This window comes from Engystomops pustulosus, chromosome 9, assembly GCF_040894005.1.
Source record: "Engystomops pustulosus chromosome 9, aEngPut4.maternal, whole genome shotgun sequence".
In the NCBI taxonomy this organism is placed as follows: domain Eukaryota; kingdom Metazoa; phylum Chordata; class Amphibia; order Anura; family Leptodactylidae; genus Engystomops; species Engystomops pustulosus.
Window position 1 is genome coordinate 83,107,910 of NC_092419.1, and position 72,089 is coordinate 83,179,998.

The 72,089-nt window shown below is 42.4% G+C and overlaps 1 protein-coding gene across 2 annotated transcripts; it reads right to left on the reverse strand.

The window, feature by feature from the left end:
- Positions 1 to 10,209: 10,209 nt before the first annotated feature.
- Positions 10,210 to 39,422, reverse strand: LOC140076614 (G-protein coupled receptor 83-like). 2 transcript variants are annotated; one of them, XM_072123219.1, is made up of 5 exons: positions 38,678 to 39,422; positions 21,799 to 21,924; positions 17,499 to 17,632; positions 14,166 to 14,695; positions 10,210 to 12,326 (listed from the first exon to the last, which is right to left on the reverse strand). In XM_072123219.1, the coding sequence occupies exons 1-5, from the start codon at positions 39,056 to 39,058 to the stop codon at positions 12,286 to 12,288; spliced, it is 1,212 nt and encodes a 403-aa protein (XP_071979320.1). In that variant the 5' UTR covers positions 39,059 to 39,422; the 3' UTR covers positions 10,210 to 12,285. The 2 variants fall into 2 exon arrangements, with proteins under 2 accessions (XP_071979320.1, XP_071979319.1); XM_072123218.1 differs by having other exon boundaries at positions 10,210 to 14,695.
- Positions 39,423 to 72,089: the final 32,667 nt, after the last annotated feature.

Below are 72,089 nucleotides of genomic sequence, written 5' to 3' on the forward strand. Positions count from 1 at the left end.
AAACTGATGGTAGATTATTCCATATCCATCATGTACCAAAAATAGTTTATAGAAACCTGAGAACCTCTTCACTACAATATCCACTAGGTGCCCATTTACACTGATAAGAATCCCATTATTCTCCTCAGTGTCTCTGGTTTCTCCAAGGGAACTAGGTGAAGTAGAACAGAATAGGTCAAACCATTAAAAGTTTAAAAAATTGAATATTCTGAATGGGAAATTAAAGAGACCCAGGAAAAAATAAATAAATGTGGCCCATGTTCTAGGTGGGGCTCAAATGAGGAAGGGGGAGTCTGCACAAGAAGGAGGAGTTAGAATACTGCTAACCACAGCTGCATAGTTAGCAGATAGCTAAGCAGTCAAAACAGGTGAAACTTTTATCAAATAAGACAAAGTTAACATTAGGCCCCTTCCACACTTGTGTTGCAGATCACATCAGAGTTTGATCAGGAAGCGATCAGGGTTTAGTCAGGCCGCGGTCACACGTACCGCTAGGCGTCTGTCATAATGCGACGCTGGCGCACAAGGAGAGGTCCTCTGCCCGAACCCACATGCGTTTCCAGGGAAACGCATGCGATTGATAAGATAATTGATTCTCTTTCTTCGGGCCGAGGACGGCCCCCTGTGCGCTAGCGGCGCGTTATGAACGGATGAACTGATTGAACTTGAAAAATGTCAGAGTTTGTTCAGTGTCTCAGTTTTTCGTGCACATTTTCAATGCAATTTCAATGCGTTTTTCACGCGCAGATAATGGACTCAGGACTGAGCTCTATCTTTTCTATGGCAATTGATGCGTGAAAAACTCGAGTGTAGAGATGAGCGAGCACTAAAATGCTCGGGTGCTCGTTATTCGAGACGAACTTTTCCAGATGCTCGAGTGCTCGTCTCGAATAACGAGCCCCATTGAAGTCAATGGGAGACCCGAGCATTTTTCAAAGGGACCATGGTTCAGGAATAAAATGTGTTATTTAATTGAAAAAGAATGTCTTCTGATAAGTGATCAGATGTATGCAAACATCTGCAATCTATTCTTCACTGTTCCGCGCGTATATTATCTCCCGACAAGTTAGCAGATGTGAAGAACAGTGAAGAATAGAATAAAAACAGTGAACACAGGATCATTTAAGTTACAAACACAGTGAAGAATAGATTACAGATGTTCGGCACATCTGCTTACTTGTCGGGGTGATACGCTGTCCCGGGATCCGCTCCTCTTCTTCCACTGAAGTCTCCCCGTGCTGCCCGATGTCTCCCTGTGCTGCCCGATGTCTCCCCCGTGCTGCCCGATGTCTCCCCCGTGCTGCCCGATGTCTCCCCGTGCTGCCCGATGTCTCCCCCGTGCTGCCCGATGTCTCCCTCGTGCTGCCCGATGTCTCCCCGTGCTGCCCGATGTCTCCCCCGTGCTGCCCGTTGTCTCCCCGTGCTGCCCGATGTCTCCCCCGTGCTGCCCGATGTCTCCCCCGTGCTGCCCGATGTCTCCCCCGAGCTGCCCGATGTCTCCCCCGCGCTGCCCGATGTCTCCCCGCGCTGCCCGATGTCTCCCCGCGCTGCCCGATGTCTCCCCCGCGCTGCCCGATGTCTCCCCCGCGCTGCCCGATGTCTCCCCCGCGCTGCCCGATGTCTCCCCCGCGCTGCCCGATGTCTCCCCCGTGCTGCCCGATGTCTCCCCGCTGCTTGATGTCTCCCTGCTGCCGTTCCGCGCGTATCTTCCGACAAGTAAGCAGATTTCCCGAAATCTGTAATCTATTCTTCACTGTGTTCTTCACTGTCTTTTTCACTTAAATGATCCTGTGATCACTGTGTTCACTGTTTTTATTCTATTCTTCATTGTTCTTCATGGTGTTTTTTTAATTAAATGCTCGATCTCGAGCAGGGGAAATACTCGTCCGAGCAACGAGCCGTTTCGAGTACCTTAATACTCGAACGAGCATCAAGCTCGGACGAGTATACTCGCTCATCTCTACTCGAGTGCATTTCGGGAACTTCAGCGCAGCAGCGCCACCTGGTGGACGTCAGAGGAACTGCCTTAATGAATCCCGGCCAGACCAGAATCCACCACAGAGAATGCGCTACTGGATCGCGAATGGACCGGGTAAGTAAATCTGCCCCAATGGGTCAGAGTGCAATGCAAGTTCTGCGCGTCAAAAGCATGCACAGAAAACGCATGTGTAAAACGCAAGGGTGAAAGGGGCCTTAGGTTAAGCAAACAGCTGGTTTGGTAAATCAACATATCAGTGAGATGAGAATATTACCAGTATAATACTGCTCTCCTATGTACAAGAATATAACTACTAGTTAACTGGCAAACAATAAGTAATAGTAACCGCTCACCCGACCTCGAAGACTCACAAAGTGTGCACGTTACCCAATCCAAAGATATAGAGACAGAGAGTGGAAAAATGGGAATAGCGGTCTGGCACTCCAATGTCTCAGGTAAAACGTAATACTTACTTTATTTCAAAGTCATATAAAAACAGGCAACTTTGCCATGTGCAAAGCTGAACAACATAGACCAAGGCGTTTCAATACATGTGTTTTTGTCAAGGTCTTAGGCTATTTGGGAAAGAAAATCCTTGCATCAAAAGCAATTTTCCGACCAATAGTTTTGGGTACCCAATCTCTTATAGAGAGACTCTACATTGAAAGTATATGACTTCATGGCTTTCTCCAGCCCCTGGTAGCTCGCTGGTTACAATATCGATATCAAAACTTCCCTTGTTGTAATGGCCAAACTCATTTGGTCACACGACTGCTCTTGTCTCTCCTGTCACAGTCCTGTATACATTCACACCTCACCATGCCGCCTGCAGGGCCATGGCATTTCACTTGAAAAAATACAGTCCATATGCAAACATTTCTGTTCTGTTTTTTTCTTTTGCAGAACAATTTATTTATGTTTCAAGATTGTTATTTTCTTTAAAAAAAATGGTTGCCCAATGGGAGCATGTTTCCCCTTCCCTGGCCAACATTATAGAGAGATTTCCATACAATATAACTACTATAATACCGCTCCCTATGTACAAGAATATAACTATTATAATACTGCCTCCTATGTACAAGAATATAACTACTATAATACTGCCCCCTATGTACAAGAATATAACTACTATAATACTGCCCACTATGTACAGGGATATAACTACTATAATACTGCTCCCTATGTACAAGAATATAACTACTATAATACTGCCTCCTATGTACAAGAATATAACTACTATAATACTGCCCCCTATGTACAAGAATATAACTACTATAATGCTGCCACCCATGTGCAAGAATATAACTACTATAATACTGCCCCCTAAGTACAAGAATATAACTACTGTAATACTGCTCCTATGTACAAGAATATAACTACTATAATACTGCCCCTATGTACAAGAATATAACTACTATAATACTGCACCCTATGTACAAGAATATATCTACTATAATACTGCCCCCTATGTACAAGAATATAACTACTATAATACTGCCCCCTATGTACAAGAATATAACTACTATAATACTGCTCCCTATGTACAAGAATATAACTACTATAATACTGCCCCCTATGTACAAGAATATAACTACTATAATACTACCCCTATGTACAAGAATATAACTACTATAATACTGCCCCCTATGTACAAGAATATAACTACTATTATACTGCCCCTATGTACAAGAATATAACTACTATAATACTGCCCCCTATGTAAAAGAATATAACTACTATTATACTGCCCCTATGTACAAGAATATAACTACTATTATACTGCCCCTATGTACAAGAATATAACTACTATAATACTGCCCCCTATGTACAAGAATATAACTACTATAATACTGCCCCCTATGTACAAGAATATAACTACTATAATGCTGCCACCCATGTGCAAGAATATAACTACTATAATACTGCCCCCTATGTACAGGAATATAACTACTATAATACTGCCCCCTATGTACAAGAATTTGTAAAGCGCTACAGAATTTGATGGGGCTATATAAATAAAGATTATTATTATTATTATTGATACTGCCCCCTATGTAAAACAATATTATTACTATAACACTGCTCCCCCCTCGGGTCTTATCTACTCCCTCCTCACACAGAACTAACCCCAGGTATTGCCCCCTCCTTAAACAGAATCCCACCTTGTCAACCCCCCCCCCTCTCCACAACACATAATTCACTCTTAGATCTGTCCCCCCTTCACATAACAAACCCCTCCAAAATCTGCCCCCCCTCCACAACAAAGAATCCCTTCCCCAGATCTTACCCAGGATCCCCACAGGTCTAGTCCTCCATCCTTGTCCCCCTCTTCAATGTCAGCATGTCATGTGATGATTTCATAATTACAGGTCCTTTAGCCTGCAGGCTGTTTCATTGCGATTTGCAGCAAAAAAGCAATAAAATCATGGCTCCGATGGCTTTTGGTGATCCCTGTGTTTTGGTCGCCCACAGGTTTGTGACCCACAGTTTGAGAAGCGCTGATCTAGATGAACATAACTCCAATTGTGACAAAACTTTTAAAAAGCCTGTATTCATTACACAATTCAGTCCTCAATACTATAAAATTACTACAAGGGGAGCTATAACGAAGACTGCAATATCTACCCACTAGGTCTACTCTCCCTCATATTCCAACCCACCAGGTTTGCTCCACATCTTTTTCAGCTCCCCAGGTCTGCTCCCCTTCATGTTCAACCCCCATATCTGCTCCCCATTATATTCAGCTCCTACCAGCTCTGCTCCACCCCACCAGGTCTTCCCCCTATCATGTTTAGCTCCCCAAGTCTGTTCCCCCTCATTCTGCCCACCAGGTCTTCTCCCTTTCATATTCTGCCCCACCAGGTCTGCTCTCAACTTCATTTTCAGCCCCCCAGATCTATTCTGCCCCACCAGGCCTGCTCCCTATCATTTTCAGTTCCTCAGGCCTGTTCCCACTCATTCTGTCTACCAAGTCTTCTCCACCAAACATAAACAGCACCACTAGCTCTGCTCCCCATTATATTCTGGCCACCAGGTCTACTCCCCCCTCTTATTCTGCCCACCAGGTCTGCTCCGCTTCATATTCTACCACACTGTCTGTTCTCCTCATATTCTGCCCCACCCGGTCGGCTCCCCATCATTTTAAGCCCCAGCAGATTTTCTCCCCCTCATTCTGCCTGCCAGGTCTTCTCCCACTCATATTCTGCCCCACCAGGTCTGTCTCCATCTTATTCAGCACCAGGTCTGCTCCCCATCATTTTAGCCCCTTATATCTGTTCCCCCTCATATTCAGCCTCCCGTTCTCCTCCACCTCATATTCTGCTCCCCAGATATACTTCCCCTTTATTCTGTCTACCAGATCTGCCCCCCATCATTTTCAGCTCCCCAGGTCTGCTTCCCTTCATTCTTCCCACCAGGTCTGCTTTGCCTCATATTCAGCCTTACTAAGTCTGCTCCCCCTCATATTGTGCTTAGCAGATCTTCATTCTCCCCATCATTTTCAGCCCTCCAGGTCTGTCCCTTTTCTTTCCTTACATTCCCAACCAGGTCTGATCCCCATTGTTTCCAGCCCCTCAGAACTTCTCCTCAATCACTCCTGGGCCTCACAAGGTCTGCTAAATGATTTTCAGACCACCCCCCCTGGCCTGCTCCCTCTCATTCTGACCACCAGGTCTGCTCCCCCTGACTATTGTCAGTCTTACCAGTCTGCTCCCCATCATTTTCAGCCCCCCAGGTCTGCTCTTCCTTTAAGTTCTTTCCCTGCAGGTCTTCTCCTCTCATATTCTTCCCCCACGTGTCTACTCCCCCTTGTATTGTTCCTATTAAGACTGCTCTCCATCATATTCAGCCCCCAGGTCAGATAAGTAAGATTAAAAGTCCCATACATGGTACATATATGGAAAATTTAGTCTCTGCTTTTTTTGTTTCATTTGAGGTTTAGTTTTTATACTCTTATCCAGATTCTTGTCATGATTTTTACTGCTTCTTCATTAGTGTCACCACAGGCATAAACTAGAATATCATCTGCAATAACTTCTACTTCAGGCAAGACTTGTACTCATTCATTTTGTCTGCATTGATATTCTTCTGAGGCAGTAGTAATCCCAACAGCACGTGTAGCCATTAGTAACGCCCAAAGGGAGTCTAGATGGTAGTGATATAGCTGCTTTTCCTGTCTAATTCTACTTGAAAGATGCCATCCTTTGAAGGATTTCTTCTATGCTGGGCATAGGATAACTTGAGTGTTTTTAGTGCTTTATTTAAATCTTAAAACTATGCCAAGACTTCTTTTCATTATGATGTAGATCCTTTAAGGTGAGAATTGTTTATTATACTTAGGTTAGACTATCATAAATTCCACACTGTATATTTTATATAATGGTGTTAATAATGTAATTTAAAGTATGTATGTGAGCAGTGATATATATATTATATATTATTATATATATAGTATATTTTGCATCAAACTTTACTTATAAGGGATTTTCCACTTAGATATTGCTCTGTATCTCTAGATCTGATTCTGTATTTGGTCATTTTTGATTGAATTTGAGCCCCTATAGCGCGGTAACATGGAAATCTTTTGTGTGGTCAGATAAGTCTAAATTGAGAACTCTTTTAAGACATTGGCCATACAGATTGCTATCACACAGCTAAGCACCGTTCCTGTATTGTAAATCTCTAATGCTGTACGGTTGCATTATTCTTGATGCAGTGGGCAACTCACACATCTGGAAAGGCACTATTAATGCTCCAAAATCCAATTGCGTGTGCCAAAAACCCCTCTTAAATACAGCGCAAATCGGAAGTAGTCGGGAAACCCGACGGAAATGCAGTGTGCGGACCCTTGGTAAATGTGCCCCTATATTTTTTTCTGCCGCATTCAAACACATTTATATCGGACTTCGGACATAAATGTGGCGGTTGATGCGAATGTGCACCGGAACACCCCTTTCTATGCACAATATGGTGTTGCTGAGTGCATAGCATTGCCACAACACAATACTAGCACAGACACTTCATAAATACATGTTCAAGCAGATGGCACATGTATTCATGTGCAGTCTATGCCTCTATGTTAAAGATGCAGCTAAAAAAAAGTTGGTGTACACTTCCCGAGCAGTGCAGGGCACGACTAAGAGAGTACAGCAGTATATATAAAAAAAAAACAGGCTCACTCTGCACAGTTGCACACAGTGCAGTTTGCACTACTTTTGATAAATCAGTTCCACTCTTTTTCTAGAAAAGCCTTTCCTCTTTAGGCACCATTATACAATCTCTTTTACCTCTTGTGTCAACCCCTTCATCCTCATAGACTGTAAGCTCCTGTGAGCAGGGCCCTCACTCCTATTGTTCTATATGAATGTTTGTTCTTTGTAATGTAATATTATATTTGTATATGTCCCCTATGATATGTAAAGGGCTACAGAATTGGATAGAGCTATATAAATAAAGATTGTGAGTGCTAAACAGTCCTTTCTGGAGTCTAGACTTTACACCAATTGAAAACATCATAAAATGAAAACTATGTCAATGAATAACTATCACTGTTGTGCAGCTAGAGTCCAAAAGTTTGGACACACCTTCTCATTCAAAGTTTTTTGTATTTTTCATGACTATAAAAAATGTAGATTCAAACTGAAGGCATCAACACTATGAATTACACGTGTGGAATTACCATATATACTCGAGTATAAGCTGACCTGAGTATAAGCCGAGACCCCTAATTTTACCACCAAAAACTGGGAAAAACTTATGACTCGGGTATACGCTGAGGGTGGGAAATGCATTGGTCTACCCCCCCCCCCCGTAGTATACAGCCTGCCAGCCCCCAGTAGTATACGGCCTGCCAGCCCCCATGTAGTATACAGCAGCCCCTAGTAGTATACAGCCTGCCAGACCCCAGTAGTATACGCACTCCCATCCCCCAGTAGTATACAGTACAGTACAGTATTACAGTATTATATCGCTATGGGGAGGGGCGGGGCTGAGCTGCGCTCACCTCCTCCTCCTCTCCCCGCGCTGCCGCGTGCCCGCTGTGCTACGGAGCTGCGGGCTCACGGCAGTGTTCCTGTAGCCTAAATTATACATTTTATAGCTTTAGTTTGTTTATTATATTGCTACCTTATTAGCTATCTTATGAGCACTTTACAAAGATGCCATGAGAAGGTGCCAGCATATGATCCAAACCCCATCCCCGGAACCTGCTGGACCCATTTCAGGTTTCCTGATAGATATCTGGCATGTGGGCACAATTCCCAGGGTGCATTTCGGAACCGAGTTCTACATCAGGTTTAGCCCGGCGTGGAACTGCGCTACAGCCTCTGCCAAAACCTGGGGCAGGCTACAGCTAGAGCCGAGACATGGAGTGATGGTTCTTCTTTTCTTAAAAATTATTCCATTTATGACTTCTGATCATTTATTAATTTCACCTAACTGGGCGTGTCCCACACTGTTCAGACAGTGTTCATAGTGTCTGAGTATACGGGTGCCAGAGGTGGCACTCAGAGCTCTTTCCGTGGGCACCCAGGCCTTCACCACAGGACAGAATTTGCTAGGTGTGACAAGGCTTCCTCCTGCGGTCCAAGACAACCATGGGCAAGCAATACTCAGCGCTATTTTAAAGCGACACCTCCTTGGCTGCCAAGACTACACGAGAAGCGAGAAGGTGTGGACAGAGATGAATTAATGCTGGAGCTCCTGCTCTGGGTCCCCTGATTCTTCCTCTTCAGGGGACCCTGGAAGGAAGCTATAATTCAAATTTCTCCATCTTCTTTGTGATACAGCTGGGATCAATAGGTTACTGCCGAAATTGTCATGTTGGCATTTTGCGATATAAAAGTAGGTTTCGTTTATATGTTGGGCACTCTGTCTGTAAAAGGTTCACCATCACTGCACTAGGATAACTATTTATAAATTACTAGTAAGAATTACAGGAAAACAAAACGGTGGTGTTATTATCACAAAGATTTACTTTATTTATTTCCCTTTAAGAATACTGCTTCTGCATGCCTATGGATGTAGAAAAAAACTGTAGAAAGGATGACAGCATATATGAAAGATGTCTTCTACCTGGGAGTCTAGGCAACTACAATGGGCAGTACCCAGATGATGTGGGTGATATTCCAATGCAATGTATGATGCACTCTATAGGATATATATATATATATATATATATATATATATATATATATATATATATGTATTGAATGAGTCACAGTTAATGTCTGCTCAAAGATCAATTTATTCCAGAATTGTCATCTGCTATGTAGCTGTTTGTTTCTCATCAGCGCGTTTCTTAACCCCTTTCTGATCAGACCTAAAAGGCTTTAGTTCCAGGGGAATTTTAAGCAAATTTTCAGACTTATTGGTCTAAGGACCATAACTTTGTTTGAGGCCCTTTTTTTGACACATAGGAATAGTTAAACATTTAAAAAAAGGTTAAAGAACCTTTTTTAATTTTTATTATATTTGGGGGTTAAACTTACAAAAACTGGAAAAATATTTATTTTGTAATATATAGTATATATTTTTTTCAGTTTTCAAATTAACTCAAAATGACCATTTAAAATTAATTCGCTAGTGTGTGATATATAATATGCATGGGCTCGGGAAAACTTGGCAATTATGTTTTTTTATGATTTTCTTTTATATTTCATTGGGAAATATTAATGTTCAGTTTAAATATGTATAAATATGTTGTGTGTGTGTGTTTTTTTACTTCATATGTCCTTTCATGAGGTCCTAATAGAGCCCTGGGAGATATTTGCAAATTTTTAATAAAATTTTTTAAATTATGAGTTTTCACCTGTAACTGGGGCATCTATAAGAGTCCCCTGTGGGGCATATTTCTGATTGGGTGCTGTTGTAAGTCGGATTAGACCCAGAAGCTCTGATTAAGCCCTGCAGGCCTGGCGATTATGTGACTGCCAGATTTATAGAGCCAGTGGCACCGCTGGCTCCTCCATTCACTAATTCAGCGCTGTGCAATGCAAAAAGGAGAAAACAGCTGGAGACCGGTTTCTGCTCCTGAAATTAGCGAGGAGCAGGAGAAACTGTAGACTTGAGACCCATGTCCGCTGACCTCTTTTGATTGAGTTAATAATATTGCCTGCTTATAAAACAATCGTTTTTCCAGTTCTAGGTACACACGGAGAGTCTGCTTGGTTTGGAAAGTGTGTTGTGAATTTGATGTAGCCGAAAAAAAAATCCTCCACATGTCTCCTAAAACATGTAATAAATCAATCATCTTTATTACAGAGTGATGGCATCAACAATTATATTTCTCATAGCAGTTCATGAAAAAGATGTTTTTCTTTTTAAGTTTGAAATCATGTACAAAATCTCCAACAATTACAAAGAAGCTACTCGTTCATTGAAAACAGAAACTCTACACCGAGCTGCATATTTACCTAAAGAAAAGAACATTGATATATCAATTTCAGGATAACATATAACATTGTATGTCATGTTCAACCAATGATCACATTCTGTAAAATGTAATGTATACTGTACCATCACATACAAAAATACAGATTGTAACAGTTTTCACTCTGAGTTATAAGCCATCCTTACTGCCTGAACCTTACTTTCTGTAAAAATAAGTTAGAATAATAAAGAATATTTACAACAAAAATCTGTTGTAATGTGAGGCACAAACTATCAAGTGTTAAAGACTTAAATAACAAAAAACAGAGTGTTAATTGATATGAATATAATTCTTTTCTGGATGAAATAAAGTTTACAAAATGTAAAATTAGGCTAAATAGTCTTAAAGGAAATCTACCATCAATATCAAGCATGGACACTTACTCATATATCCAGGCACTGCGACTTTGGTAATCTTCTGTGTTAGCCCCTGCTCCCTCAGCACTGAGATTACAGCAGGAAGTTCTCACTGCACAAGTGTTTTGGAAGCAGGGGGAAGGGGGGACAGTGTAGCAGCCTGTAAAGCCAGATCACAGAAGGGCTAGGGTAGCCCCTCAGGCTCATTAGCGTAACTTTAAAAGTTGCTTTTAGAAGGAAGGAGGCCGTGGATAACAAATATAAGATTACCACAGTCACTGAGTCTGGATCAATGAGTACATGCCCTGGTTTATCACATGTCAGATTTCCTTTAACCTTAGATTCATCATACTTTGGATTCAGTATAAGGCTACATTCACACTAACGTTTGCCATCGGCTAATGGGAGAGGATGAGGGGGTGAGCACTGCTCACCCCGCCCCTCTCCATATAAAATAGTAACAGCACGACCATAGATACGGCCAAAGATAGAACAGGCTCTATCCTTTTGCAGCTTCGGCTCGGAACGGTGAGTGCATGTTGTGCTCACCACACCGAGTCTCTGAGCAATAGTCGTCTATGGGGGACATATATATGGCCGCAAGTTTGCAGCCCTACATACGCTCCCCCAGCGATCGTGTGAATTCACAATGATAATGTATAGTCTAACTTTGCAATGTATCATTTTTTTACCCTTTTAGTAAATCTTTGCCACTATTATTAAACACATTAGCTCTAATGTGTTCTTCTCTGCCTATCCTGGAAGTCATCTGATCAGTCTCAGTGAAGGATGATGCTTTTACACCACAATTTCACAGAATGAAAGGAAGGATGGGAGATGGGGTGGCTGTCTTATTAATACATAATCACATTTTCATATTTTATAACATCATCAAAGATTACATTTCTGTATCTCATAAAATAGCATGAGATCAGTGCTGCTCATTCAGAGGAATAAAATGTCCTAACATTCTGACAATCTGACCCTAGTACTGAGACCATCAGGGCACTGATCAGACAGGCACATAGTTGTCAGTGGAGGGAAATATTGTAGTGTTCCTGAGAGTGGGAAATATCAGTGTCCATCAAAACTTTTGCTAAAGTTAGGAAAAATTCACAATAAGAGTGAATGAAAACAACTGATGAAAAAACATAGATACAAGTTATACTATGGTCATAATGTTATAGCTAAGGTAGAAATACATGACAGCTTACATTGTATAATTCATCTGGAATTATCTGTAAATGTTTTAGTAATTTATTGATACCCCCTATGTTTCCTGAGAATGCCACTACTGATCTAATGGCCATAAAGATATGCTATGTGTCAACCTTATTTGTGATTTTCAATACTGAATAGTTTTAAGCTTATTTCATATTTGCATATCCATGTGTAATAAGTATTCTTAAATCTTCTTAAAAATATATTTTACATCCTGAAGAAGCTCCTCGAGATTTTTTGCTGCTTTTGTTTTGCTCTTTAAAAGTGTAAAAATACAAAATTGTTTTGCTTGACAGGGAACCTTAGCTGGGCCGAAATAATAATGATCCAATTGGCATTAATTCTGCAAGGCAAAGGAAGACAATTAGTGTTTAGGCAAATCACATGAAAGCTGCTCCCTTGTGTGAGCATTAAGTTATTTCCATTGCGCAATTCAAAAAAACGTATTAAAAAAGGATTGAAGAGGTGTTCATACTATTATAGATTGGTCTGTTTGCTGGTGATAGAGATAGGGAAATTATTTTCTAGGGGAGGAAGGAAAAAGTTCCAGCAATGGGGGTAAAAAGTGAAAAGGTTGTAGGTAGCACATATTTGTGTGTCTGAACTATTATGTACGTGTCTAACTAGACCTGGGTGTCTAAATGATTCATATTTACATTTGCAGACTTTCATTACAATGACAACGGAATTTCTTATTTACGTCACTTATCTACATTGGGTCCCATGGCTTTAAATATCAGTTCTTTTCTGATGACAAACAGATTTAAATCTCTGGCCCAGATAGCACCTATCATCTAGCCAGAATTCCAATGTCTAGTAAACATATCCTTCTTCTCTTTCCATTTTCTAAAATTTAACATGGACAAAACAAAACTCTGAATCTTCCCTCCACCTAATGCATCTCTCCCACCAGATCTAACCGTCACAATCCATGGCTCCACTTTCACCAGTCCGCTGCTTTGGTGTTGCCTTCGATTCTGCTTTATCCTTTAAGTCTCACATCCAAGTCTTCTCTGTGGTCTCCCAGCTAATTCTCTAATGCTTCTTCAATCCATCCTTAACTTTTCTGCCCGGCTAATCCATCTGTCTTCTCGCTTCTCCACTGCCTCTCCTCTCTATGAGTCTCTCCACTGGTTACCCATTGCACAGAAAATTCAGTTTTAAAAACTAACCATGACTTACAGAGCCACCCACAACCTGTCCTCTCCATATATCTCTGAACTAACTGGGCAACACTGTCCCAAATGTAATTTCCATTCCACACAGGAACTTCTGCTTTACACTATTACCATCTGCTCTTCTCACAACCGTCTTCAGAAATTCTCCTGTTAATCCCCCATACTCTGAATCTCTCTACCAAAACATGACTGTTCCCCACTTTCCAAACCTTTAAATGTAATCTGAAAACACATCTATTTAGACAGTTTATGCCTACAATATGCAAAAACTGCACTGCTCTGCCTCCTCACCTTGTGCCTCCATTTAACCTCCCATGTAGATTGGGAGCCCTCATGGACAGGGTCCTCCTTCCACTTGTTTCCTGATCACTGTGGTTTTTGTATTCTGTACTTGCTTTGTTGTTGTCGTAATGTAATGTGAACCCCTTATTGTACAGCACCTTATAATTATTGGTGGTTTAAATAATAATAATAATAATACATCAATCTCTGTGTGGCACTGTTATTTGGGCATAATTCATATATACATAACACCAGAGTGGTTTGGTGACTGTTCATTTAAAGGCTTTATTTGGGTCCAGAAAACTCAGTAAAAGATTTAGCCCTTTGTATTTAGCACTCTTAGCAAACAAAATGGTCCCACTGCCCTTCACAGCTGTAATATGTTGTGTTTCAAACCACAGAAAGGCCTGTGCAGCATATACAGCATATGTCAGAGCTGTCTTTCTTAGGGTGCCTTATTGGTGAGGCCTGCCCCACTGTTTCAAAAGCCCCAGCCAACACAAAGTGCGACCACAACGAAAAATGTAAGTGCTTTCTATGCTCCATTCCAGTTCATTATGACTGGAGAGATTGACCCATGTCTTTGAAAGAAAGTGATAACAATACCATATCAAGACATGAAATTTGTCTTCAGCTGACTGTAACAATGGGCTCCACACTAGAGATGTCGGTTCTCCCTGAGGTGACATTTGTTGCAGATTCAGCAGTCTGAGAGCTGTTACCTTGCTTAAAGTTACAATTTTCAGTCCAGGCATGCCGAAAGTGGGGCGAGATGGACTGTAGGGCGTGACTCTGGGCTGTGCTCCTCTTCCTGCACACACACAGCAGAGCCTTCAGTTCTGAGCGGAAGCTCTCGTTCAACCAGCAGTAGATAAATGGATTGTAGCAGGTACTGCTCATAGCAAACCAGTGAAAGGCAAAGTATAAAGCGTTGTTACTGCTGATGACTTTACTGGACATCAGAACAAGGTAGCAATTTAATGGAAACCAGCAAACTGCAAACACCACAACAACCAGCATTAACATCTTGAGGGTCATCTTTTTCTTCCTTCGATGGGCATAATACTGTTCCATGGTAATGTCTCCTATGGCATTTCTCAGCCACAGTTTCTTTGCCACCATGGTATAGGTGATTGAGATAACAATCAATGGAAGGACATACAAAAGTACAAATGTGGCCAAGTCCAGATACTTCCAGAAGACATCAGCTGGATATGGGAAACTGGGAAGACAAACCATTCTTACCGTGTTTCTAGAAAATAACAAACTGAATTATTAACAAGGAAACTATATATTTAAATTATATCTATCTATATAGTAAAAACGTAAAATGGCAGCACTACAATGAAAGTGAAACAGATTAAGGGTACTAGTAGCCCCTAGTAGCTGGAGCCTTCCTCAAGCCTCAAGTCTTCCTCAAATGGTTGAGGAAAGCTACTAGGGGCCGAAACATTGGTGTTGTAGACACATGGTAAATTAAGTACCTTAAATATTTTTCACTTTAGATGGAGTGCTGCATTTCGGATGAACTTTTGTCTCAGTTCTGGGTGAGCACGCAACAGAATTTTGCATCAAGTGCTTCTCTCCATTTTTCTTTCTATCTATCTACATACAGTTTATACAATAAATTTACATATTCTGCTTATATGTGAAATGTTTTATGAGATGTGAGATGAAAGCCAACCAGCTTTGAACATATATCATTTAAGTATAGTCTGTCATAAGATTTTCGTGTTCCCGCTCAGTGCTTGCACTGTTAAATTCAGCCTGTCAAGGGTTTTTCTTGTGTTGTATTGAATTTGCTTTTATTAAAGTTTCATATCTATGCATCACATAATTTGAATGTGTATTATGTTCCATAAATTGGGAGATGTATTCTTGTTCCACCCCCACTCCCACCGCAGAAAGAGGGAGGAGGAGTGAACATTGACAGGAGCCACTAATTGACTACTGCTGACATTCAGGATGTTACCCAGGTGATTTATCTATCCATGTATATCCTTAGCCTTATAAAGTCTTATAACTAGCCTTATATAGACAGTTACATCACTGGGGCTCTCCCTAAATGTCTGCTCTGCACACAGGGGGGGAGGGAATGCAATACTGTTGCATCCATCCCCTATCATAGGGTACATATACAAACAAAATAAGACAAAGAATAGGAGTGAGGGCCCTAATCGGAAGACTTCACAATCTATGAAGAGAAAGGTGGACACAGGAGGTATAAGAGCTTATAAAATGGTCCAGTCATGTTCTATAAGTGATCAAAATAAATAAATGTAATAATGTAATTAATAAATAATCCTTGTTGCTTGAACAGTCATCTTATATACAGAGTCCCAGGTGAATAGGACTACAGAGTAGCCTGTAGATTGGAATTTAGTGATAGCAGGATTACGTAGATTACAGGAGTGCCCAGAATTGGTTACTGAAATTAAAGTTGAAGTTTCATACACGTTTGAAGATTTGGTGATGGGTATTAGTCTTATTGTTCAGGGTAGGAAATTCCACAGAATTTGTGCAGCCTGAAAGAAGTCCTGGAGTTGTGAGGGGGAGGTTTCAAATGAAAGTTCTAAGATCCCAGGGAGATCGAAAAGCACGGGTTGAGCGATAGACTATGATGAGAGAGGAGAGGTAGGGAGGTGTAGCATCGTGCAGAGCTATGCGGATGAGGGTGGATATTTTAAACTGTATTCTGAAGGAGACTGGCAACCAGCACAGTGACTGGCCCAGACAGGGGGCATCTGTATGGCGACTGCACTGAAACACAAGTCTGGCTTAAATATATTGTAGAGGAGAGGGTTCAGTTTTGTTATATTTATAATCACCATAATATAATAATAACAACCAGTTACTAAATTATCTGAATTTTTTTTGTTCTTTAAATGTTTGAAGATATTCACAATTGGGTTAGCCACTTTACCTCAAGTTTAATGTCTGTGTAAGTGCAGAGGGCAGGATATAAGGTAACTTACCAATATACATCTATTAGTTATTTTTTACCGCTTTCTTGATATGTTAAGTGCAGCCTCCTGTCTTTTACCAAGTCAGCCAGACATTCCTGATCATAAAATGACCACAGATGGAGGGTCATGTAGTCTGTCCATGAACTAGTGCCAGCACTGGGCATATCTGGACAAGTGCCGAGGCCCAGAGCTGCTGGGGGGCCTACGTAAGGCTGCACATAAGGAATCCATGGGGGTTAGGGGGGCTATATCTAATGAATCCATCCATAGGGTGTGATGGGGGCTTTATATAAAATGCATATGAGGGGGCTGTTTGGTATGATAAACTAGTTAATATGTTAGGGAACAGGAGACTGTTTCAGCTTCTGAATTTTTAATGCTGCCAAGTGAGTTTGCTGAAGCTCTGTCGCCCAGGAGCCTACTGAGCCCTGGAGCCGACCCTGCCCCACACACACATTACAAAAGATATGAGGTAAAGTGGCAAACCCCTTTAATAACCACTTCAATGAAGAAGAATAAAAGACTCTTTAATACTTTTTAGGGGTTTACATAGAAGGCAAAAAATGACATCTTTAATGTACTTTTTCCCCCTATTGTTCAATGTAAAAGTTATATTTCTTTTATTATTGATGTTTTATTTTTAAAATGGTCTCAAAATGAAAATTAGAATAAAAATGTACGAAAATGTACTTTAATATCTAATATAGAAATGTCCGTACTGATCCGTCTTAGCTGAAATTATTACCTGTCATCGTGTTCTTTTTGTTCTGATGTAAGTACTTACAGAAAGTGGAATTCATTTGCTGTTAGAAATGCCCCCTGGAAATACCTACAAGCCCTGCTTAATATTCTGCAAATGCAAGCCTTTTATTCTGCATAGCACTTGATGGAACTTCAAGCCCACGTTCCCTTTAGAACAAATGTTTCCATTAGTCTAAACTTTCCCATTATTTTACAAAAAAATAATGCTTTTAGCTTTATTTATTGCTGAAAATATTCGGCAGAATAATGTTAGTGTATTGTTTTTATAAATGGAAGCCATGTCTTTTTGTGAACAATTATGACAGAATGACGGTGGAGGAATCTTACCCAATGTAAAACTGTTCCAACTTCTGGTAGACAGCATGAGGTAAAGAGAATCCACTTGCCATAAACCAAATGACAATGATACAAATGATTCCTTTAACGGTGGACATCCTGGGCTTCAGCGGATGCATTATCACCTACAACAGAAAGATACAATCTGGAGTAGAAGGCGATTTATTACTGTGTATCATGTTATTAGGTTTCACTTTGTTTGCACAATAAATGTATATTTAATATAAACATGTTTTGGTGCATTTTTATTCTCTAATTGGATGAAAGCTTGTGCGGAAGGAGTAATATTGTGGACTACATACTTTAATGTAATAAAGGTATATCACCATCACAGTCCTGTCAGTCTTCCAGACACTTGGATGTTATTACAATCCACTTTGGATCGCTGTCACTGACATCTAAACCAGTTTCTGTGGTAACTGGCTCACACACAGTATGAGATATTGTAATAATAAGTCAATAACTATTTCTGCAATCGCCTTATTTGCAGAACTGTCACATTCTATACATAACATGTTCTAATCCTTTTCTTCTGACACTTGGTGGCCCATATTTACTAATACATAGATTATATAAACTTTGCAAGATTTGCAATATAATTTATTAAAGAAAAATGTTGCTGTTTTCTGTGCCTTTTTGTTATCCTTTAGAAGAAAGTATAAAGCAGCTTTCTCTCCCCTACTATGACAGCTCGAAGGTAAGGAGAACCAGGTAGTTTCTGATTTTTTTACTGTAATTCGCTGGAAATACATATCAAGTCAAGTCAAATTTTGTCTAAGTCTGCAAGGAGTTAAAATTAGCCTCTCCTTATCTGTCTGCTGTGTGAGGACCATGGTGGGTGCTAAATAATAAATTGGAAGCATCTTTAGATACCAAGTTTAACCTTGTGCAACCTATTAGTAGGTTTGTGTACAATGTCACATTTTTGGCTTTATAGCTTTTTTTTAACCCCTTATTGACTTGGCCTGAAAAAGGCTTTAATGATCAGGGCATTTTTAGTAATTGTTCGCATATATTGGTTTAAGGGCCATAACTTCTTTTATTTTTCTGGGCTACCTTATACATTTTTGCAGCTTTTTTGGGACACATACGGCTAGTGAAAAATTAACTGATGTTAATTCGTTCTTTGGGGGACGAGTTAAAGTTGGAATAAAGACTTGTTTTGGAATGTATTGTATATATTGAAAAATTTTCAAATTAACTAAAAATAACCTTTATACAGCAATTTCACAGTGTGTGACTGTCATTTTGATATATAATATTTACAGTCTAGAGCCAGCAGGACGACTATGGTGATGTTTTTATAGTATAGCAGGGGATTTAAATTTTGGGGGGAAATATTCATGTTTATTTCAAATTATGTATTAATATTTTCTGTGTGTGTTTTTTACTATATATTTCTCCCATGTGACACCATAAAATAAAATAACACTTTATTAGATCCCACATTAGACACCACATGGCATAAATTACAACAAATCCATTTAAAAAGACACATACACTGGGGCACATTTACTTACCTGTCCGAGGAGTTCACCCAAAGTGCATACTTCCCGACGATCATGGACTCTGGCGCGATTCTTGTGCGCCCGATATCCTTCCTGCATGTGTCACTTCCCCGCTCAGGTCCGCCGGAGTTCCCCTTCTTCTTCCTGGTGTATGTAAGTGCTTGATCTTGCAACACAATTTTAAAGTTAAATCTCGTGCTCAGTCTGAATCAGTCGGATCTTCTGATGGCCTGCCCGACGATTTCTGTCGCATGAAAGTTGGCGCAATTGTGCCAAAATGCGATCACGTGCGACACAATCCCCTACAAAAGCCCCACTGTGTCTAATTACTAGTTACTCAAATAACTAAATATACATGATAAATAGATAACAATAAGCCTATATAGAGGTGTGGAAAGTCTAGTCCTCCAGAATAAGTCATTTGCTTACAAGCAAGTATTACACATTACCCAGAGGAATAACAGAGGACAGGGGACACATACACAGGCATATAGAAACCAAGGGTGGACCCCACCTGACACATGTTTTACCTTGCTTCATCAGGGGTATATTGTTTATGTGGCCATAAGAGATCCCTGTAGGACATGTTTACAGTTATTTTCTTTTTTTCCTTACAAAATTTTCACTGTAACTGGGGCATCTATAAGAGCCCCAGTTACAGGGGATATGACTGCCAGCTGTGCTGGTGAAGTAAGGAGAAGGCAGAAACTGCAATAAACAGCTCTTGCCTTCTCCAAAGGGTCTCTGGCTGTGTTTGACAGCAAACTCTGGACCTGCACCAACCGGCATTGAAAGACAAGTTAAACAAATGAATCCAAAATTGGGCCCAGTTGACTTTTCCCTCTTTGTGTGAAAAAAAAACGAATAGGAGCCGTCACTTGGTTTGAATAAGGTTGTTTAGATTATATTTGCTGTTAAGTTGATGTAAGACAGACAAATGCATTCCTGCTGTACAGTTCTCAGTGTGATTCACAGCTTGCCTTGAAGTTTTGGTTCTTTTGGCTCAGCTAGAAAGCTGGGTGGAGTCATTTTGGAGCTGATGTGTGTATCAGGTGTCAGTTGAGTGATGAAAGCCTGAGCCAGTCAGCTGCTGGGGTGGAATCCAGGAACTCCTCAAATACTTGCTCCTCCCCCTTCCAGTTGCTGGTTATGCTGTTATTTAATATTCTTTTTCATCTATTACTATATTGCTTCTATTCTGACCTTCGCTACATTTTTTGACTACTCTTTTTGCTTTTTTTGATTCTGTACCTCACTGCCATCTTGGATTTGACCAGGATATTCTTGCTTGTGTATGTGTAACCCAATATTGGATGTCAGAAATGCAATGGAAGAGTCAATCCTAGCTGTGTTGTTTTATTCCATAGTTATATGGAAATATAATGAAATAAGGGAAAGCAAGGTAAGCATAGCTGTTCTATATTATTATCAAATAATACAATTACGATTCTATATGTTTTGTTAATTTGGATTTATTTGCCGTACCAAGCAGGCATCTTGAAACATAGCATGGCCTGATCTATTTTGGAACCATTTTATCCACTGATTATTGTTTTCCCCAAACCAAAAGCTTCTATACATGTCAGGCACTTATTTTTTAAGCAAATTCTATTTCTGTACTAGTAATATTGTTGCTGGGAGACCAAACGAAGCACCAATTTCTCTGGTAAATTTAGACATTTCACTTGAAAAAGAGTATTTCTATAGAATTCTCTCTAAACTTAGCTTTTCATATTGTAGAGCAGAATGGGCTTTTCCGGCAGGAGAAACTGTATTATTTTTTTACATTCTAAGGTACTCTACTGATAATACCCAGTTGTAAACAGGGCGGGATTATTACTCATAATGGGGCCCCAACTTCAGCAATTCCAAACAACAGGGGTGTTGCTAGGTAAAAAGATCTGGGGCCGAAGCCCTGGATGTCCTTGGCTATGCAGGCCTCTTGTCCCACTATCCAGGCTGCTCTTGTAATAGAGCAAAGAGGTGTGAGCTCCGTGTTCCACTACAGAAATCTGGAGACACATTGATGTCATTATACTTCATGTCTCCTGCTTCAACCAGCTCATTACAGCTGTCGGGAGCAGGAGGCATGGTATAATTACATCACTGCATGCCATCCTGCACAAGAAGAAGAAGCGAAGACAGGTAACAGGTATTACTGTTCATTATGTTTCTTTTAATCTTACATTGTGAAGGGGGGCTGTGCGGACTGGTGGGGATATTATATACAACTGTGTCACACTGTGGGCGACATTATATTTTGGGGGGGCAGTGAGGAGATTAGTGGGAACTATGCAGACATTATTTAATGGGGGCTGTGGGGACATTATATTCTGAGAGCTGTAAAGAAAATTACTTACTGGGGGACATTACTTGAGGTGGGGACTTTGGGGGCATTACCTAGTGGGGGCTGTGGGGACAGGTCCCAATGTAGATGTATGGTTTGCCTCCATTGGAGTTATGCCTTTGGTTGCTGCTGAAATGAATACACAGATTTTTTATTTATTGTTTATGTTATTTAAAGCCAGGTAAATTCTTGACTTGTATCTTTCATATGTTGCCTTAATATAAAGTAACTCATTCAGATGAAAATTCTGCTCAGGGGGAGGATAAGGTTAGCATAAGGCATAATGTTTGTTATTGACTGGTTTACTACGTATAATTTGTGTCCAAGTTTACATTAAGAGAATCAGTTATTGTGCATTTTAAGTGTAGATAAAAATATGCAAACAGACAGAAAAGGAAGATGTTACCTAACTGAATACTTAAATATTGTATGTTACCTGATGTCTGTCCAATGCAATGGCCGTGAGGGTAAGAACAGAGACGTGGACTGAGCAATATTGTACAAAACGGCTCACATGGCACATGATCTTTCCAAAAACCCAGGTACTGCTCACAAATCGAACCTAAGGATAAAGGGAAGATACCATAAGCTTTTTATATAGCCATGTAATTTACAAAAGATACTATGCATCTTTGGTGTATAACTACATCAGTAATACCCGTCTTTATGTTGTCCACTTAAATCCATTATTAAGTTGAAATGACACAAAAATGCTGTATCTAAGTACCCTATTTTGAGTTATCGGCATTCCCCTGTGTGCTTTATCCCCTTGCTGCAAACCACAGAAATAGAACGCCCATGTGTATGGAAAGGGCTCATGAGCTCAGCCTTCTCCACACAAACCGGATGTTTGCTGCATTTTGCAGTAAACACCCAATGGTAACCAGCACAGATCGTGGATAAAGCAGCCGACACAAGGGCATCTTGTCAAGTTTACTGCATTTGGATTTTTTCCCCGCTTCTGAATACACAGCATGGAAAATAAAAAAATGCCAACTGGAAGTAGAAGGAGAGCAAAATTAGGAAACAAAAAAAATTGAAAAGCGGCATCAGCGGAAAGGGGTTAAACATTTTTTTTCAGATTGTCAATACAGTTTAAAGCTACAATATGGTAGGCTCCCTGATAAGGGGAGGAGGCAGATATACTTTTGGTTGGGGCCCCAGAAATTGCAAATACCCCCCTGTGTGACACACAAGCTATTGCCTGTGTTGAAATGCTAGTATTTTTAAGTGTTCCTTTTTGGTTAAAGTGCTAAGTACGAAGTGCGATGCCTTCTCTCCCTCATTCCTGCTTTACGTACATTATTACACATTACTTAGTCATTGTTCGTCCATACTACCAGCTCTGTATATCACTGCAGTTCATACCTTTAAGATGACCCAATAATAATAATAACAATAAATATAATAACAATATTATATTTTTATTTATATAGTGCCATGAAATTCCGTAGCGCTTTACAAATTATATGGGACATATACAAATATAATATTACATTACAGCGTACAAATATCTATTTGGATGGAGTGAGGGCCCTGCTTGCAAGACCCTGTATTCTATGAGGATGAAGGGGGGGACACAAGAGGTAAACCTCTTAACTCAACCAATCAGACATACTGTACAGTACAAGGGACAGACCACCAATAGGAAAGTCCAGAACCCACATGTTTTTCACATGTCCTTTTCCATTTAAGAGAATTATTTGCAACAAGGCTATATTCTTCATCAATAATTGATGCTGCATAAATGTGTGACAGGACGGCTGTGAGACATGCAGTAACTTACGGACATTTCATATACAAAAACCTTTCAGCAGAGGTGGTCATATCCAAGGACACAGTCTTGTTTCTAAGGGACCATATCACTACATTTATGAGAAATTATCTTCTTTTAATAACATCTTATTGAAGAAATGTGTGTATATATATATAATATATACATAGCAAATCAATGAAAGTGATTTTGAATGCCCAGATGAGAATACCCCTTTAAGTTAAGTTATAATAATGGCCTTGTATTTATTGCTCCTTTTAATTCTTATAAGATGACTTAAAGGTCAACCAATAATTATTTTAAATTTTCAAGAAAATTTCCAGAATCAATTTTTTTATTGACCAATTTAGTTTTGAAGGGGTTTTACAAAACATATAGTTTGCTCTAAATTGCACTTTGAGAGGCTTTTAAGATCTTTTTCAGGTCAAATATGATCCCAAAAATTGGATAAATGGAGGCCTTCAGGAGGGAGTTCTTGACTCAACTATTTTCATAACAAAATATTGGGGCAAATTTACTTACCTGGTCCTGTCGCGATCCCCGTGGTGCGTTGTCCGACAAGGATGAAGTCCAGCGCGATTCACTAAGATCATGCGCCCAATATCCTGCATGTGTCGCTTCCCCTGCTGGAGTTCACCTTCTTCTTCCCGGTGCATGTCTTGCGACACAATTTAAATTTAAATCCTGCGCTTAGTCCGAATCAGTTGGGTTGTCCGACGGCCACGCCCCCTATTTGTGTCGCATGAAAGTCGGAGTTAAATACGGCGTAAATCGGAAATAGTCGGTAAACCCGGTGGAAATGTGGTCCGCGGACCCTTAGTAAATGTGCCCCATTGTGTTTTAACTGCATCTGATGAAGAGAGATTCTAAGAATTCTCAAAATACAGTAATTATCAACTGTTTAGCCATTAAAAAGGTATCAATGACTGACTACAGATGGTCCTTGACTTACGGACACCCGACTTACAGGGGACCACTAGTTACAGAAGGAAATCTCTGTGCACTATGACCTCTGGTGAAGCTCTCTGGATGCTTTACTTTAGTCCTAGGCTGCAATGATCAGCTGTATTTGATAATCCTTGTTTCCATGACAGCGCAAAATATACCTGTTGTGAATTACCTACAAATTCAATTTAAGAACAATCCTAATCATGCAGCAGCCTCTCCCAGTACTTTAATGCCCCGTGCAGCAGCCGCTCTCAGTAATGCCCCATTCAGCTGCTCCCAGTAATGCCCTGTACAGCAGCTGCTCCCAGTACTGTAATGCCCCATGAAGCAGCCACTCCCAGTACTGCCCCATGCAGCAGCCACTCCCAGTACTGCCCCATGCAGCAGCCTCCCCCGGTAATGCCCCATGCAGCAGCCTCCCCTGGTAATGCCCCATGCAGTAGCCTCCCCCAGTAATGCCCCGTGCAGTAGCCGCTCTCAGTAATGCCCCATGCAGCTGCTCCCAGTAATGCCCTGTGCAGCAGCTGCTCCCAGTACTGTAATGCCCCATGAAGCAGCCACTCCCAGTACTGCCCCATGCAGCAGCCACTCCCAGTACTGCCCCATGCAGCAGCCTCCCCCGGTAATGCCCCATGCAGCAGCCTCCCCTGGTAATGCCCCATGCAGTAGCCTCCCCCAGTAATGCCCCGTGCAGCAGCCTCTCCCAGTAATGCCCCATGCAGCAGCCTCCCCCAGTAATGCCCCATGCAGCAGCCTCCCCCGGTAATGCCCCATGCAGCAGCCTCCCCTGGAAATGCCCCATGCAGTAGCCTCCCCCAGTAATGCCCCATGCAGCAGCCTCTCCCAGTAATGCCCCATGCAGCAGCCTCTCCCAGTAATGCCCCATGCAGCAGCCTCTCCCAGTAATGCCTTATGCAGAAGCCTCTCCCCTTCCCGTAATGAAATGCTCTGCAACATTTGATTGTATAAAAAATTAAACATACTCACTTTCCAATGCTCCATGCGGCTCCTCCTCCTCTTTACTGGTAACAGAGCGGGCAGAGATGTGTCCATGCACTATGATGTCATCAGCGGCATCTGCTCAGCTTTCTATGGAGAGGGGTGAAAAATGCTCACCCCTCCTCCCTCTTTTATGCAGCCATGTTTTACGGTCACATGTTTGCAAGAGGCCTTAAGGAAACTGCTCCTCAGACCTGGGGTGGTCATCACAACTATGGATGAGATCTCAATCAGGGGACAATGAAACATCACATTCCCAAAGTACTACAGCATTTACTGCAATTACTGTTTACTCTTCTCCTTTAATTGATGTTCTGTCTTTCCTATCACTTGTCTCATCAGCCATTTGTGTATAAAATAGTTTTCTACTTGTGTAATCTCAATAGCTTACCATTGTCATCCACCTTTATAGTTAGCCAATAAAGCTGTCAATAACTGAGGACTCTCTGTGTATTCATCAGATAACCGTGAAGTAATAAAGATCATTATAGATCATCACCTGGAGGTTATCTATCTGATGTGAAGAAGTCATCATTCCAGTATTGAATTGTGTTGTTGTCTTGTGCTGTCAATAATATCCACTAAGACAGCTAATTGTCTCCTGATCATCCTTTTGATCATCCATGGGTGCAGGTCTAAGCTGAACACTCACCTATTCGATCTTCTCCCATTTATAAAGATGTGTGCCTTAATCTAGATTGACAATGTAACTGAGTAATGGTACAAACCCCTGGAATTTATTCACCATACTGTGCATGCATTGGTTCCATTTTCCCCTTATTTATGATAAAATGCATCAGTTCTGTTCAAGTTTTTCCTTTAACCCCTGTCATGCAATACCAGATAATATGGTCAGTTTTCGTGGAAGCCAGGTCCACTCGCTGGGTTTGATACTGACCTAACGAGAGGGAAATCCAGCTATGAAATCATTATATATGGGTTTAATTGCTCAACACGTGTGTATTTCAGAGGCCTTATAGGACTTTTGAAGATCCTCCAAAGGTCCTTGAAGTACAGAACTTGAAGTGGAAAAAAAATGTAACCTATCCTCCTTTCTTAGCCAGCTTGTTTCTGGTACTATATGCAGGAAATTAATGTAAAAGCATTAAAAATAATTAATATTAGGAAAAACACATTTATAACATGGCTCATGGCTGTCTTAAAGTGAACCTCTCACAGGGTCCTCAACTTTACTAAAGACAGGTTGCAGAAGCCCATCACACCTGCAGTGCAAATTTGCATTTCAGCCTTTTCTAAGCATTTGCATTACAATATAATTGTATGTTAACTTACCTTGCACCCTGAAAGAATCATCTGTGTAGTCCCAGGGGTTGGGCTTTTGTTTGGATGCATTTCATAAAAAAACAACATGTGACTTGCCTGTGCTGCAGACTTCTCAGCTCTCAGCCCACTTCTCTGTGCTTATTTACAGCTTCTCCTTGAGCTGTACAAGAGCACAAATATGGGGGTCAAAAGATGAACAGTCTCCAGCACAGGCAAGTTACATGTTGTTTTTTCAAATGCATCTAAACTAAAGCCCAACCCCTGGGACTACACAGAGGATTATGTCAGGGTGCAAGGTAAGTTATAACACACAATTATATTGTAATGCATATGTTTAGAGAAAGCAGAAAGGCAGATTTGCAATGCAGGTGTGATGGGCTTCTGCAACCTGTCTTCAGTGAAAATGAGGTCCCTGATGACAGGTTCCCTTTAATAAAACCCTGCTGACATTTACAAGACGGAACATTTTTACACTCTGTGTATATAATCTTCTTTCACCTCCACTTTCCTTTTTTTCTATCTTGTATCATCTTTTTCATCTTTTTCATACCCAAAACAGAACATTATATATGTTATTCCACATTGTACAATTAGACCTTGTTCTTATTCTGCTATTTGTCTAGACATTTCTATATCACACAGACTCTCATCTAGACCCTTGCACTTAATGTATTAACAAAGTCATATCATTTGTAAGACTAAAAGGCATACATCCCTTTAGATCTGCCAATTATCCTGCAATGTTGATCCACGGGAATGAAAATGGCCCCAGAGGCAGAAGCTAACTGGCTTCACCTCGGGGAACAGAATTGTATCATCACTCCAAATATGAAATAAAACAGTGTTGCTTAACCCCAATGAGTGCAGGGTTGGCGGTATTAGTGATATCCTGTTCCCATAGGTACATATTAAAATTGCAAAAATATAATTGATTCAGTTGGCATTTGAAGATTGCCAGTGGCATCACTTGTTCATACTAAAAATCACTCAGAGAATGAAACAAATTCCTGGATCAAAGATTTATCTCTAGATATATTTTATGTATAGGGGGAATCTGAAAAAACATATTCCAACATAACCTCTTAGTTACCTTGTAAGGCAGCCCCATAACATCAAGCATTACTTTTTTATAAAAACTAATGATAGCCAAACCGGTATCTTTATTTAAAGGCTCCTTAAGGAGTCTTCCTCCTTCCTAGACCATATTTTCTAAATAGGAAGATATCAGAAAGAGGCAGGAATCTCTCAAAGAAATGTATCTCCCCATGAAATAATTTAATAAGTTACCAATTCTCCTAAAGTTTGGTATTTTGAAAAATCTGAAACCTGGTATTCATCCTCCATCAGCAAGAATTTTTGGACTTTGTATTTAAAAGTTAAAAACTTAATTATGTGTAAATCACCATAGTGAAACATTCCAGGGCAGTTTCATTTAGTGAACAGGTCTCAGAAGCCCCCCCCCCCCCCACCCCAATTTTCCACACAATGTTCTGCTCACAGCACGCACAAGATCTTCTTCAGAACCTCATAATGCACATGCCAGCTGCTACAGAACCTCATGATACACATGTCATCTTCTACAGAACCTCATGATACACATGTCATCTTCTACAGAACCTCATGATACACATGTCATCTTCTACAGAACCTCATGATACACATGTCATCTTCTACAGAACCTCATGATACACATGTCATCTTCTACAGAACCTCATAATACACATGTCATCTTCTACAGAACCTCGTGATACATATGTCATCTTCTACAGAACCTCATGATACACACGTCATCTTCTACAGAACCTCATGATACACATGTCATCTTCTACAGAACCTCATGATACACATGTCATCTTCTACAGAACCTCATGATACATATGTCAGCTGCTACAGAACCTCATGATACACATGTCATCTTCTACAGAACCTTGTGATACACATGTCAGCTGCTACAGAACCTCATGATACACATGTCATTTTCTACAGAACCTCATGATACATATGCCAGCTGCTACAGAACCTCATGATACATATGTCAGCTGCTACAGAACCTCATGATACACATGTCATCTTCTACAGAACCTCATGATACATATGTCAGCTGCTACAGAACCTCATGATACACATGTCATCTTCTACAGAACCTCATGATACATATGCCAGCTGCTACAGAACCTCATGATACATATGTCAGCTGCTACAGAACCTCATGATACACATGTCATCTTCTACAGAACCTTGTGATACATATGTCAGCTGCTACAGAACCTCATGATACACATGTCATCTTCTACAGAACCTCATGATACATATGTCAGCTGTTGCAGAACCTCATTATAAACATGTCAGGTGATACAGAACCTCATGATACACATGTCATCTACAACAGAGCCACATGATACACAAGTAATCTGCTACGGAACCTCATGATTCACACGTCATCTACTACAGAACTTCATGATACACACGTCATCTACTACAGAACCTCATGGTACACACGTCATCTACTACAGAGCCACATGATACACATGTCATCTGCTACAGAACCTCATGGTACACAAGTCATCTGCTGAACTGCATGATACACACGTCATCTACTACAGAACCTCATGGTACACACGTCATCTACTACAGAACCTCATGATACACACGTCATCTACTACAGAGCCACATGATACACAAGTCATCTGCTACGGAACCTCATGATTCACACGTTATCAACTACAGAACCTTATGGTACACAAGTCATCTGCTACAGAGCCACATGATACACAAGTCATCTGCTACGGAACCTCATGATTCACACGTCATCTACTACAGAACCTCATGGTACACAAGTCATCTGCTACAGAACCTTATGGTACACAAGACATCTGCTATGGAACCTCATGGTACACAAGTCATCTGCTACGGAACCTCATGGTACACAAGTCATCTGCTATGGAACCTCATGATACACACGTCATCTACTACAGAACCTCATGGTACACAAGTCATCTGCTACAGAACCTTATGGTACACAAGACATCTGCTATGGAACCTCATGGTACACAAGTCATCTGCTACAGAACCTCATGGTACACAAGTCATCTGCTACAGAACCTTATGGTACACAAGACATCTGCTATGGAACCTCATGGTACACAAGTCATCTGCTACAGAACCTCATGGTACACAAGTCATCTGCTACAGAACCTTATGGTACACAAGACATCTGCTATGGAACCTCATGGTACACAAGTCATCTGCTACAGAACCTCATGGTACACAAGTCATCTGCTACAGAACCTTATGGTACACAAGACATCTGCTATGGAACCTCATGGTACACAAGTCATCTGCTACAGAACCTCATGGTACACAAGTCATCTGCTACAGAACCTCATGGTACACAAGTCATCTGCTACAGAACCTTATGGTACACAAGACATCTGCTATGGAACCTCATGATACACACGTCATCTACTACAGAACCTCATGATACACACGTCAACTACTACAGAACCTCATGGTACACAAGTCATCTGCTATGGAACCTTATGATACCCAAGTCATCTGCTACGGAACCTCATGATACACAGGGTCAGTCAAGCTGCAAAATGTCTGCTCTAGACTGTAGACATCAAGATAACACAGGCAGCGACTGTGATCCACAATGACTGAGAACTGTAGGGTTACACTGTTATAGGCACCCACAGTACTCAGTGAGTATCGCAGCTGCTCTTTGAAGAGCAAGCAGTGAATAAAGGATTCTTGCTCCGCTCGCTTAGCCTATCAGGCCGGGTGGGGGTGTGGCTACAACACATATGAAATGGAGGTGTGGCGCCCCTGAGCACTTTTGAACCCAGGGCAGCTGCCCGTCCAGCCTGGTATAAGAAACAGACCTTCCATGACCCCACATAGGGGGATCGGATCCTGGTACCAACGGCCATGTTAGGGGACTTGGGAAAGACACCGTTTCCAGTGTTCTGAATCAAGACAAAGTCAGTGGCCCCAAATTTGCCCACTTATGTCATGTCTTATTGCTATGTTGCCTGGTTTTTAAGGTGAAGAGCATTGCATCATTCATTAGACTATTTGAGAAAAATCTTATACCTTAAAGGGGTACACCCACGAAAACAACATTCTTAAATGTACTTAGGGTAACAAAATAACACATTCTCTAATTTACTGTTATTAACAAAAATACAGCATTTCACCAATATAATTCCAATCTGTCTCTATCAGTCCTGGTGTACGCAATTTCAGTTGTCTCAGGTTACGACCGTAAATCTATGGTCAAGGACAGACTCTTCTCATGAATAGCTTCTCATATCTGCACCATGCAGTACTCTCTGCATCCAGCCCCTTCCCCCTTCATTACAAGACCAGATCACACACAGACACTTTCTGCCAGCAAGCAGCAGTGTGGGGTGTATGGTTACTGGCCCCCTAGGATCCCCTATTGAACCTACCATCATGCTTACGGGTAAGCAATAAATGATTGTGTGTATGGTGGGAGCCAGAAGGTACCTCCGGTCCCCACTTCACATAGGACTGTATTGAGGATACATCCTCTTTATTATACTCCCGTTTGCATCATTTACTACCATCCATCAGACTGTGTAGTCTGCAGCACTATTTCTTTATACATTAGGTTCTGGAGGTTCCTTTAGGGCGCTTATGTTTTCGATGGTTGCCCCAATTTCCATCAGGGGCTAAATTGTTTCCCCCCATTTCTGTCCCTATCATATGTGTTTTTGTAATGTGTGCAATGTCCCTTCAATAAAATACATTGTTTATTTTATTTATCCTTTGATGGTTTTTTTTTTCCGGCTCTCTTTTGGGTTGTGTATTGAGCAGTGTGCCTAGACCTACTATACAAGCAACAGACAGATAATGTCTTTATCCAGGAGAGAGAGGCATATAGCAGAGCTGTGATGTAGTAGAGCTGATAGTGTCATTGTATGTTATTTACATCTAATGGATCTCATCCTCTCTCGTGACTCTGATCTTTCATCTCTCTTTTTCTCGTGTGTCAGATACTAGTAGAATGTTCAGAATCTAAATAAAGTGTAGATAAACCTGCACCGTGATAATCTAAGCACATTGTCAACACACAGCACCTTATAGTACTAGAAGGATCATGAAGTGTCCGCTTAGAGAGTCCCCGTCCACACTCTGGTATTTTACACTGACCATCACTGAGTTATAGGAGCTGAAATGGCAATAAAATTTAGTAAAATGAGCTTTATTGTGTAAACATTACTGGGAGATTATAATTTAAGAACTTTCTTTTGGGCATTTGGAGCAGAGAAATACTTTTATTCATTTGCAAATGAGCATTTGATAGACCATTTACATGGCCACAATGGTAATGCTCGCTCTCATGTCCAGCACAGTCAGTCAAGGTTTATTTAGAGGCACTGATACTGGAGTAGAGGGGTTGAACTTTTTATGAGTGTGTCCATGATCCAAAGAAATAATCAATAGTATATAATTAAAAAGGAACTATTTCTGCATTCTTCTGCATTCAAACCTTGGATTTTACACATATTGTTCTTCACATACTATTGTGAAGAACACCGTTCGGCACTAATGTCTTCTGATAAGTTAGCAAATGTACGGAAACATCTGCAATGTGTTCTTCAGTGAAGATGTTTCAATTGTAGATGTTTCCATACATCTGCTAACTTATCAGAAGACATTAGTGCAGAGAGGTGTTCTTCACAATAGTATGTGAAGAACAATGGGGGTCATTTACTAAGGGCCTGATTTGCGTTTTCCCGACGTGTTACCCGAATATTTCCGATTTACGCCGATTTCCCTTGAATTGCCCCGGGATTTTGGCGCACGTGATCGGATTGTGGCGCATCGGCGCTGGCATGCACGCGACGGAAATCGGAGGGCGTGGCCGAACGAAAACCCGACGGATTCGGAAAAACCGCCGCATTTAAAAAAAAAAAAAAAGTCACTTACCTTCACTAGGAATAGGCCAGTGAACTTGAGTGCATTTCGGCGGGCTCCGGGGAACTTCAGCGCAGCACCTGGTGGACGTCGGAGGAACTACCTTAGTGAATCCCGGCCGGACCCGAATCCACCACAGAGAACGCGCTGCTGGATCGCGAATAAGTAAGTAAAATCTGTAAATCTGCCCCAATATGTGTGAAGAACACATTGCAGATGTTTAACATGGATCATTCTCCTTTTTGAAGTTCCACGAATATTCCATTGACTAAAAAAAATGAAGAAATAGGACTGACTTACTTATTCCTCAATAAAATGACACATTTTATTGGTCCCCTTGAAAAATGCTCGAGTCTCCGAGGCTTCAATGGGGTTCGTTATTCGATACGAGCACTCGAGCATCGGGAAAAGTTCGACTCGAGTAACGAGCACTCGAGCATTTTAGTGCTTGCTCATCTCTAGTTGCAACTTATCAGACCATACCTCAGACATAACTGCATTTCACATTTTGTAGCAATCTGACACATCTGAGTGTTTTTTGTCAACCAATATAACTTCTGCAGAAAAATACATAATGTGCATTTGAAGCATAGTTTATTTCTCATCAGCCTGACACATCCAAATGTGATTTGTCTGAATGTTATTAACAGAAATGGTAAAATACATTTTCCAGTTAACTATATCTGCATCATACTAATATTGTAAGGTATAAAGATGACTTAAAATAAATCACTGCAAGGTATAAATATCGCTTTAAAAATTTTTTACATTTAATCAAAATAAAGTGTTTCTACTGTTCTCTGCTAAAAAACAATATATCTTTGGTAACAAGACATCTTTCAATTTCAAGCACTGTTTGTTAAGCAAATTATGGAAAAGTTTAGAGTTAATTCGACTATTTAAGTTGGAAACAATTGTATTTTGCAAAAAGTGACATGTTAAATGTAATATTTAGTTACAAGGCAATCCCTTTTACAATAAAAATGTATGCTGCCTGTAGCCACCATAAGGGGGAGCTGTCTGCATACGGATTTTAATTTAAGTGAAAGATGAACACATAATTATATATTTGCAAAACACACACTGGCCCACATTTATTTACCCTTACTGATGCTAGTAAGCCCTCTCCATAGCTGGCAAGTGTTAGCTGCATATTGCAGCAAACACTTACCAATAACACCCAAGATCGGTGCTAACATTAAAGAGCCAGTATCTCGGATTGTTGCAACTCATCGGTGAGTGACAATCCATTGCTATGACAGCCTCAGATCCCTTTTTCCCCACTGTATTATAATGTGCAATTTGCGCATTGTAGAACATGATGTGTAAAAATCCCCATACTGTAGTATGGCAGGAACAATCAGACAACCTAGGGTTAAAGTACCCTAGGGGGTTTGAAAAATAATAATAACAAAAAGTCACATAAATTAACTGTAAAAATGATAAACATATTAGGTATCGCCACGTCCCAAAATGTCCAATCTATCAAAATATAATAATGTTTTTTACCGGCACCCAAAGTCAAAATGCTACTATTTTGCCATTTTGAAAAACATTTTAAAGAATAAATAAAAAGTGATCAAAAGGCCTTTAAATCTTTAAAATGGTAGCATTGAAAACATCATCAAAAGTGACACACAGCTCCATACACCGAAGTATGAAAAAGTTATTAGCGTCAGAAGATGGCAAAATCAAGAATTTTGTTGTACAGAAGGTTTTAATTTTTGTAAATGTTTGAAAACCTATATATATATTTAGTATTCCCGTGATCGTACTGACCCAAAGAATAAAGTAGACATGTCACTTGGGGTGCACAGTGAAAGCCGTAAAATCCAAGCACACAAGAAAACGCTGCAAATGCGTTTTTTTTTTACCAATTTCACTGCATTTGGAATTTTTTTCCTGCTTCTTGCTGGAAATATGGGGGGCGTGGCCTGGATGAGCTTGGGAGCAGACGTGTAGTTCTTGGCACTGTCTTCGCTGCCTACTAATGACAGATTAAAGCAGTACCAAGCATTCTTATTGCAGTTTGGACAGCTCACTACCTGCTTTAAGCATGATGACAGGGAAAAAAACAGCAAAAGAGGGATCCAATATGGCGTTCTTCTAACTATTGCTGGTGGGATTGTCGGGGAATAGGGTCTCTCTTACATGTCTTTTGGGGCTGTCCTTGCATCATCCCTTTTTGGAAATAGATATTCCGGATGTATTTCGCTCTTGTCTCATGCCACATCCTACTTAATCCGCTTTTAGCAGTACAAGGGGTAGATATACACACCATCCCCAAAAAAGCAGGTCATATGGTTGGGCACTCTCCTGCTCTCCTGCACACCCCCTGCTCTCCTAACCAGCAATATGCTAACAGACAAATTGGCTGAACACTGCATGTTTTATTGTCTAATAGCTCTCAGAAACGATTCAATGAATTCCTTCCAAGACATGAGGGACCCCCTGTTGGCCTCTCTGAGTAAACTATAGATCATTGTAATATAAGTGGTTAGGAACCTGTGATAGATAAAATCTGTTATCTAGAGAGCAGAGGAATTAATAAAAAGGCAAAACAGGATATATATATATATATATATATATATATATATATATATATATACCTGACTAAGGGTAACTAACCCCTCCAAATCAATTCAAGTGGTCTGTGAATTAAGTGAATAGGGGGATATAACAGGAATGTCTCATGTTCCGCCAGTCTCTAGCTGGAAAACTGTAGTCTTGTGCTCTGCTGGATTTATGAACTTGATGAATTCTGGTGCAGTATAAGGCCGCATTCACACAAACATATGCCCTCCGGGCCATAGCCGGCAGGGCATGGGTTTGCCGTGATGAAGATTAGTGGTGACCCCTTCTCTTCTCCATTGCAATGCACGGCGCTGTAACATGGGGAAAGATCCCCATGTAAGGAGTAGCACGGTACCATATCACTCCATTCAGCCATTACCGGCATTCGGGGGATGTATGTATGGCCCCAAGCTTGTGGCCATATATACGCCCCCCAATGGTCGTATGAATGTAGCCTAAAACTGTTGGTCCCTACTTTAGACCTACTTTTTCCAAAGGTTGCGCCTCTCAGCCAGACAAGTCGGAAAAGTTTCAAAACAGGCCTAAACGTCTTGACAAATGTGGCACACACTGTGCACCCAAGTAGCATCCACATGTGGGACAAAATGTATAACAAATTTTAAGGGCGACAGGGCTTTTTTACTATGAGAACGGTCAATCTGTGGAATAGCCTGCCTCAGGCGCTGGTCACAGCAGGGACAGCAGAGAGCTTCAAGAAGGGTCTAGATGCCTTTTTACACCTAAATAACATTGATGGTTATGTTATATAGAATTGTTTCCCCTAAATCCCTTCCTCATCCAATCCCTTCCCTTCCTTGGTTGAACTTGATGGACAAGTGTCTTTTTTCAACCGTAGAAACTATGAAACTATGAAGGGTTTTCTCCTTTTATTATTTCTTAACCACCTTTGTGCTACTGTACAGCTTCTTCCTCCTACTCCATCATAGAGCTCAACAGGCCTGGTGAGCTGACACCAGTGGGAGAGGGAGGAGCTGTACAGGAACACAAAGATGGGGAGCTGAGAGCTGAGCTCTCTACAGCGTAAACAAGCCACTTGTTGTATTTTGAAAGTCATCCAAACCTAAGCCAAACCCCTGGGACTACACAAAGGATTCTGTCAGGGTGCAAAGTAAGTTATAACACAAAATTATATTGTAATGCAAATGCTTACAGAAATCAGAAAGACATATTTGCATTTCAGCTGTAATGGGCTTTTGCAACCTGTCTTTATTGAAAATGAGGTCCCTGGTGACAGGTTCCCTTTAAGTCACACTTCCCTGTAAAACAATCTTCTCAAAGACATGATTTCTCAGGAGTTTCTGCAGATTATTGCACAGACCTAAGTGTGCTGTCCATGGTGCTGCAAGCTAAAGAAGAAGCCTCGGGTCCTGCCATTATACTGCATATAATAACTTAGAATATATTTGTAGAATAACTATAGTCTGCATAAACATGTGATTCCTGTAAGCTATGTGAGTCAGAAGAACATGAGTCACTAGATAATGGTATATGGCTATTGTAGCTTTGCATACAGAATATCTCTAAATATCCTAGTGAAGACAAGTTTTACCCTCTATTGTTCACAGTATACTTCTCTATACAGACTGCTTGCAAAGTTACCCACTTTTACATTAAGGTATACACTACATCTCTACATAGATTAGAAGACAGGGATTTGCAATTACCCTTGTCATAGTAATGCACACAGTACATACCTATATGGATTACTAGACTTGCAATGTCCCCTCTTTGATAGTTATACACACAGTACATCTCTACACAGACCAGTGGTCAGAAGCTTACAGTGTTACCTTCTTCTATAATACTGTCCACTGTATACTTCTCTATTCCAACTGGTAAAGAAGAGCTTACAGTGTTACCCTCATATATATATATATATATATATATATATATATATATATATAGCACATAGTAACAGTCAGGAGCTTGCAATTTTACCCTCTTTTAAAGGTTTGCATACACTACACATCTGATGTAACATGTGGCCAGGACCTTGCAATGTTACCCTCTCTTACAGTATTGCATAGAGTAAACCACTATATAGACTAGTAGAGAGGAGCTTGCAATGTTACCCTCTCTTACAGCATTGCATAGAGAACACCACTATATAGACTAGTGTAGAGGAGATTGCATTGTTACCCTCATCTATAATATTGCACTTCTCTATACAGGCTAATAAGGAAGAGCATATAGTAGATATATGTACAGAATAGTAGAGAGGAGTTTGCAATGTTACCCTCTTTTATAGAATTGCACAGTCAACTCTTTACAACTCTTTTATAGTAATGCATATAGTACACTTCTATGCAGATTAGCAAACAGGAGCTTGCAAGGTTACAATCTTTTAAAGTAATGCACTTTGTAGGACACATCTCTATACAGAGTAGTGGTCAGCAGCTTGTAATGTTACCATCTTTTATATACAGACTAGTTTAGAGGTGCAATTGTACCTTCTCTTTTAGTAATGCACTCAGTAAATTTGTATACAGACTAGTACAGAGGAGCTATAATGGTACTCAGTTTTATATTAATTCACACAGTACATCTCTATGCAGACTAGTACAGAGGAGCTTGCAATGTTACCTTCTATACAGTACATTTGTATACAGACTAGTACAGAAGAGTTTGCAATGTTACCTTCTCTTTTAGTAATGCACACAGTACACTTGTATACAGACTAGTACAGAGGAGCTATAATGGTACTCACTTTTATATAAATGCACACAGTACATCTCTATACAGACTAGTACAGAGGAGCTATAATGGTACTCACTTTTATATAAATGCACACAGTACATCTCTATACAGACTAGTACAGAGGAGCTATAATGGTTCTCAGTTTTATATTAATTCACACAGTACATCTCTATACAGACTAGTACAGAGGAGTTTGCAATGTTACCTTCTCTTCTAGTATTGCACACAGTACATCTTTATACAGACTAGTACAGAGGAGCTTGCAATGTTATCTTATACACAGTACATTTGTGTACAGACTAGTACAGAGGAGCTTGCAATGTTACCTTATACACAGTACATTTGTATACAGACCAGTACAGAGGGGCTTGCAATGTTACCTTATACACAGTACATTTGTATAATGACTAGTACAGAGGAGCTTGCAATGTTACCTTATACACAGTACATTTGTATAATAACTAGTACAGAGGAGCTTGCAATGTTACCTTATACAAAGTACATTTGTATACAGACTAGTACAGATGAGCTTGCAATGTTACCTTATACACAGTACATTTGTATATAGACTAGTATAGAGGAGCTTGTAATGTTACCTTATACACAGTACATTTGTATAATGACTAGTACAGAGGAGCTTGCAATGTTACCTTATACACAGTACATTTGTATAATGACTAGTACAGAGGAGCTTGCAATGTTACCTTATACACAGTACATTTGTATATAGACTAGTATAGAGGAGCTTGTAATGTTACCTTATACACAGTACATTTGTATAATGACTAGTATAGAGGAGCTTGCAATGTTACCTTATACACAGTACATTTGTATAATGACTAGTACAGAGGAGCTTGCAATGTTACCTTATACACAGTACATTTGTATAATGACTAGTACAGAGGAGCTTGCAATGTTACCTTATACACAGTACATTTGTATATAGACTAGTATAGAGGAGCTTGCAATGTTACCTTATACACAGTACATTTGTACAAAGACTAGTACAGAGGAGCATGCAGAGAAGAACTCTACAGACTAGTAAAGAAGAGCTTAGAAAGTAATATCTCACCAGGGTGAAGGGGGTGTTGAGCAGGGTTATCATGATATCAGCCACTGCCAGGTTGACTATGAACAAGCTGGTGGCCGACTGGATCCTCTTGTTCTTGATGACCACATGGCACACCAGAATATTCCCAAATAAAGAGATGATGAAGATGACTGAGTAGGCGACTATCAGCAGAGCTTTCACAGTGGAGCTCTGAGACTCAGCTTCATACTTGGTGTTGTTCTCAAAGTCTCCAATGTCATCAATATTAAGGCCCCCTTTGAAAAGTGACGAGATGTTAGGAAACCCATAAAATGCAGAGAAAATGTCAGAAGAGTTCACCAAATCAGTTCTCCTAAAAGGCTTAGAGGCATATGGTAGAGAGAACCACATATGTCTGGTCATGGTAGCACAACAACTCAATATATCAGTTGTGTTGTGTGTATCCCATGAAGTGGGACCCACAAGATAGAGGAGAAGTTACCATGTAGAAAGGTGGCGTAGATGCCTCCTGGATGCCTGACCTCATATCCAATATCACTTGAGAAACTCTCAAGATTCCTTCTTGCTGAGGTAGAAGTCCCTTCTGTTTAAAGGTGAGTATACTGAATGTGAAGTTCTTCTCTTGCTTCTCACCAGAAATCACAACTACTTCCCACTAGTCAGTGATTAAAAACTGCAGAAGACATAAGAGGCAGGATTGCAGATGAGTCACCCCTCTCCCCTCCTTCTATGTATACAGCACACATCTCATACTCAACCCTGGAGCTTCATCCTCTGATATATAGGAAAATTGGAGTGACGTGCACCCCTAGCGACCAATAGAGACATATGTCTGCAATCTACTGCTGCTACTTTGTGCCTATTATGAGAATCCCATGCTTGTATTACTGCATTGCTAAAAAAACACTTTGTCAGTGACTGGATAGTTGTGAGCTTCTGGCAAGGTTGTAATGTTGTCTTAGTAATATTGTACTGTATGTACAGAATCAGATGATGTGTGCACTGCTAATGAGAGCAGAAATACTGACCAGTAATGAAAATAATTAATGAAAATATGTATAGATACTTATAAATGCTAAAATGCAGCAACAACAACAATAGTAAATAATAATAATAATAATAATAATAATAATAATAATAAATAAATCTTAGGGAATCCATGAGATTTATTTTTATAAACAAAGGGCTTTCTGTCAGCGACTACATACATCTAATGCCTTCGAAAAAAGAAGATAGACAACAAGAACAGAAGAAGGGTGTAATACAACGCACTCGCTGTGTTTAATTGCTTGTGGGATTCGTTGTAACAATAGATATGTCTCTAGCCCCTTCTCAGTTATTTTCAGGGACAGATATTATGTTCTGCCCTGACTCATCTTCATGGTTGGATTCCTGTTCTATTGACTACATGCAATGAGTGGAATAAATACATTAAGAGCTGTTACAGACTCACCTCATAGATTGCAGATGTGTAGAAGATGCTTCTCATTAATGTGCTAAAAACTGGTGCTGTGTGTATCATGGGGAAATGCTTTGATGGAAACTTCATTTGAAATTCAGTGAATATTCTGATTGTATACTGTATTTTTTGGACTATAAGGCGCACAAAAAATCCTTTGATTTTCTCAGAAATCAAAGGTGCGCCTTATAGTTCAGTGCGTCTTATATATGAACCGTACAGGCAGACAACAGCTGCCTTGAACTGTGCACAGGTCTGCCACCTGCTGGTCATTCATCCTTTTAATCAGGTGCGCCTTATAGTCCAGTGCGCCTTATATATGAACCATACTTACAGACAACAGCTGCCTTGAACTGTGCACAGGTCTGCCACCTGCTGGTCATTCATCCTTATAATCCGGTGCGCCTTATATATGAACTTAGACGTTCTAGCAGGCATTCATTGATGGTGCGCCTTATACTCCGTTGCGCCTTATAGTCCAAAAAATACTGTATTTATCTGTATGTTTCTGTAAGATTATATGAATCCCATACTGAAGATATACAAAGTGCAGTACATTTATACCCCTATGTCCATAAGCAGGCACACATACCTTGCCACAAATAGCAGCCATGAAAATATTACTCCCATACGGTTATAGAAATAATACTGCCATACAAAGGACAATATCACCAGTAATACAGCTACAAAAGGTTGAATAATACTGATGCTATACCATAAACAGTACAGTTACTGCTAAAATAAGAATAATAGGAGTTTTCATTCATTCTATTCGGCCAAGTCAAAAGTGCATAGTAACACGTAGCGGGAGATTAATCATAGTGCGCCATGATGTAATCTGCAAATTATGTAATACCCCCCCCCCCCCCTTCATGCCCGATTAATAATGGAAGGTGGCTGTGCAGTCCTGACGGGACGCCTATAGCAGAAAGGGCACAGGCTATAACTAGGTTATAAGTGGTGTACAGGGGAAATTGGCACAATTTCTGGCACCTATTTTGCCACTTGTATGACAGGTTTCAGGCTTACAAGACCTGATAAATCTGGCCCTTAGTATATAGGGCCCCCCCCCCTTCCAAGGTTAAAAGTGTCCCTCTATATTTAAAGTGCACCCTGTGGTTGTTATAGGGTTCCAAGTACAATATGCAATAAGTATACGGATACCGGTAACATTTACAAGGTCCTGTGTAGTGATTCTAACTTACATTGCCTGGATCTAAAAGCTCAACTAACCCTGAAAAGGGAACTAAGGTGCTAAGGGTTGGCTAAGAAACTGCGGCATGGCTAAGGTGTATGGCTAAGGTGTTATGGCATGGCTAAGGCGCTATGGCATGGCTAAGGTGCTATGCGCACCACTTGTAGTGACTTGAGCAAGTCGCCTTGGGAGGCAGCACCGTCTGGCCACGACCCTAGAATACCCAGTCCCGGGCCACGTCCACTGAATGAAAAAAAAAATATGTTAAAAAAATCTATGATATACTCACCTTTGGCTTCTTCTCCTGGCGGCTCCGGCTTCTTTACGGCCTCCTTGCAACATAATGATGTCACGCGACATGCGTGCTTGCAGGCTGGGAGTCGCGGGCCAGAAAGAAGCTGAAGGTGAGTATATTGTATTTTTTTAAGGGGCCCTGTTATGGACATTACATTAAAGATGGGAGGGGCGGAGGGGGCACTGCTCTGAACATTCCATTACAGGGGGTACTATGCAGGGGATATTCCATTAACGGGGGGACTGTTCAGGGGACATTCCATTACAGGGGGGACTCTGCAGGGGACATTAAATTTCAGAGGGTACTCTTCAGGGGACATTTCACTACAGGGGGACTCTTCAAGGGACATTCCACCATTGGGAGGACTCTTCAGGGGACATTCCACTACAGGGGGTACATTACAGACTTCTCAGCTCTCAGCCCCCAATTTCTGCTTCTGTACAGCTCCTTCTTCCTGTTCCTTCACAGAGCTCACAGCCTGGCACAGAGCTGACATAAGTGGGGAGGGAAGAGCTGTACAGGAGCACAAAGGTGGGGGATGAGAGCAGAGGAGTCTGCACCACAGACAAGTCACATGTTGTTTTGTGAAATGCATCCAAACCAAAGCCCAACCCCTGGGACTACGCAGGGGATTCTGTCAGGGTGCAAGATAAGTTATAACACACAATTATATTGTAATGCAAATACTTAGAAAAGGCAGAAAGGCATATGTGCAATGTGTAATGGGTTTCTGGAACCTGTCTTTAGTGAAAACGAGATCCCTAGTGACAGGTTTCCTTTAAAGATGCACCAAAAATGAAATAATTCATACTTCCCGAGCAGCACACCAGATAATAGAAGACCATGTGCCAGTATATAATTATGTGGCACCCCCTGTACTTACTAGAGTTTGCACTACTTTTGATAAATCTGGGCTCATATATTTTCAGCACTGAGCAACAATCATCTACATCACTTTTTCCACTTCACATTCACTTTAATGCTACTACATTTTTTGATTATTATTATTTTTACTATTATTAATAATCGTCTCCATAATAATAAAAATAATAAAATTTATAATAATAATAATAGTCCCAATAATTACAATAATAACCCCTGAGAAGATCCCTCTCTATATATCAGTACAGTAAGTCTGTGTCACAGTGTAACAGTGGCAGATAACACTTCTTATTTACCAGAAATCCTCAGCTATGTATTACTGGGCTTATAGCTCAGTTAGTTAAGGCTCCTGTCTGCAGTGCAGAGGGTCCCAGGTTTGAATCTCAGCCTGAGTAAAACTTTATTCAATTTAATTAAGTAAAGAGCTTGTGCCTGGAGACCATATATGGAGAGATGGTGATCTGAGCCTGATGACGTGGTGCCTGCTCACTGCTAACCCGACACTTCTCTGCCCGATGTCTGCTCTGGGGAACCCTAGGAGATGCAGTGACCATATATGGATAGAGATCTGAAGCTGATGATGTGGTCCCTGCTCTCTGCTAACCTGACACTTCTCTGAAAAGGATTCCCTGCCCGATGTCTGTAGAAGCCATTCTGTACTGTGAGTTCTGGCTTTCAAAGTATTTACTATGCGGACACAGCGCGGGACATGCCGGGACCTGGGGGGCGGGGGGAATCCGTGACAATCTCATAGCTGCCCGTGACGCGGGGCAGAGGTAAGAAAAACTGGACTTTCCCGGCAAAATCGGGACGGTTGGGAGCTATGTTACCACGTTATATCACTCTGCTGTCACCACATACACCTCACACATCATGTACTAGTGTCAACTTCCACATCATGTATGAGAGGATTTTTACCTCAGGAATTAATAATTACCACAGGAGATCATGTCTCCATGTCTCCTCATGTATCTGCTCCCAGCCATGTTACACATAGCAGCTCTGGCAGTGATATCTGTGAGCTCATAACCTTACAAGATATGACTGGTTAGTGTTACTGGGGAGCAGCATGTCTCCTCAGCCATGTGCCCCCAGTAGTCTGCTCCTATTTTTCTTATACCCTGCAGCAATGGCTGTGATATCTGTATGATTATACCTCACACACTATAGATATGGCTGCTTTATGCTACATGGGAGCTTTATTTATTTACTAGTGTAATGTGGACATGATAGTTTATGTCTCCTCATGTATCTGCTCCCAGCTATCTTACACATGGCAGCTCTGGCAGGATGGGAGTCCATGTGTCCTCATGTTTCTGATCCTCACATGTGATGGAGATGCTTCATGGTAAGTTCAGACAGACACTTATGTATAGGGGAGCAGGTGACCTCAGTGTATACAGCTCTGTATATGGGGAGATAACTAACCAAGTATCTGCCCCAGGTCACCTCACATACTACATACATGGCTGATATGTCAGCTTATTGCTTTACATACTGCATATTGCACTAATGTTTATGAGGGGTAGGTACCTCACACACTGTACATATCACTGATTTATATGAGGGTGTACTTACCTCAAACACTGTACATATCATAGACTTATATGACGGTATACTTACCTCACACACTGTATGTATCACTGATTTATTTGAGGGTGTACTTACCTCACACATTGTACTTATCACTGATCTATATGAGGGTGTACTCACCTGACACACTGTACGTATCACTGATTTATATGAGTATGTACCTACCTCACACACTGTAATATAACTGATATATATGGGGTTGTAGTTACCACACACACTGTACATATCACTGACTGTATATATCAAGAATTTACATGAGGGTAATGGCCTCTTGTATACGGTTTAAGGTTACAATTGTACCTTCATGTCACAGGTACACATGTCTATTTAAGTACCAATTCTCGTGGCACAGATATGGCAAAGCAATCACAAGCTCCATACTGGAGCTTCTTCAGGAGTCCTGTCCTTATGCATAGAGACTGAGGGAAGATATCCACCACTACTTTGCGTGTTATTGGGAGGTTACACGTATTATACACTAGGGCAGTGGTTCTCAACCTTTCCAATGCTGTGACCCAGCAATACAGTTCCTCATGCTTTGGTGACCCCAAACCATGCAACTCGCAGTAAAAACACAGTAAAATTGCAGCTCCGATGGCTTTAGGCGACCCCCGGTTTTGGTCGTTCGACCCCCGCTGGGGTCCCGACTCACAGGTTGAGAACCACTGCACTAGGGAGAGAGGAGCTGCCCGTAAGAGGCCTATACCTTACTGCTATTTACTGACCATGATAGGTGCGGGTCCCCCCAATTCCCGATCTATGTGGTCCAGCAGTAATTGGATATGGGAAGTTTAGTTCTCTAAATATACCACATGCTGCATTCAGATGCTTATGTGCCTGGTGCAGTGTACATGGCTTCCATCTGAGGGCGCGTTCACACGTTCCGCTAGCGCCGCGTTCATAACGCGACGCTAGCGCACAGGGGGCGGAGTTTGGGGCGATCGCATATGTGTTTCCAGAGAAAAGCATGCGATCGGGTTATTAATCGCATGCGTTTCCCGGGAAACACAAATGCGATCGATAGCAGAACGTATGAACGCGCCCTTACTGCTTCATCTATCTTATGGACTGTCCATATACACCTTATGTGCACGCATATCTGCACTCTAGAACGCATGAGTGGTGGATGGTACAATACTGAGGGGGATACCTGCCGTCTCAGACTATAACGGTGAAGCAGCACTGTAATATTATATTACATTTATGGCTGGACAATTAGCCAGACACATAGTCAGTGTTACTGCTGCACCTAATTCTGTAGGATAAATGGATCCGATATATACGTTTTATATAATGACTTATGTGGGTGAGACAAGCTTTCCACACCTGGTTACACCACTAGCTTGGAGGATTATATGTGAAGACATATATGTACGCCTCTAAGGGGCGGTCCCTGAGAAGATGGTTCTGGTTCGGTTATCCACACCTAGTTACGCCACCAGCTAGGAGGATAGCGGCTAGTGGATCACTAGAGTGTTGATTTTGTATGCTGTGCTTGCATTGTATATCACCACCTGCATTGTCACTTGCCAGGAGGTGTGCGGCTTGTGGATATGGCAGGTGAGGTTTCCCTGCATGCTGAGCGTGATTATTGAGCAATGTTACATTTATGGATTTGGTTTGGTTTGAGGTAAGTTAGCATTTATTATTTTTTTCTGGTCACTAATAATGTGTATTTAATTAATTAATGGAACCTGACTGGGGGTGTACTAATTAATGGAGCCTGGGGGGGGGGTGTATATTAATTAATGGAGCCTGGGGGGGGTGTATATTAATTAATGGAGACTGGAGGGTATATTAATTACTGTATTGTGGCTGGGAGGGGGTGGGGGGGTATATTAATTAATGGAGCCTGGGGGGGGGTATATTAATTAATGGAGCCTGGGGGGGGGTATATTAATTAATGGAGCCTGGGGGGGAGGGGGTGTATATTAATTAATGGAGCCTTGGGGGGTAATATATTAATTAATGGAGCCTGAGGGGTGTATATTAATTAATAGAGCCTGGGGGGAGGTGTATATTAATTCATGGAGCCTGGTGGATGTATAGTAAGTAATAGCACCAGGGGGGGGGGTTATTAATTAATGGAGCCTGGGGGGTGTATATTAATTAATGCATTATTAATGCATATTAATATTGGTATCTTAAGGTCTGTGTTTTTAATGCCACCACATGAGCGAAGGGACCCAGTGAGGCGCTGTCGCCAAGGTGCCCACTGAAACCTGGAGCAGGCCCTGCCCTCTGTGTACATTTTGGAGGTGACATATCAACATAAACATCTACACAAGCAGATAAACAATGAACTGGACTAGTGGGAGCAAAAACATTCACAAAGATAATATGGGCCAAGTGTGTATGTGAGTAGTGAGAGAGTTTAGGAATCTTTTTTTAATCTCAGACAACCCCTCTAAGTTATCAAGCAAACCAGTCGTTTAATTGGTGATTGATGTTTTCTAATCATACAGTTCATTGATCCAGGGACTTATTATATTTCCATATTTGAAATCCGAGAACTTATTTTCCAACAATCTCATTTTGCCATTTTCTGGACCAACACTCACGCTCATGCTGCATTTATCAGGATTATATTTTAATCCACAATATGTTTGTAATATCTGTGTTGGTGACACTCTCTGTCCGTGGATTGCAGCTGAGGAGGGACTGACTGTGTCTTCCACACAGGTTTTGCGTTGCTGGCTGTTTGGATTATGTAGGACCATGCCCAGAACTCTCCTGCAGCTTGGCTCTGTTTCATCAATGGTTAACCCATTGTTATTACCCACATTAGGGCCCACTGTCTTTGTCTCCTGTTCTATCCTGGTTTCATTGCGTGCATAAGACTGTGTTCAGACATTCCGATCTATATGCGTTTCAACACGAAGACATGCAAAACACAGGGCGCTTGTTACAGATCACTTGCGTTTCTTTTGAAACGCAATCCAGGCAGAATGAGTGAACGCAGCTTCACAATGTTAATAATAATAATTCCTGTCACGGCGAGGACGCCGCCGCCTCGTCACGTGACGTGGGGTGCAACTGTACGGGTTAATTTAGCCTACTCAAACTTGCGCTCACCTTTCACTCAGGACACAAATTGAGCCTAAATAACACCTCATACAGATCCAGCACCAGATCCGCTGCCACCACTTATTGCATTTATACTGGGACCAATAAGTATCCCACTCTACAACAACTCTTGCTTCTCAAGCAGTCACCTTGTCACACCACTAGACATGCACACTCAGCACTTTAGCAGTAACACAGCTAACCACACTTCACAAGGCTATGAGTTCGCAGAGCATACAGGGACCAAAATTAAAGTGAAAAGCTTTAATTACAAAAAGTTGATCAGTGCATAAAAAAGATATTAAAAACAAAAGAATTACAAAATAAAATGACACGCAACACAGCAAAACAGTTATAAAATAAAAAGGGAGAAAAATAACAGAAACTTACAACTTAAAGTAAATCCTGATCCCTGGAGGTGGGAGAAATAAGGAACACACTCAGCTTGTCAAGCAGCCCCCAAAATGTGAACAACAATTCTTGGATTTCATATTGTTTTATAACTTCTCAGTTTGGTTCAGATTTCAGAACCTCCCATTCATTAATTAGTCCAGAGGGTCATTCACGATTGGGCAAAGTGTTAATGAGGGGGGGAGAGTCCAGAAATATTTAAACAGTCTTTTGTTTCCAAATCCTGATGCAGAAGAGGGGGGTAGGGAGACCAAATGTCCTTTGGGGTCTGAACAGACCAGTCTTCAGTTCAGAGTTTATCAGGCTGTTAAAGCTCCAGGATGTCATAAAAGCTGCCTGGACGCTTCAATAGATGCCAAATATTTAAACAGAGTTTGTAATTACCCTATAGTTAAACCAATCTTATACATTCACAATTAATATCTCCTTGACACCTCCCCCTTTCAAGATTGGGCAAATTTGAAATGACCCACGCCATTTTAAATTTTCCCAAGCCAATTACCAATAATACATAGCAGAAGTTCAGTACCATAAAAATCATTGCCATAAGATGTGATTACCTGGGCACATCAACCATCTGGTCCTTTGTCCTGTGTATAAGGCCAAGTACTATCTCCCCTGGTCACTTGTACACTGCTGTGCTGGGACCCCCTGCTGACTTTATGGCTTTGTGCTGCAGAAACACTGAGTTCTGTGTCCCCTCTACCAAGTGTGAAATGTTTAACCCTCTCCCTGCTGGATGAAATACCAATGTAGTTAAGTGTAGGACTACTGTACCCAGTTACATTATGTTTTGGTTTTCCAGCTGTACAGCTATTGGGGTTCCTCCCTCTACCATTGATACTACAGGGCTTAGGTTGGACCACTGACTGAACGCTCTCCTTAGAGTCCCTATGCCCCTGCTCCACTTCCTGATCGCTCCCCAAAACTGCACTGGCAACACTCATCACTGGGAACCCGACCTCACTGTGGACCCCAGTCTCCTCTCTCAGCACTGGTTCTAGTGTACACGCTGTCTTTGGCTCATAGACACACTGCATCTCCCCAGTCTGAGTAGAGGCATCTTTGTGGCTCATGCTCTGAGCCTTACTCATCTTGTCTGCTCTAGGACCTCTCCTTGATTAATGGCCTCCACCAGATCCACACTCAGGACCTTAGAGCTTTGAGGTGCAGATTCAGAGACTCCATCTTGGCAGCCTCTCACACCCTTCACCATATCTGCTGACTGCAGGGTTATCTCTGGGGGCCCATTCACCACCCCCTCCCCCGTAGCTTCCTCATACTGGGACACCTCTGGTTCTGGAGCAGGCATAGCCTTGCTCTTGCTATCCTGTCCTCTCTCCCAGATCAGTCCCCTTGGGCTTCTGCCCATTTTCTCATATGATTGTTGTACATCAGGCACATACACAGTTGTCATTTTTCCCAAATCATTTCCCAACAATACATCCACAGGCAATTCTTGTGACACTCCCACTTGTCTGATACCTCTACCAGAACCCCAGTCCATAAAAACCTTGGCAACGGGCACTCCTGGATGGCACCCAGTTATCCCCTTCACAGGCAAAGTCTTTTCTGGAATGATGTCCTCAGGGTTTATAACCTCAGGGCGAACTAAAAAATAACTTGCCCCTGAGTCTCTTAATCCCTGGGTGACTCTATCACCCACTATCACCGTCTGCATGTGGTGCTGTAATTTCTCCATATCACCAGAAAGCAGCATGACTACTGGTGCTGTAGAGTAGACAGTCACCTCTCTCTCTGGGCACGCAGACCTCAGATGACCCACTTTGTTACAATTAAAACATTTGCGCATATCCCCCTGATTTATAGACTCCCTCAGTGTAAGGTTCTCACCCACTTTGGAGACAGAAGGTTGTGATGTTGTCCTGGCTTGTTTCTCCTTCCAGCTGGTGGACCTTTGGGGGGATGTTTCCCTCTTGGCTTCAGGCATCCGGTTGGCAGTATAGGAGTCTGCAATCTGCGCAGCTTCATCCGCAGTTTTAGGCTCCCTGTCACAAACAAACTGTCGTACATCCACAGGACAAATGTGCAGAAACTGATCTTTTATCATGAGATCCTCCAGGTCCTCACGGCTGTTGACAGAAAGTCCTCGGGTCCACTGTAGAAAGGTAGTCCGTAAGTTGCCTACTGTATCAGCGTAGCTCTCAGTTGTTTCTCGCTTTACACTCCGGAATTTCTTGCGGTACACCTCTGGAGTTAAGTTGTACTTTTTAATCAAAGCAGCTTTCATAGCATCCCCCCATCTACATCCTCTACACCTAGAGGAGAGGCGGTTCTACCATCACCATAGACAGGGGGCATTCTCTACACCTAGAAGAGAGGCGGTTCTACCATCACCATAGACAGGAGGAATCCTCTACACCTAGAGGAGAGGTGGTTCCACCATCACCATAGACAGGGGGCATCCTCTACACCTAGAGGAGAGGCGGTTCTACCATCACCATAGACATGGGACATCCTCTACACCTAAAGGAGAGGTGGTTCTACCATCACCATAGACAGGGGGCATCCTCTACACCTAGAGGAGAGGCGGTTCTACCATCACCATAGACAGGGGACATCCTCTACACCTAGAAGAGAGGGTTCTACCATCACCATAGACAGGGGGCATCCTCTACACCTAGAGAAGAGGTGCTTCTACCATCACCATAGACAGGGGGCATCCTCTACACCTAGAGGAGAGGCGGTTCTACCATCACCATAGACAGGGGGCATCCTCTACACCTAGAGGAGAGGCAGTTCTACCATCACCATAGACAGGGGGCCTCCTATACATCTAGAGGAGAGGTGGTTCTACCATCACCATAGACAGGGGACATCCTCTACACCTAGAGGAGAGGTGGTTCTACCATCACCATAGACAGGGGGCATCCTCTACACCTAGAGGAGAGGAGGTTCTACCAACCCCATAGACAGGGGACATCCTCTACACCTAGAGGAGAGGAGGTTCTACCATCACCATAGACAGAGGGCATCCTCTACACCTAGAGGAGAGGTGGTTCTACCATCACCATAGACAGGGGGCATCCTCTACACCTAGAGGAGAGGCGGTTCTACCATCACCATAGACAGGGGGTATTCTCTACACCTAGATGAGAGGTGGTTCCATCATCACCATAGACAGGAGGAATCCTCTACACCTAAAGGAGAGGAGATTCTACCATCACCATAGACAGGGGGCATCCTCTACACCTAGAGGAGAGGCGGTTCTACCATCACCATAGACAGGGGACATCCTCTACACCTAGAGGAGAGGTGGTTCTACCATCACCATAGACAGGAGGCATCCTCTACACCTAGAGGAGAGGAGGTTCTACCAACCCCATAGACAGGGGACATCCTCTACACCTAGAGGAGAGGTGGTTCCACCATCACCATAGACAGGGGGCATCCTCTACACCTAGAGGAGAGGCGGTTCTACCATCACCATAGACAGGGGACATCCTCTACACCTAAAGGAGAGGTGGTTCTACCATCACCATAGACAGGGGGCATCCTCTACACCTAGAGGAGAGGAGGTTCTACCAACCCCATAGACAGGGGACATCCTCTACACCTAGAGGAGAGGTGGTTCCACCATCACCATAGACAGGGGGCATCCTCTACACCTAGAGGAGAGGCGGTTCTACCATCACCATAGACAGGGGACATCCTCTACACCTAAAGGAGAGGTGGTTCTACCATCACCATAGACAGGGGGCATCCTCTACACCTAGAGGAGAGGCGGTTCTACCATCACCATAGACAGGGGACATCCTCTACACCTAGAAGAGAGGGTTCTACCATCACCATAGACAGGGGGCATCCTTTACACCTGGAGAAGAGGTGCTTCTACCATCACCATAGACAGGGGGCATCCTCTACACCTAGAGGAGAGGCGGTTCTACCATCACCATAGACAGGGGGCATTCTCTACACCTAGAGGAGAGGCGGTTCTACCATCACCATAGACAGGGGGCATCCTCTATACCTAGAGAAGAGGTGGTTCTACCATCACCATAGACAAGGGCATCCTCTACACCTAGAGGAGAGGCGGTTCTACCATCACCATAGACAGGGGGCATCCACTACACCTAGAGGAGAGGAGGTTCTACCATCACCATAGACAGGGGACATCCTCTACACCTAGAGAAGAGGTGGTTCTACCATCACCATAGACAGGGGGCATCCTCTACACCTAGAGAAGAGGTGCTTCTACCATCACCATAGACAGGGGGCATCCTCTACACCTAGAGGAGAGGCGGTTCTACCATCACCATAGACAGGGGGCATTCTCTACACCTAGAGGAGAGGCGGTTCTACCATCACCATAGACAGGAGGAATCCTCTACACCTAGAGGAGAGGTGGTTCCACCAGACAGGGGGCATCCTCTACACCTAGAGGAGAGGCGGTTCTACCATCACCATAGACAGGGGACATCCTCTACACCTAGAGTAGAGGTGGTTCTACCATCACCATAGACAGGGGGCACCCTCTACACCTAGAGGAGAGGCGGTTCTACCATCACCATAGACAGGGGACATCCTCTACACCTAGAAGAGAGGAGGTTCTACCATCACCATAGACAGAGGGCATCCTCTACACCTAGAGGAGAGGTGGTTCTACCATCACCATAGACAGGGGGCATCCTCTACACCTAGAGGAGAGGCGGTTCTACCATCACCATAGACAGGGGACATCCTGTACACCTAGAAGAGAGGGTTCTACCATCACCATAGACAGGGGGCATCCTCTACACCTAGAGGAGAGACGGTTCTACCATCACCATAGACAGGGGGCATCCTCTACACCTAGAGGAGAGACGGTTCTACCATCACCATAGACAGGGCACATCCTCTACACCTAGAGGAGAGGGTTATACCATCACCATAGACAGGGGGCATCCTCTACACCTAGAGGACAGGCAATTCTACCATCACCATTGACAAAGGTTCTTTACTGTAAGAGCTGTGAGACTGTGGAACTCTCTGCCGCAGGAGGTTGTTATGACAGACTCCATGGAGTTTTCTGGAGAGAAAAAATATCACGAGTTATGGGGAAAAAACATTTATTTAATTCTTAGAGGTTGGGCTTTAAGGACTTTTTCCAGCCTTTTATACTTCATACTATGACCTCCTGTTAGCTTGTGTCATTCATGCCAGAAAACTACATAACACTGTATGAACGAGTTTGGAAAAACTACATATTTACAATACTGATAAAGGTCCTTGTAATAAAATTACACATATGGTACGGCATATGGAGGATTTTTTCTAGCGTGAAATAGAAATAACCATGGCTATCTCTGTAATTGATCTGCCTTTAAATCATAGAAGATAGCGAGAAATGGAGCTTAGTGATGCTGGACACTGTGCGACTTACAGGCAGGATCAGCTTGACAGGCATTTAATTAAAATGTGTTTTTGCCATTAGAAGCAAAACTAGTGTGTAGGGAGATTAATAAGACACACCAAGCCAAAGAGTTACCTAGAGTGCAGGATTTATCTACTGATAAAAGTGCACTGCAATCCGTTCAGGGGAATTAAAGCAACATCGAAATACAAATAATATATTATAATAGAGAATGGATGAAAGTAGATCCATAAAATATATGCACCGCAAAAGGCTGCCATTAAACACTGCAAACTACATGCCATTTAAAGAGCCACATTGAAGAAAGAAATGTAAAAAATGGCTATTGGCAGGAGACACGGTAAAAATGCAGAAAAGAGCTTGGTCTTCAATGCCCAAAACAGGGGCTTTTGCCCAGGACCAAGAGCGTAGCTAGGTCAAAAGATCCAGGTAAGTACTGTAGTGAAGCACGGCGATCTGAACTCCCCTGTTCTACCACAGAGCAGGAGACACAATGATGTCATTGAGCCACGTCTCCTGCTCAAAGCAGCTGGCCACAGTGTCGGGAACAGGAAGCACAGTCCTCAAAATGGTAGCAATTAAAACGCCTTCTCATTTCACAAAAAATGACACCTCACACCAAATTATGAAAAAGTTATTAGCGTCATAGATGTTTACATTTTTCCTTTTAATCAGGTGCGCCTTATAGTCCAGTGCGCCTTATATATGAACCATACTTACAGACAACAGCTGCCTTGAACTGTGCACAGGTCTGCCACCTGCTGGTCATTCATCCTTATAATCCGGTGCGCCTTATATATGAACTTAGACGTTCTAGCAGGCATTCATTGATGGTGCGCCTTATACTCCGTTGCGCCTTATAGTCCAAAAAATACTGTATTTATCTGTATGTTTCTGTAAGATTATATGAATCCCATACTGAAGATATACAAAGTGCAGTACATTTATACCCCTATGTCCATAAGCAGGCACACATACCTTGCCACAAATAGCAGCCATGAAAATATTACTCCCATACGGTTATAGAAATAATACTGCCATACAAAGGACAATATCACCAGTAATACAGCTACAAAAGGTTGAATAATACTGATGCTATACCATAAACAGTACAGTTACTGCTAAAATAAGAATAATAGGAGTTTTCATTCATTCTATTCGGCCAAGTCAAAAGTGCATAGTAACACGTAGCGGGAGATTAATCATAGTGCGCCATGATGTAATCTGCAAATTATGTAATACCCCCCCCCCCCCCTTCATGCCCGATTAATAATGGAAGGTGGCTGTGCAGTCCTGACGGGACGCCTATAGCAGAAAGGGCACAGGCTATAACTAGGTTATAAGTGGTGTACAGGGGAAATTGGCACAATTTCTGGCACCTATTTTGCCACTTGTATGACAGGTTTCAGGCTTACAAGACCTGATAAATCTGGCCCTTAGTATATAGGGCCCCCCCCCCTTCCAAGGTTAAAAGTGTCCCTCTATATTTAAAGTGCACCCTGTGGTTGTTATAGGGTTCCAAGTACAATATGCAATAAGTATACGGATACCGGTAACATTTACAAGGTCCTGTGTAGTGATTCTAACTTACATTGCCTGGATCTAAAAGCTCAACTAACCCTGAAAAGGGAACTAAGGTGCTAAGGGTTGGCTAAGAAACTGCGGCATGGCTAAGGTGTATGGCTAAGGTGTTATGGCATGGCTAAGGCGCTATGGCATGGCTAAGGTGCTATGCGCACCACTTGTAGTGACTTGAGCAAGTCGCCTTGGGAGGCAGCACCGTCTGGCCACGACCCTAGAATACCCAGTCCCGGGCCACGTCCACTGAATGAAAAAAAAAATATGTTAAAAAAATCTATGATATACTCACCTTTGGCTTCTTCTCCTGGCGGCTCCGGCTTCTTTACGGCCTCCTTGCAACATAATGATGTCACGCGACATGCGTGCTTGCAGGCTGGGAGTCGCGGGCCAGAAAGAAGCTGAAGGTGAGTATATTGTATTTTTTTAAGGGGCCCTGTTATGGACATTACATTAAAGATGGGAGGGGCGGAGGGGGCACTGCTCTGAACATTCCATTACAGGGGGTACTATGCAGGGGATATTCCATTAACGGGGGGACTGTTCAGGGGACATTCCATTACAGGGGGGACTCTGCAGGGGACATTAAATTTCAGAGGGTACTCTTCAGGGGACATTTCACTACAGGGGGACTCTTCAAGGGACATTCCACCATTGGGAGGACTCTTCAGGGGACATTCCACTACAGGGGGTACATTACAGACTTCTCAGCTCTCAGCCCCCAATTTCTGCTTCTGTACAGCTCCTTCTTCCTGTTCCTTCACAGAGCTCACAGCCTGGCACAGAGCTGACATAAGTGGGGAGGGAAGAGCTGTACAGGAGCACAAAGGTGGGGGATGAGAGCAGAGGAGTCTGCACCACAGACAAGTCACATGTTGTTTTGTGAAATGCATCCAAACCAAAGCCCAACCCCTGGGACTACGCAGGGGATTCTGTCAGGGTGCAAGATAAGTTATAACACACAATTATATTGTAATGCAAATACTTAGAAAAGGCAGAAAGGCATATGTGCAATGTGTAATGGGTTTCTGGAACCTGTCTTTAGTGAAAACGAGATCCCTAGTGACAGGTTTCCTTTAAAGATGCACCAAAAATGAAATAATTCATACTTCCCGAGCAGCACACCAGATAATAGAAGACCATGTGCCAGTATATAATTATGTGGCACCCCCTGTACTTACTAGAGTTTGCACTACTTTTGATAAATCTGGGCTCATATATTTTCAGCACTGAGCAACAATCATCTACATCACTTTTTCCACTTCACATTCACTTTAATGCTACTACATTTTTTGATTATTATTATTTTTACTATTATTAATAATCGTCTCCATAATAATAAAAATAATAAAATTTATAATAATAATAATAGTCCCAATAATTACAATAATAACCCCTGAGAAGATCCCTCTCTATATATCAGTACAGTAAGTCTGTGTCACAGTGTAACAGTGGCAGATAACACTTCTTATTTACCAGAAATCCTCAGCTATGTATTACTGGGCTTATAGCTCAGTTAGTTAAGGCTCCTGTCTGCAGTGCAGAGGGTCCCAGGTTTGAATCTCAGCCTGAGTAAAACTTTATTCAATTTAATTAAGTAAAGAGCTTGTGCCTGGAGACCATATATGGAGAGATGGTGATCTGAGCCTGATGACGTGGTGCCTGCTCACTGCTAACCCGACACTTCTCTGCCCGATGTCTGCTCTGGGGAACCCTAGGAGATGCAGTGACCATATATGGATAGAGATCTGAAGCTGATGATGTGGTCCCTGCTCTCTGCTAACCTGACACTTCTCTGAAAAGGATTCCCTGCCCGATGTCTGTAGAAGCCATTCTGTACTGTGAGTTCTGGCTTTCAAAGTATTTACTATGCGGACACAGCGCGGGACATGCCGGGACCTGGGGGGCGGGGGGAATCCGTGACAATCTCATAGCTGCCCGTGACGCGGGGCAGAGGTAAGAAAAACTGGACTTTCCCGGCAAAATCGGGACGGTTGGGAGCTATGTTACCACGTTATATCACTCTGCTGTCACCACATACACCTCACACATCATGTACTAGTGTCAACTTCCACATCATGTATGAGAGGATTTTTACCTCAGGAATTAATAATTACCACAGGAGATCATGTCTCCATGTCTCCTCATGTATCTGCTCCCAGCCATGTTACACATAGCAGCTCTGGCAGTGATATCTGTGAGCTCATAACCTTACAAGATATGACTGGTTAGTGTTACTGGGGAGCAGCATGTCTCCTCAGCCATGTGCCCCCAGTAGTCTGCTCCTATTTTTCTTATACCCTGCAGCAATGGCTGTGATATCTGTATGATTATACCTCACACACTATAGATATGGCTGCTTTATGCTACATGGGAGCTTTATTTATTTACTAGTGTAATGTGGACATGATAGTTTATGTCTCCTCATGTATCTGCTCCCAGCTATCTTACACATGGCAGCTCTGGCAGGATGGGAGTCCATGTGTCCTCATGTTTCTGATCCTCACATGTGATGGAGATGCTTCATGGTAAGTTCAGACAGACACTTATGTATAGGGGAGCAGGTGACCTCAGTGTATACAGCTCTGTATATGGGGAGATAACTAACCAAGTATCTGCCCCAGGTCACCTCACATACTACATACATGGCTGATATGTCAGCTTATTGCTTTACATACTGCATATTGCACTAATGTTTATGAGGGGTAGGTACCTCACACACTGTACATATCACTGATTTATATGAGGGTGTACTTACCTCAAACACTGTACATATCATAGACTTATATGACGGTATACTTACCTCACACACTGTATGTATCACTGATTTATTTGAGGGTGTACTTACCTCACACATTGTACTTATCACTGATCTATATGAGGGTGTACTCACCTGACACACTGTACGTATCACTGATTTATATGAGTATGTACCTACCTCACACACTGTAATATAACTGATATATATGGGGTTGTAGTTACCACACACACTGTACATATCACTGACTGTATATATCAAGAATTTACATGAGGGTAATGGCCTCTTGTATACGGTTTAAGGTTACAATTGTACCTTCATGTCACAGGTACACATGTCTATTTAAGTACCAATTCTCGTGGCACAGATATGGCAAAGCATGTCCATATCTTGGCTCCCTTGAGCCATGCCAGATCCTTGCTCTGCATCTTGCTCCATCAAAGCACAAACCAGCAGCTCTTTGGACTTGTCAGCCGGGTCGATACCTCTCTGCTCACAGAGGTGGACTAGAGCCTCCTTGCTCTGTCTCTTGTAGATGGTTGCCATCACTGAGTGCAACCTTTGCCAAATAAAAGATAGGAAAGAAAAACGAGGAAGGGAAACTGTTTGCACGTGTGTCTTAGAACAGCACTGATTTGGTCCGTGTAAAACTAGGGTACTCCTCGCAAGGATTCCACTAGTCCTTAAGTGGAGGGGTTAGTTACTTAATCCCAACACTTAATGCTCTGACAAAAATGAATTTATCCCACCGCTGCCACCAATTTGTCACGGCGAGGACGCCGCCGCCTCGTCACGTGACGTGGGGTGCAACTGTACGGGTTAATTTAGCCTACTCAAACTTGCGCTCACCTTTCACTCAGGACACAAATTGAGCCTAAATAACACCTCATACAGATCCAGCACCAGATCCGCTGCCACCACTTATTGCATTTATACTGGGACCAATAAGTATCCCACTCTACAACAACTCTTGCTTCTCAAGCAGTCACCTTGTCACACCACTAGACATGCACACTCAGCACTTTAGCAGTAACACAGCTAACCACACTTCACAAGGCTATGAGTTCGCAGAGCATACAGGGACCAAAATTAAAGTGAAAAGCTTTAATTACAAAAAGTTGATCAGTGCATAAAAAAGATATTAAAAACAAAAGAATTACAAAATAAAATGACACGCAACACAGCAAAACAGTTATAAAATAAAAAGGGAGAAAAATAACAGAAACTTACAACTTAAAGTAAATCCTGATCCCTGGAGGTGGGAGAAATAAGGAACACACTCAGCTTGTCAAGCAGCCCCCAAAATGTGAACAACAATTCTTGGATTTCATATTGTTTTATAACTTCTCAGTTTGGTTCAGATTTCAGAACCTCCCATTCATTAATTAGTCCAGAGGGTCATTCACGATTGGGCAAAGTGTTAATGAGGGGGGGAGAGTCCAGAAATATTTAAACAGTCTTTTGTTTCCAAATCCTGATGCAGAAGAGGGGGGTAGGGAGACCAAATGTCCTTTGGGGTCTGAACAGACCAGTCTTCAGTTCAGAGTTTATCAGGCTGTTAAAGCTCCAGGATGTCATAAAAGCTGCCTGGACGCTTCAATAGATGCCAAATATTTAAACAGAGTTTGTAATTACCCTATAGTTAAACCAATCTTATACATTCACAATTAATATCTCCTTGACACCTCCCCCTTTCAAGATTGGGCAAATTTGAAATGACCCACGCCATTTTAAATTTTCCCAAGCCAATTACCAATAATACATAGCAGAAGTTCAGTACCATAAAAATCATTGCCATAAGATGTGATTACCTGGGCACATCAACCATCTGGTCCTTTGTCCTGTGTATAAGGCCAAGTACTATCTCCCCTGGTCACTTGTACACTGCTGTGCTGGGACCCCCTGCTGACTTTATGGCTTTGTGCTGCAGAAACACTGAGTTCTGTGTCCCCTCTACCAAGTGTGAAATGTTTAACCCTCTCCCTGCTGGATGAAATACCAATGTAGTTAAGTGTAGGACTACTGTACCCAGTTACATTATGTTTTGGTTTTCCAGCTGTACAGCTATTGGGGTTCCTCCCTCTACCATTGATACTACAGGGCTTAGGTTGGACCACTGACTGAACGCTCTCCTTAGAGTCCCTATGCCCCTGCTCCACTTCCTGATCGCTCCCCAAAACTGCACTGGCAACACTCATCACTGGGAACCCGACCTCACTGTGGACCCCAGTCTCCTCTCTCAGCACTGGTTCTAGTGTACACGCTGTCTTTGGCTCATAGACACACTGCATCTCCCCAGTCTGAGTAGAGGCATCTTTGTGGCTCATGCTCTGAGCCTTACTCATCTTGTCTGCTCTAGGACCTCTCCTTGATTAATGGCCTCCACCAGATCCACACTCAGGACCTTAGAGCTTTGAGGTGCAGATTCAGAGACTCCATCTTGGCAGCCTCTCACACCCTTCACCATATCTGCTGACTGCAGGGTTATCTCTGGGGGCCCATTCACCACCCCCTCCCCCGTAGCTTCCTCATACTGGGACACCTCTGGTTCTGGAGCAGGCATAGCCTTGCTCTTGCTATCCTGTCCTCTCTCCCAGATCAGTCCCCTTGGGCTTCTGCCCATTTTCTCATATGATTGTTGTACATCAGGCACATACACAGTTGTCATTTTTCCCAAATCATTTCCCAACAATACATCCACAGGCAATTCTTGTGACACTCCCACTTGTCTGATACCTCTACCAGAACCCCAGTCCATAAAAACCTTGGCAACGGGCACTCCTGGATGGCACCCAGTTATCCCCTTCACAGGCAAAGTCTTTTCTGGAATGATGTCCTCAGGGTTTATAACCTCAGGGCGAACTAAAAAATAACTTGCCCCTGAGTCTCTTAATCCCTGGGTGACTCTATCACCCACTATCACCGTCTGCATGTGGTGCTGTAATTTCTCCATATCACCAGAAAGCAGCATGACTACTGGTGCTGTAGAGTAGACAGTCACCTCTCTCTCTGGGCACGCAGACCTCAGATGACCCACTTTGTTACAATTAAAACATTTGCGCATATCCCCCTGATTTATAGACTCCCTCAGTGTAAGGTTCTCACCCACTTTGGAGACAGAAGGTTGTGATGTTGTCCTGGCTTGTTTCTCCTTCCAGCTGGTGGACCTTTGGGGGGATGTTTCCCTCTTGGCTTCAGGCATCCGGTTGGCAGTATAGGAGTCTGCAATCTGCGCAGCTTCATCCGCAGTTTTAGGCTCCCTGTCACAAACAAACTGTCGTACATCCACAGGACAAATGTGCAGAAACTGATCTTTTATCATGAGATCCTCCAGGTCCTCACGGCTGTTGACAGAAAGTCCTCGGGTCCACTGTAGAAAGGTAGTCCGTAAGTTGCCTACTGTATCAGCGTAGCTCTCAGTTGTTTCTCGCTTTACACTCCGGAATTTCTTGCGGTACACCTCTGGAGTTAAGTTGTACTTTTTAATCAAAGCAGCTTTCATAGCATCATAGTCCTCATCAAGCTCAAGAGGAAGGTCAGCAAGTACTTCTAGGGCTTTGCCTCTTAGCCCTGGGCTTAAATACTGTGCCCACTGCTCACGGGGCAGATGGTATTGTCTGCAGGTTTTCTCAAAAGACCGCAGAAAAATGTCCAAGTCCCCATCCCTGTCCAGTACTGGAAAACGTTCTTGACGAGGTCTTTTGGGGTCTACATCCTGGGATTGGGGTTGCACAGAATTGATACCCCTTTCAATACGCGCCATTTCCAGCCTGAATTCTCTATCAGACTGGCGCTCTGCGGCTGCTCTCTCCTCTCTCTCTGCGGCTGCTCTCTCCTTCTCTCGCGCTACTCTCTCCTTCTCTCGCTCTGCAGCCGCCTGATTAAACTGAAGGATAAGCTGCATACGCAGGCTAGGATCACATTCACCTAGCTGCTGTAGGGCCATTTGCCTACCTGAGGGCTCCTGCTGTGGGTAGCCTCAGAGGAAACTCTTCCAGGATTAATGTCCATATCTTGGCTCCCTTGAGCCATGCCAGATCCTTGCTCTGCATCTTGCTCCATCAAAGCACAAACCAGCAGCTCTTTGGACTTGTCAGCCGGGTCGATACCTCTCTGCTCACAGAGGTGGACTAGAGCCTCCTTGCTCTGTCTCTTGTAGATGGTTGCCATCACTGAGTGCAACCTTTGCCAAATAAAAGATAGGAAAGAAAAACGAGGAAGGGAAACTGTTTGCACGTGTGTCTTAGAACAGCACTGATTTGGTCCGTGTAAAACTAGGGTACTCCTCGCAAGGATTCCACTAGTCCTTAAGTGGAGGGGTTAGTTACTTAATCCCAACACTTAATGCTCTGACAAAAATGAATTTATCCCACCGCTGCCACCAATTTGTCACGGCGAGGACGCCGCCGCCTCGTCACGTGACGTGGGGTGCAACTGTACGGGTTAATTTAGCCTACTCAAACTTGCGCTCACCTTTCACTCAGGACACAAATTGAGCCTAAATAACACCTCATACAGATCCAGCACCAGATCCGCTGCCACCACTTATTGCATTTATACTGGGACCAATAAGTATCCCACTCTACAACAACTCTTGCTTCTCAAGCAGTCACCTTGTCACACCACTAGACATGCACACTCAGCACTTTAGCAGTAACACAGCTAACCACACTTCACAAGGCTATGAGTTCGCAGAGCATACAGGGACCAAAATTAAAGTGAAAAGCTTTAATTACAAAAAGTTGATCAGTGCATAAAAAAGATATTAAAAACAAAAGAATTACAAAATAAAATGACACGCAACACAGCAAAACAGTTATAAAATAAAAAGGGAGAAAAATAACAGAAACTTACAACTTAAAGTAAATCCTGATCCCTGGAGGTGGGAGAAATAAGGAACACACTCAGCTTGTCAAGCAGCCCCCAAAATGTGAACAACAATTCTTGGATTTCATATTGTTTTATAACTTCTCAGTTTGGTTCAGATTTCAGAACCTCCCATTCATTAATTAGTCCAGAGGGTCATTCACGATTGGGCAAAGTGTTAATGAGGGGGGGAGAGTCCAGAAATATTTAAACAGTCTTTTGTTTCCAAATCCTGATGCAGAAGAGGGGGGGTAGGGAGACCAAATGTCCTTTGGGGTCTGTACAGACCAGTCTTCAGTTCAGAGGTTATCAGGCTGTTAAAGCTCCAGGATGTCATAAAAGCTGCCTGGACGCTTCAATAGATGCCAAATATTTAAACAAAGTTTGTAATTACCCTATAGTTAAACCAATCTTATACATTCACAATTAATATCTCCTTGACAATTCCTTTATGTATATAGCGCACACAGATTATGCAGCGCTGCACAGAGCTTGCCAAATCAGCCTGTCCCCAATGGGGCTCAATCTAATCAACCTACCAGTATGTTTTTGGAATGTGGGAGGAAACCGGAGGACCCGGAGGAAACCCACGCAAACACAGAGAGAAAGTACAAACTCTTTGCAAATGTTGACCCTGGTTCCCAGTGCTGCAAGGCTGTAATGCTGACCACTAAGCCACCGTGCTGCCCTATATTAATTGATTGGCAAATTTAAATAGATACATTCAGAGGTAAAGATCATGTACCTTAATGTAGATATATGACAAAAGTGTTCCATATGGCTTAAGATAAGATGCACACACCTTTCTTAACTATATTGATGGGCATAGTCAATTACACATCCTGCAAAAAAAAGAATATTGAGTGATATACATTATTATAACATAGGAGCCTACATGGAAATTTGTAACTGTGTGATATATATGGAGAGCTCCCCTTTACATATATAAAGTATGGGGGAAAAACAACAGAACAGAGTCTTACATTTTTGTCAAGCAACTGATGATCACTGATCATGTGGCTGCAGGGAGGGGGCAGCATAGCAACAGGACTAGGGATCTCTCATCTCTGTCCAACAGTCAGAGACAAGGCAGTCTCAGCCCTGGGGCCTCCAAACATGTGAGTGTTGCGAAGAAAAAAACTACTAGAACGCCAAATGAGGTGAATTTCTTTATATCTCTAAAATTCATGTGATAGCACACTCACTAGGACGTACGTACACTAGCCGAAAAAATGTTGTAATATATAAGAAGATTTAAGAAAATGAAAATGAATTGATGTAAATACATGTATATATTTGAAAGAAGTAAAACTTGATGAAACAAAAAAATGGTTTCAAATGGTTGATTTATAGGGCACTATTCATAAAGAATTATCACCATAGACAGGAGACGTCCTATACATCTAGTGGAGATGCGATTCTACCATCACCATAGACAGGAGGTATCCTCTACACCTAGAGGAGAGGCGGTTCTACCATCACCATAAACAGGGGGCATCCTCTACACCTAGAGAAGAGGTGGTTCTACCATCACCATAGACAGTGGGCATCCTCTACACCTAGAGGAGAGGTGGTTCTACCATCACCATAGACAGGGGGCATCCACTACACCTAGAGGAGAGGGGGTTCTACCATAACCATAGACAGGGGACATCCTCTACACCTAGAGAAGAGGTGGTTCTACCATCACCATAGACAGGGGGCATCCTCTACACCTAGAGAAGAGGTGGTTCTACCATCACCATAGACAGGGGGCATCCTCTACACCTAGAGGAGAGGCGGTTCTACCATCACCATAGACAGGGGGCATTCTCTACACCTAGAAGAGAGGCGGTTCTACCATCACCATAGACAGGAGGAATCCTCTACACCTAGAGGAGAGGTGGTTCCACCATCACCATAGACAGGGGGCATCCTCTACACCTAGAGGAGAGGCGGTTCTACCATCACCATAGACATGGGACATCCTCTACACCTAAAGGAGAGGTGGTTCTACCATCACCATAGACAGGGGGCATCCTCTACACCTAGAGGAGAGGCGGTTCTACCATCACCATAGACAGGGGACATCCTCTACACCTAGAAGAGAGGGTTCTACCATCACCATAGACAGGGGGCATCCTCTACACCTAGAGAAGAGGTGCTTCTACCATCACCATAGACAGGGGGCATCCTCTACACCTAGAGGAGAGGCGGTTCTACCATCACCATAGACAGGGGGCATCCTCTACACCTAGAGGAGAGGCAGTTCTACCATCACCATAGACAGGGGGCCTCCTATACATCTAGAGGAGAGGTGGTTCTACCATCACCATAGACAGGGGACATCCTCTACACCTAGAGGAGAGGTGGTTCTACCATCACCATAGACAGGGGGCATCCTCTACACCTAGAGGAGAGGAGGTTCTACCAACCCCATAGACAGGGGACATCCTCTACACCTAGAGGAGAGGAGGTTCTACCATCACCATAGACAGAGGGCATCCTCTACACCTAGAGGAGAGGTGGTTCTACCATCACCATAGACAGGGGGCATCCTCTACACCTAGAGGAGAGGCGGTTCTACCATCACCATAGACAGGGGGTATTCTCTACACCTAGATGAGAGGTGGTTCCATCATCACCATAGACAGGAGGAATCCTCTACACCTAAAGGAGAGGAGATTCTACCATCACCATAGACAGGGGGCATCCTCTACACCTAGAGGAGAGGCGGTTCTACCATCACCATAGACAGGGGACATCCTCTACACCTAGAGGAGAGGTGGTTCTACCATCACCATAGACAGGAGGCATCCTCTACACCTAGAGGAGAGGAGGTTCTACCAACCCCATAGACAGGGGACATCCTCTACACCTAGAGGAGAGGTGGTTCCACCATCACCATAGACAGGGGGCATCCTCTACACCTAGAGGAGAGGCGGTTCTACCATCACCATAGACAGGGGACATCCTCTACACCTAAAGGAGAGGTGGTTCTACCATCACCATAGACAGGGGGCATCCTCTACACCTAGAGGAGAGGAGGTTCTACCAACCCCATAGACAGGGGACATCCTCTACACCTAGAGGAGAGGTGGTTCCACCATCACCATAGACAGGGGGCATCCTCTACACCTAGAGGAGAGGCGGTTCTACCATCACCATAGACAGGGGACATCCTCTACACCTAAAGGAGAGGTGGTTCTACCATCACCATAGACAGGGGGCATCCTCTACACCTAGAGGAGAGGCGGTTCTACCATCACCATAGACAGGGGACATCCTCTACACCTAGAAGAGAGGGTTCTACCATCACCATAGACAGGGGGCATCCTTTACACCTGGAGAAGAGGTGCTTCTACCATCACCATAGACAGGGGGCATCCTCTACACCTAGAGGAGAGGCGGTTCTACCATCACCATAGACAGGGGGCATTCTCTACACCTAGAGGAGAGGCGGTTCTACCATCACCATAGACAGGGGGCATCCTCTATACCTAGAGAAGAGGTGGTTCTACCATCACCATAGACAAGGGCATCCTCTACACCTAGAGGAGAGGCGGTTCTACCATCACCATAGACAGGGGGCATCCACTACACCTAGAGGAGAGGAGGTTCTACCATCACCATAGACAGGGGACATCCTCTACACCTAGAGAAGAGGTGGTTCTACCATCACCATAGACAGGGGGCATCCTCTACACCTAGAGAAGAGGTGCTTCTACCATCACCATAGACAGGGGGCATCCTCTACACCTAGAGGAGAGGCGGTTCTACCATCACCATAGACAGGGGGCATTCTCTACACCTAGAGGAGAGGCGGTTCTACCATCACCATAGACAGGAGGAATCCTCTACACCTAGAGGAGAGGTGGTTCCACCAGACAGGGGGCATCCTCTACACCTAGAGGAGAGGCGGTTCTACCATCACCATAGACAGGGGACATCCTCTACACCTAGAGTAGAGGTGGTTCTACCATCACCATAGACAGGGGGCACCCTCTACACCTAGAGGAGAGGCGGTTCTACCATCACCATAGACAGGGGACATCCTCTACACCTAGAAGAGAGGAGGTTCTACCATCACCATAGACAGAGGGCATCCTCTACACCTAGAGGAGAGGTGGTTCTACCATCACCATAGACAGGGGGCATCCTCTACACCTAGAGGAGAGGCGGTTCTACCATCACCATAGACAGGGGACATCCTGTACACCTAGAAGAGAGGGTTCTACCATCACCATAGACAGGGGGCATCCTCTACACCTAGAGGAGAGACGGTTCTACCATCACCATAGACAGGGGGCATCCTCTACACCTAGAGGAGAGACGGTTCTACCATCACCATAGACAGGGCACATCCTCTACACCTAGAGGAGAGGGTTATACCATCACCATAGACAGGGGGCATCCTCTACACCTAGAGGACAGGCAATTCTACCATCACCATTGACAAAGGTTCTTTACTGTAAGAGCTGTGAGACTGTGGAACTCTCTGCCGCAGGAGGTTGTTATGACAGACTCCATGGAGTTTTCTGGAGAGAAAAAATATCACGAGTTATGGGGAAAAAACATTTATTTAATTCTTAGAGGTTGGGCTTTAAGGACTTTTTCCAGCCTTTTATACTTCATACTATGACCTCCTGTTAGCTTGTGTCATTCATGCCAGAAAACTACATAACACTGTATGAACGAGTTTGGAAAAACTACATATTTACAATACTGATAAAGGTCCTTGTAATAAAATTACACATATGGTACGGCATATGGAGGATTTTTTCTAGCGTGAAATAGAAATAACCATGGCTATCTCTGTAATTGATCTGCCTTTAAATCATAGAAGATAGCGAGAAATGGAGCTTAGTGATGCTGGACACTGTGCGACTTACAGGCAGGATCAGCTTGACAGGCATTTAATTAAAATGTGTTTTTGCCATTAGAAGCAAAACTAGTGTGTAGGGAGATTAATAAGACACACCAAGCCAAAGAGTTACCTAGAGTGCAGGATTTATCTACTGATAAAAGTGCACTGCAATCCGTTCAGGGGAATTAAAGCAACATCGAAATACAAATAATATATTATAATAGAGAATGGATGAAAGTAGATCCATAAAATATATGCACCGCAAAAGGCTGCCATTAAACACTGCAAACTACATGCCATTTAAAGAGCCACATTGAAGAAAGAAATGTAAAAAATGGCTATTGGCAGGAGACACGGTAAAAATGCAGAAAAGAGCTTGGTCTTCAATGCCCAAAACAGGGGCTTTTGCCCAGGACCAAGAGCGTAGCTAGGTCAAAAGATCCAGGTAAGTACTGTAGTGAAGCACGGCGATCTGAACTCCCCTGTTCTACCACAGAGCAGGAGACACAATGATGTCATTGAGCCACGTCTCCTGCTCAAAGCAGCTGGCCACAGTGTCGGGAACAGGAAGCACAGTCCTCAAAATGGTAGCAATTAAAACGCCTTCTCATTTCACAAAAAATGACACCTCACACCAAATTATGAAAAAGTTATTAGCGTCATAGATGTTTACATTTTTTATATATATATCAGACAGAGAGCTGATGCCGGCACAGCTCAAGATCGGAGTAGGGCCAGCATCAGAATACACTGGGTGTCAGCTGACATCCCAGTGTGACACCCGTAGTCGAAGTGGGCTCCAATCACAGCAGTTTAAGCTGAAAGGGGTCTCTTCTTCACAATCGTTCCCCCTCTCCCCAGCGCCATCTTAGGGGGCACCGATCGCTATCAGTACCCCAGGGCTGTCCTCAGGCAGTGCCTGTAAGACCCCATCTGTGACGTCATCTTAAAGGCACAGTGTCAGCCTATGCATATGCAGCTAATACCCTGCAATACATCAGTATTGCAGAGTATTATCATGAACAAGCAATCAGATGATTGCTTGTTCATGTCCCATGATGGAGTCAATAAAAAAATAAAATAAAAATTGTTCTTATATAAAAATAAATTAATAAATATGCCCATAAGCCCCAAAACAGATAAAGAGACATATAATGCATAAAAAAGTCTAAATCATAAATAAAAACCCACAAAGAAAAGTATCACTGCGTCCAAAAATACCTGTAGATTTTAAAAAGATCATATATTGAACCCGCTTGATGAAAACGGTAGAAAAAAACCTGTAAAAACCCACCAAAAATTAAGATTTTTACTTATTTCTTTCCACAAAAAAGCTATAAAAAGTGATAATAAAAACATATGTACCCCAGAATGATACAAAGTACAACATGTCCCACAAAAAACGAAGCCATTAACCAGCTTTGGAGCCAAAAAAGGAAAAATGCTATGCCATTCGGAAGACGGGGATGCAAAAATGATAGTTTTTTCCCCACATATGGGTTTTATTTGGCAAATTTAGTAAAGCGCGAAAAAAATCACAGTATGTATCTCAGCAATCGTATGGACCCATAGAATAAAGATAATATGATAATGAGGCTGTACGGGGAACACCAAAAAAGAAGGAAAAAATCCAGTGCAGAATTGATGCTTTTCTACTCCCGCCCTCAAAAAAAGTTCATACATTTTCAATAGGAGATACAAACCCCAAAATGGTAACACTGGGAAAAGCATCTCATCCTGCTAAAAAAAATGCCATCACATGCCCCCAATAATGGAAAAGCGAAAATTTTATAGCCTTCAAAAGGGGCAAATGAGAAAATGAAAATCCTGGCAGCTGCAGGTCCCTCCTTCCCTTCTGCACCTTGCTGTGCACCCATAAAACAAGTAATGGCCACATGTGGGGGGTCTCTGCACTCGGGAGAAATTGCAGAACAAATTTTAAGATGGGTTTTCCCTTTTTATCTTTTGGAAATGTGTCAGTTCTAGGGCTAAATGAACGTATAACCGCCAAAATTTGACCATTCTAAATTTCATCTCCTATGAGCTGTTTCTGATAGTTTGAAGGGTGCAGATTTAAGACTGGGTTGATATACAGGGGGGCTTTAAAGGAAACCTACCACTTGAAGTGGCAGGTTTCAGAAGAAAATACCGGGCACCAGCTCAGGGTAATTACTGTTTTTAATTACATTTTACAAATATAACATTAAAGGAAACCTACCACTTGAAGTGGCAGGTTTCCGATGGCAATACCGGGCACCAGCTCAGGGTGAGCTGGTGCCGGAGCTTATTTTAGTTAGTGTTTTAAACCGCGGTATCGCGGTTTAAAACACTTTTTAAACTTTATAGCCGCGCAGGCAGGTACGCGCTCGGCGCTTACCATGCGCGCGGCTCTCCTTCACTTCCTATGTAGCCGCGCGCATGGTAAGCGCCGAGCGCATACCTGCCTGCGCCGGCTATAAAGTTTAAAAAGTGTTTTAAACCGCGATACCGCGGTTTAAAACACTAACTAAAATAAGCTCCGGCACCAGCTCACCCTGAGCTGGTGCCCGGTATTGCCATCGGAAACCTGCCACTTCAAGTGGTAGGTTTCCTTTAATGTTATATTTGTAAAATGTAATTAAAAACAGTAATTATCCCTAAAATAGTCAATCATGAAAATACAGAAAAGAGATATTCTTGTAAGCCGCGTGACCTCAACATAAATTATCCAGACATTTAAAAAATTATTAAAATGCTAAGTAGACAAATGGGAAATGTTATTGGGCAACTAATTTAGGTGGTAAATCTATCTGCCTGAAAATGCGATGATTTCAAAATTTGAAAATAGCTAATTTTTTTCTAAAAAATCATCATTTATTCGTTTTTTTTTTAAATAAATAAAATGCTAAACTTATCAGCCAAAATTTGCCACTTAAATGAAGTACAGCATGTGAGGAAAAAACAATCTTATAATTGATTAGATAAGTAACAGTGTTCAAAAGTTCTAACCATATAAAGCGACGCAAGTCAGAATCCAAAAGATGGGGCTGAGCCTTTAGCTACAAATTCCTTAAGGGGTTAAATGACACAGGCTGCTTTGCCCAAACCATTTAAATAGTTAACACTGTTGCTGACACCAATCGCTGGTGGATGTTTTCTCACTATGTATGAAGGGGGCTCAGTCTGTGTGCCCCCCTCATACATTCTCACTAACATTTTTAAAAACAAGAGAATGTCTTAGGCTATATTCACACGAACGTATGGGGGACGTATATACGGCCGCCGTATATACGGCCGATATACGTCCCCCATACACTTCTATGGGCGCACGGCACCCTACGGGAGCGGTACGGTGCCGCATACGTGCGGCACCGTACCGTTCCGTACCCAGGAAAAAGATAGGACATGTCCTATCTTTTCCCGTAATACGGCGCCGTGCGCCATAGGTTGCTATGGAGAGGGGCGGGGGTGAGCTGCGCTCACCTCCTCCTCCTCTCCCCGTACACTGCCGTTGCCCGCTACGGTACGGTACGGGCGGGCAACGGCAGTGTGAATGTAGCCTTAGTCTGACCTCATTTCACCAATCCATGTGTATAATGCAAGTCAAAGGGTCAGTCAAAAAACACATGGATGGCTCCGAATGTTGCTAGGATACAGTCATGAGAGTCATGTAGTTCAATGTAAAATGTATCCATTTATTCAGGCAAAGAAAAAAGATACCAGGCAGATGTAACTCCTCCGTTAAAATGGGCAGAGCCATTGTAAAAAAGGGGTAAATGACATCAAGAATTTCTCTAGACTTTTCTTGGAAGTGTAACCCCCCCCCCCCATTCATAAACAAAAGTAGAAGGCTCACAAAGCATTTCCATATATAGAATTTTTTTAGGCATCTTTCCATTCATCTATGAGAAGAAGTTCCTGGCACTGGGTCTCCCTAAGGCTATCTCTACACATTATAAAATGACTGCAAAATTTACTGCAAAATCAGGGGGTATTATAAAAGGGTTCATAATGAAAAGGGCGTGAGAAGTGGGGGCTTTTTAAAAGGGGCTATAATAGGAGGGGTATAATAGATGGGGGATAAGGTAATGGGGCATACTGGAGGAAGCATTATAAATGGGGCGTAATGAGAGGAGACATTATGAGAGCGGGCATTATAAATGGTGCTAAATTAGAGGGGGCATTATAAATGGGGCTAAATTAGAGGGGGCATTATGAATTGGGCCATAAAGAGACGGGTTGTAATAAGAGGAGCATCATGAATTGGGGCATAATGAGAGGGGCATTATGAATGGTGCTTAATGAGATGGGCATTGGGTATTGGGTAGAACCGAGGTAAGTATATTAGTCCGGCCCTATAAAACCATTCTAAATTCTAATGTGACCCAATGTGAAAATGAATTGTCCACCCCTGGTCTAATGGATCTATTGCTCTTCATCTAGCAAGAAGAATAAGCATTGACCTAATTACATCCACTTTAGCTGCTTTTTAAATACCTTTGTATGTGTGAGGCAGAAGGCCACAGGGCAATACTGACATCAGAGATATTGTGGAGTGGATATTTACTTTGTGTAGTCCCAAGGGGGTTAAATAGCTTTTGTGAACAACAAGCTTATTATACAGGCAGTTAAAGGGTATTCCCTCAAAAGCAAGATTCTTACATATACTCAGGATAACAAAATAACACATTTTCTAATTCTCTATTAACAAAAATACAGAATTTCCCAGATATAATTCCAACCTGTCTCTATCAGTCCTGGTTTATACAATTTTGGTTGCCCCTGGAAACTACCATAAATCTTCTATATGGTTGGAATCTACTCATGAATAGCTTCTCTTGTCTGCACGCTGCACTGCTCTCTCCCACCTGCCCCTCTCCCCTGCATTACAAGCTCAGCTCAGACACGGGCACATGCCAGCAAGCAGTGTGCAGAGACTTACTCTACAAGCTACAGATTAATTGATTAATTTTCATTGATTTACCAGATTACCCAAATGGGCAAAAAGATGGTCATTTGAAACCTACAACTCTATAAAATGTTTATTGTGTGTTTGTTAAGTTTGTCAAATGGAACATGTCACCAGAATTAGCCCATTAAACTTCCAGCCACCTAATGTAGGATATGATAT

Bases quoted from the DNA above. Each gene is read 5' to 3' on its own strand.
- LOC140076614 (XM_072123218.1), bottom strand. From the start codon at position 39,058: ATGACCAGACATATGTGGTTCTCTCTACCATATGCCTCTAAGCCTTTT. The intron at 21,925-38,677 runs GTGAGATATTAC...CTTTATCCTTAG, and splicing joins TCAACACCCCCTTCACCCTG to GTTCGATTTGTGAGCAGTAC. The intron at 14,696-17,498 runs GTAAGATTCCTC...GTTATTTTCTAG, and splicing joins TTGGAACAGTTTTACATTGG to AAACACGGTAAGAATGGTTT.